Below are 68,621 nucleotides of genomic sequence, written 5' to 3' on the forward strand. Positions count from 1 at the left end.
CACTCACAACTTCAGCATGACCCATTTTAATCAAGCTATTCATAAACTGTTCATAAAGTCTGCGGTAGTCGCTGTCACGCTGTAAACGCCTTTTAAGACCTTCTAACCTACGGAGAGCCATATATTGATTGTTAGGTAAGTTTGGTGGGTCACCCTTGAATGGTAAGGGCATTGTATAATGGCCATCGACGAACTTGATATCAGAATTCATTTTCTCCAAGAATCTTTGGTCTTCTTGAGAGATCAACGTACAAGTAACTTGATTTTCACAAAAATCCAACTCCATAGCCTTTGCTATTTCAACAGGACTGGCAACCTTGACCCGAGTTCTAAAGGAAAATGCTACCTCATTTGTCAGACTATGTTGGCCTGTTTTAGGGGCAAGATCTGATGGCACTTCAAGGGTACAAATTCGATGGCTCAGTCCAATGCAGTCATCCTGATTGTCTGCAAACTTATCAACTATACCAACTATTCCCCACCCAAGATCCGTACGTTGACCAAATGGTCCTTGGTCAATGGGAGGAATTACTTCGCGTGGCATTAAGGCACGAGCACAATTGTATCCTATGAGTAATCCAACTTCGCAATCAGCAACTGGCATTAACCTTTCAGCTATGGCCAGTGTTTGGCTATTTCTGGAGTAGGGATATGTGATCTGTTAGCTGGTATAACCTCTCTAGTAAAGGCATCAGGTAAAGATATCTTCACAGAACTATCAAACCCGCGAACCACAAGGCCACCAATCCTTGCGCTTTCCACTCTGGTATCCTTGCAAGACATAGTGGACAGGATCAGTGTTACCTTTGGGCCAGTCAGTCCCAATGCATCACAAGTGTCATTTAGGACAAAGGTTGTGTCGGATTGGGTGTCTAGCATGGCATAGACCAGTCTCTCTAAGTTCGGGTTATCATGCTGAGAAAGAAATACGGGGACTACATAGAACATTTACTATTACAACTAGTGCCATTGAGACATGACGAATCTGAAAGCATTGCCTGAGACTTCTGAGTCTCTTCCAGTTTATCAGCCTGGCCTTTGTCCTTGGTGACATCAGAGGTCCCTCTTTTGTCTCCATGAAGCGAGGTAGGATGGAATTTGGAACAGGTTTTACACTGTTTTCTCCTTTTACATCCCTTAGATAGGTGACCAGGAGAAAAGACAACCAAAGCAGAGGTTTTTGTCCCGAGCAAACGATTTACGTTCCTCAAGTGTCTTAGCTAGGTATTTTCTACAAAGATCGAGTTCATGACCTGGCCTTTCACAGAAAAAACATTGAAATCAGAAAAATTACGCCTGGGATGGCCCTTAGAGGGATTCTTACCCTCATCGATCCAGTTAAGAAGGATCTTCCCTTAAGCAAAGGTTTCTGTTCCGCCCGTATCCGTTTCTCAGGTACCTCACTTCCATGATTTCCATGTCACCCTTGATGGACTGAACAGAAGTGACTGGATTACAAGCAATTTTGGCTTCCTTTGAAATGAAGGATTCAAATGACTGAAAGGGAGGAAACTCGTTATGGGATTCCTTGTGACCTACCACGACACGGTTCCATCTGGAGACTAACAATTCTGGAAGCCTGGCTAACATCTTACGATTCTCAGCAGGGTCATTAAGGACGCTTAGATGAGGGATGCTTTGCATTGCTGCAAGACACTGTCTTAAAAAGTCTGAAAATTTTAAAAGGCTACTGACATCCTTGGGACTTATCTTTGGCCAGGAGTCAAGTTTTGATCTAAAAGCATTGGACACAATAAATGGGTCCCCATACCTTTCATCTAGTAGCTTCCTAGCGCTATCATATGCATCATCACTGGCTAACAGGGTGTAGTTTTCAACAACTAGTTTAACAGGACCACTAATATATTTCTTCAAATAGTGGATTTTCTCAGCATCAGGAATTTGCCTACTCTCTATGAGAGTTTTAAACGCTAGCTTCCATGAAGGATACTGAATGGGGTTGCCATAGAATACACCGGGCTCGGGTGAAGGTAGCCTATTCAGTGAAACTTGTTCTGCAAGCGTCTTTGCAAGATCAATTAGACTTTGATCACTGGGCCCTTTGGGTGGAACCACTTGGTAAATAGATGGTATAGGGGCTATGATAGGCTTATGGACAGGTATATGTGCACTGTCGGCATTAGTGATGTCTGCCGTCCTATCTAGAGAAGGATTGGTGGCGGGAAAAACTGTATCAGAACTCTGAGGTACAAAGTCTGATACCCTAGGATTCTAAGAAGTAGTATATGAGATATGAGCTGGGGTTGAGACTATGATATCATCAGTAGCTTCAGTTGTAATGGGATTCTGTGCCTGAGACAGAGGAAATTTTGTACTGCTAGAATCATAATGGGCATTGGCTTCAACATAATCTTTTACCCTGTCAAGACTTGATTCTGTTGACAAACATATATTTGCTAAAAAAAGAATCAGTGCTATCTAAAGCTTCAATTTTTGCCTCTGCCATATCAATCTCCCTTTTGGTTTGATTTTTTTCGAGTTCTGCCTTTGATTTTGCTTCTAAGTCTATATACTTCAGCTTAACTTTAAGAGCTGCTGCGTGAGCAGCAACCTCAGACTTATTGGAATTCTGTGTGCGACTTGACCTGACTGAACATCGAGACCTTGACCTACAGGACCTTGATGAATTTGACCTAGTCTCGGACCTATCGGTTTCTACAGAACGTAAATAAATACCAATGTCTCTCATTAGTTCATGATGGTAAGTTTCTATATTGACAAACTCAGTGGAATGTGATTGTTCCCCAGATGAAAGAAAATTCAGATCAAGATCAACACTAGACAGAGAATGAAAATTTTCTTGAAGCTTATTGCGTTCTTCACGGATAACAGAAATATCAGTGTTATCAGACATTGACACTTGTAACTTATTGGCAATACCCCTCCATGCTGATATGGCTGACCGAAACTTAATAGTCTGCGAGAAATGTGGTACCCTAAACCCTTCTCAGTTAATGTTCGTTCGCGAGAAGAGGATCGCACTGCCATATTAGAGTCTTCGGTAGTCATCTTAACCAACAATATGAAAATAGATATACAATACTACAAAAATGCAAACCTTATCCTTAAATCTAAGTGCGCAAAAATAATACCTGTACTTAAAATTGCAGCATGAAAAAAAATTAATAATAATAATAGGCCCTTCCTCAAAAATAACAATAGCCTTAGTTTAACACAAGCTGAAAAAATTGCAATAGTTCAACACAAACTGAAAAAATTGCAATAGTTTAACACAAGCTGAAAAATTGCAATATGTGCACTATCACTGATGAAGCTAACTTGTTCTATAACATGTAGTTCTAATAACTTGAAAAATGATATATAAGATCCATTAAAGTACTTTGAATAGACATGAAATTACAGCTACTATATAGTTACACTTCACAGAAATCTAATAGTTCTATATATGCAAGTAGCAATTTATGACTGAGCTATCTCAGCCTAAGCAAATGTCAATGCAAGTCAAAGCACTCAGACTATGTTTGTGGATTGCAGTTTTCTTTGAAAATGTTGAAGGCAAAAATCACCAGGGATTCACAAGGTGTTCTGCTTGATGCGCACTATATCACTGTTTGCTGAAGTTGATAAAACGCCCATCCACTTAAATGCTTGGGTTTAACATTCAGACTCTATTTGTCGTAACCAATTTTCCAAAAAAAAAGTGAAAACATCAGGTCTTATGAATTCGCAAGGTGTTCTCCTGGATGCACACTATCACGTTGAATCGGATAAGACACTCATCCACTTGAATGCTTGGGTTAAGCATTCAGACTCCTTTTATCGTAACCAATTTTCAAAAAAAGTGAAAACAACAGGTCTTATGAATTCGCAAGTGTTCTCCTGGATGCACACTATCACATTGGATCGGATAAGATACTTACCTACTTGAATGCTTGGCTTTTGCAGGAGCTTGACTATAAGTGCATGTAAATCTAGCATTTACTGTAATGTTTCTTTAATCTACTGACACTCATGAATGTAGTCCACTGCAGGTGCACAGCTGAATTTGTAGACACAGAGAACAACTGATATGCCAGAATTCTACTTGACTGTATTGCCAAGAGTTTGACTGTAAGTGTTGTCGGATACGATTACAACACTTAGCGAAATATAAGGTGAAATATTAGTACCCAAGACAGACTGAAGACCTTATTCATTCTTTATTCGGTTGTCTACGTCAAACTGAAATTCAAAACATACAAGAATTCAGTTTCCCATCAGTACAATTGGTATGCAAAACTTACATCACAAAATACTATTTGAATTACGCAATAATAGTCAGAATTATACTTGGATGTATTTTGTAAGTGATGCCTATTAAGGAGTGATTTCCTTTAATTCTTTTCAAAAATATCTATCCGAAATTTAGAAAACCGCGAAAACAGAGTATGACATTCTATATGTAAATTCAACGAAAAAACTATTTAATAACTATGATTCTACAAAAACAACGTGATATTTTATTAAGGATTACTAAAATATACCTCTTTAGGCCTATACATATTTAAGCACCTTATATTTAAGAAAAACTGAGTTTTCTATCTATTTGCGCCTAAAATTCTGCAAATGGCGGAGCAACGTAAAAAGGGAGGTAATCTATTTGACCTAAATATTCAATGAATAACGGATATTATCGTTGTCATCTTATGACAGTCAGTTACATAATGTATGGTGAATATGCTAATGCATTTACAGTACATTCTTGCTGTGATATCTGCATATTGAAAACGGCATAAAAATAGATCTTTGTGCAGAAAGAATTTTAGTGCTAATCTGACTGTCTCCAACTAACCATTATAATTGTAGTACAACATCACCTCATGAACCTGTTTACAGTTTCAAATTAATTAGTATAAAATTATACTTACACACATTCAACATCCTGTCGGTCAACATTTTGTTATTGCTTCAAAGAATTCAATTTATCATTTGCTAAAACATTATCTAAAATAAATAATTAATATGCTATAATAATTGCTTGATTTATAAAGAGTGGCAAAGCATGGGCGGAATAAGAGACACAGACAGCTTTAATTTGAATATGTTTCCAATTTAGAGCGAATTCTAATATAATACAAATGTTGTCAATTTTTCAGAGATCTAATCACGACTCCGATTAAGGCAAGATTCTTTGCAGATTGAATGATAAAATTACCTTGTTTATGAAAAGTGCATTTCCATTTCTACTTTAATTGAAACAGGGAACGTTTTTAACACAGACACATACTTGTCTAAATTGTCTCAGTAGTCTTGATAATACTTGCTAGAGGAAATTAGTTAACTTTAAAAACATTCTCTGACATCCAGTGAGAAATTGAATAAAAAGGTCTTGTTAGCATATTTGATTAATCAAACTTTAAAATACATCAGACAGTTTTTTTCTGTTTTTGTGAACGAAACAATAATGTAATTGTAGAGACGTAGCTAAGACAATTGCTAACATATATACACCATATATCGCTGTTAATTTGTGTATATAATGACGCTTATCTTGTTTTATATACCACAAGAAGCAGTTTGCTCAAACACTTACAAATTTTATCTCCAATATCTCCAAAGAAGGACTGAAGTCGTTTTATCCACACTATTGTTTTTACTTAATGCGTCTTATACCATGAGGCTATACAGAAAATATGACGCTTTCATAACTCAATCTAATATTTTCATTTTTCAGTAATTGGCAAAGGAAATATTTGTTTGTTTCTTTGATACATATATTTAAGAAACAATAATTTAAAAAAACTTACAATTTAAGCAGAATTCCAACATGTTACTTATGGAAATTATATTGATGTATTTGATGATAAGATTGCATAATATATCTTTCTTATCTTCAGAAAAGAAAAAAATACATATAGGAAAAAATTACTTGTGCTAGTGAAGATTCAGATATTTCTATTTTTAAAACCTCCCCAAAAAACCTTTGTTAAAAAACAATTATCTCGGAAAACGAACAATTTATACCATCTTGGTATATAATTGAAAGACCAGGTTTCGGTGTTTTAGAACATAAAAGATATATTGATATAAATATTATGTACAACTCTCAAAACGGCAATGATAGGTAAAATAATTTCAAATAATCACATCTTGAAAAATTTTGCATGACTGTGTCTGTAAATCAAATAGTTTATCACAAGATAACATGAAGAACTATGACACTATGAAAATATACGATTTTAGAAATCATATGATGAAGTATATGTATTTTATAGCAGATATCAGGGGAAATTGACCCAACAGTTTTCAGACAAAAGATGTATGAATCGTCTGAGCTGTGGAAATTGACAGTCATTTAGATTAATATTTGAATTACAATAAACTTAATAAATTTTAAGCATTGCCTATATTTTACCATTCAATTGTTTTGATTTTTCATTGCTGACCAGCTACGCATCGTACGCATATTTTCTTGAACGTTTATGTTTTCCATTCAAACAATATTTTCATCTTTGTAACCTTTTTGAATAGGCACAGCGTCGTTCTATTGATTTAAATCTTTATGTTTTGTATATGGTATGCCATGTAGCGAAGCGTCTTCTTCTTATCTACAAAACGTAGAAACAGATACTTCCTTGATTATAGATTTCTACGTTAAAACGGTAGTATCATTATAGATTCAGCAGTCAAACAGGTCCGACCAATTTCATCTTACCTGTACACGGAAGTTATTGTCTTGTTCACTAATTACGCAGTATTTAAAAATACTTATTCGGTATGTTGTTAAGCTGTCAAAATTGGAATATATCACCGTTTTGCAAATATTTTGGGGGGAAAATCCTGTCAATTTCAGTGCATACGAACTTCTTATTATTTTCTTTAAATATACGTAATTCAATAGGATCTGCTCAAGCTTTATTGGAAAACTTTAGCATTTTAATCCCAATAAAGGCAAATATACTTAGCGTAGAAATGCGAGTATAAAATAATACATGGGCTTGGAAGTTTGCCTGTAACAATTATTTGATTGTATAAAATAAGTAGTTGTAACGATGAAAAACGATAAAAAAAGACAAAATGACCACGTCCATTAAATTGTTACACGAAGAAAGATCCATCCTATGATTATAGGTTGCAAAATCAGTATAAGACAGGCAAGCATACCACTCTGACATGAATTTAGAATAATAAAGAAATGATTTTGTCAATGGGGCCCTCCTCATAGTACAAAATTACATGTAGTGAAAAAAGGGATTTTTATTCTTCCTAAGATGAAACATTACTTGTATTATTTTACATTCATAGACTGTAGTCTTTTAAACAAGTTGCCTTCAAGTGTAAGGAGAAAATATTGTATTCTAAAAGAAATTAGTGGAAATAATTATTTATCCGATAATGTTATTGGTTTATCATGTTTATTTTCGAATACAAACACAATATAAATACTAAATAGCAATCACTAATCACAAGACAAGTTTATAATGTTAAGTTTAAAGAGACTGAGAGACGGATTCTGGGAGAGTATTTCACATATACATCCCCAGTTAACACATATTTCCATCTCCCATGTCTCTGCCACAATCTCTTTGAAGTATTTACTGCCCAGAATTTTGTCTTAAATTGCTTACAATGTACAATTGTGTCTTGTCTATTTCAGAATTTCTTTGGGAGAAACGCCGAACCCACATGTCTACTTGTATTCAAATTATTCAGGTTAGTAGTTTACACCTTTTAAAGTTCTAACCTGATTTGCTGTGCTTTCTTCTTTCAAATGGTTTTTAATGCATAATTTTGTTTTGTGGAATTTCAATATTTCTCGGAAAGGACACCAAAACCCAACTTCTACTTAAATTCCAATTACTTAGACAAGTAGCGTGTATATTTCAACCAGATTTTCTCTGATTTCATGTCTAGAATGAAGGAGTACCCGGAATCCACACATAAACTTCTTGTACTGCAAATATTCGAGAGAGTAGTGTGTGCATTTCAGTCTGTTTCACTCTGTCTTTTTGTTGTTGTTGTTTTATTCAGGTGTGTAGTGTATACATACATTTCAACCTGATTTTCTCACATACTTACAAATGCTCATTTACTTACTTTTTACTTATCCACTCACTCACTCACTCTATCGCTCACTCACTTACTCACTATCGCATTCTTGTAGTTACTTAATTACTTACTTAGATACGTATATTAACTTGTATTTACTTATTTACTTGAATAAGTAAATGAACACTTTAATTATTTCATTTAGCTTTTATTTATTTCTCATGTCATTTTTATTACTGTAAACCTAGAATTGTTTTCGCGCTTTTTAAATAAGCGCCTTTCGCGGGTAGTATATTTCCGTGAAATTAAATTGCCGCGAAAAACTCTGTTCTAACAAAAACGCGAAAGATTCTAGCTTCAGCTTATATAGATCGCTTTAAAATGGTTCTGTGCTTACACATACCTGGATATTTATAATTCATATTCTAGTACCGTAATTGTATAACATGAGTGCACAAATCCACATTATTTCAATTGATTAACAATTTGCTTATTTATGAAGCAACAGCATTTTCAATATCGATCCGTAAGGCAAACAGGGGATAAAAACAAAAACAATATGCATCTATCCAACGACATATACATGCAATTTGCAGTCGGCAGCCAATACGATATATTATTTGTAAGTAAAATATTGTGTCTATTTCTGCTAAGTGTGGATTAATCGCCTATTTAAATGGCAAACAAATGACAGTGTAATAACACTGTAATAACACATGTAACAGCAATTTACTGACTGTCAATAATTGGAGGTGTGAATAACCGTTGATATAGATGAAAATGATTAGGGTGCATTTATAATTGAAGGATACTATAAAACTGAATGTTTTCGAGAATAGTATAAATGCAACTATGCAGTGATACTTACCTTATTTTACTAAATATGTTCACTTGCGACTTCATATTCGCGGGATTCGCGATGGATGTGATTCCGCGAAGATTTGTATCCGCGAAAATGTTCATGTTTTGAAAAACGCGAAATATTGTATCCGCGAACATTGTCAGAATAATTTGTATATTTAATATATTGATAACGTAACATATAAGCACAGATAGTGCTTGACTCCCTTTTCATGTTGCCATTGCTATAATTTTTGTTGAATTGCTGTTATTAATAGAATTTGGGTCATTTATGGTTGATTTGGGTTCATTATATGGATAGCTGTGTCCCAGCTTCGCACATTATGTCATAATCAAAAATTAAAGGGAACCAGATATTTGATAGAGCAAGTACTCGTTGTAAAATGTTATGTTTAAATTTGGACCAATCAGAAACAAGTTCTAAAAATAGCACGTCTGCTGGGGTATAAATAGGTAGATGGATGACAGAGAGCTCATTCGGTATCCAGCGGTTGAAGAAGACACATCGAGGATTGAACTAATAATTTATCCCAGTACCTTGAGAAGGAGACTATTGCAGTTACCCTGTCAGGGCGGATAAATTATTAAAAAGAAGACTTTGGAAGTTCTTAGACTAAAGAAGAGTAGCAGAATTTCGATAAGGTTTCGAGCTATAGGGCCAGCGCATAGGAGTTTTACCTTAAAGGTAATTGAATGCTATAGACGATAGCATATATAGGCTGAGCATCGGGAAGCTGAGACAGAGACCCAGAGTTTGGTATTTACTGAGATAGTAGGAGAGTTCCAGCTTATAGACGGTTCAGCATTATTGGCGAAGTACAGCCAAGGCATCGGGGATAATACCTATATGGTAGTTGAATGCTACATATGATAGCATATAGGCGCTGAGCATCCAGGAGTCAGGGCAATTATATAGAGTTTGAGAGGACAGAGGCCGAGCATCTATGCGATAGGACTCGTATGTTGTTGATTCAAAGACATTGTCTGACGGGAACTTCAACAAAAAGACTAGTCAAGTATAGAGTCTCCAGCCTATCGGAGTTTGAGCTAATCATTTTTAATTAAAAATTGTTAGTTTGAAACATTTAGTGATTTGCCTGATCCCTGAAATTGTCTAACTCATAATAAGAAATCATTTACGAATCATTGGTACACGAATCATTTAGGCAAGGTAGCCAGAGGAAAATTCTATATATGAGATATTTGGTCTCACCAGCTCTACGTTTTAACAAAGGACATTCTACATCGTTTGTCAGCTAGTCTAAGACATAGTCACCTTAGCGATTGGACCCAAACCATTGTTCAAGATACTATAGGCGTAGACACTTCCCTGGGTCATATAACCAGTATCCTGACAAACATTTCTAGGTTTACAGTATTTTCGAATACTAGTATTCGAATAGAGAAACAGATTAAATTTAAACCCTATTACCCTCCATCTTTTAACATTTTGATTAATTTTCGATCAATGTAGCTTGATATTATTTATTATTGTACCCCACGACAACAAAGTTGTAAGGTGGGGTATCTGGTTTCAGGTTATCTGCCTGTCTGTCCGTCCGTCCGTCCGTCCGTCTGTCTGTCCATAGACGCAATCTTGTGCGCACTATCTCTCCTCATCCCCTTGACACAATTTAATGAAACTTCACACAAGTGATCAGTAACATCAGTAGGTGTGCATGGGGCATGTTAGGTTCTTTCAGAAAAAAAATGCAGAGTTACGGGACTTTGGTTTTTGTTACTTTACTATATACATAGACACAATCTTGTGCGCACCATCTCTCCTCATCCCCTCGACACAATTTAATGAAACTTCACACAAGTGATCAGTAACAACAGTAGTTGTGCATGGGGTATGTTAGGTTTTTTCAGAAAAAGACATTTGCAGAGTTACGGGACTTTGTTTTTTGTTACATTACTATATACATAGACACAATCTTGTGCGCACCATCTCTCCTCATCCCCTTGACACAATTTAATGAAACTTCACACAAGTGCTCATTAACAACACTAGATGCGCATGGGGCATGTTAGGTTCTTTCAACAACAAAAATTGCAGAGTTATGGAACTTTGTTCTTTGTTAACATACTATGTACATACAGTCTGCATATGCAATCTTGTGCGCGCCTAATCTTCCGAACCCTTGCACACAATTTAATGAAACTTCACACAAGTGATCAGTACCAACCCTAGTTGTGCATGGTGCATGTTACGTTCTTTTAGATAAATATTCTGCATAGTTATGGGACTTTGTTTTTTGTTACTATACTGTATACATACAGTCTATATACATACAGTCCACATAATTATGCAATCTTGTGGGCGTCAAATTGCAATTTAATTTACTGTGTCAGTGCATGCGGGGGGTACATTCATCACCGTTAGTGATAGCTCTAGTTTCTTTCATGTTGTATAAGGTAGCATACCTTTCATTTAAATGTGTATTCGGATCAATCGTTACTCCAAATACTGAAATTAAACACCGTTATATTCAATGTATAAGTATACGCTTCATGCGCTTGAATGGACCTTTTTAACAGGACTGTTAAAAGTAAACTATCCACATGATACCGGTATACGAAGTTATACTGTACATTTACTGCAGGAGAGCAGCATTTTGTATTCTTCAGTGACGATTGTTTGAAGCCAAACACTTAAGACACACTGTCTTGTGAAAATATCAAATATTTATAACAGAAGCATAATGCGCCATTGATTCATTTTTAGCATTCAAACTTTGAGAGTTGTATTTCAAATGCAAGATGATAATTCATAACTGAACAATGTAATCTTCTTTATCAGTTTATTTATTTTTAGCATTATGTACTTTCCAGTCTTACTATATTTAATAACACGTAGTGGGATCCCAGTAAAGACCCGCTAACAGCTACAATATATTGCAAATTAATATATATTCACTCATTTAATTATATTTACAATTAATAACTTAAATAGTGGAAGTATTTAGTATTGCAAAATGGATAGTTCTATGGATACTCTCACAGAAGTTGATTCATGCTTGCTTGAAATGCTGTTAGAAACTGAGTTAACTGCGAGCAATATTGAATCTATTTTCAGTGTCATAGTGTCTGGTAAATATTGTTTCAAAAAGCGCGTATTATTTCGTTTGAAACAGAATAAATTGACAATTGGTCTTCTGTCACAAATAACATCTAAAATGGAGCAAATACTATTTGACAGCGGAATATCCTTAGCAAACACTGAGACGGCATCATTATTGAAAACTTTCAGTGAAAAGAGAGAAATGCTTATCTTTTCTGTTTTCGGGAAATTAGTTCTTGTAACTAAAAATGAAATCTTAGAACTACTGGGAATAAATATAAAACGAAAACTAGACGAGGGGGTGTTGATAAAAAGGCGGATTGACTTCGACATATTCATTGCATTGCTAATTGTAAAGACTGCTAATGGGGAAGAGGCTGGCAGTTATTCTACAACAATGCTAAAAGGTAAAGACAATTTATTTAGTAAGCTATGGTTATCTTAACTTAATAGATGTATAGTTCATGTTTGATTTCTGAAAGGAAATGTTAACAAATCCAATAAATCCTTAATGAAATGCTGAAGTTTTGGTATCTCGAAGAAGTTTTGTAGTTCCAATATTTTGCAATGTGTTTTACGGACCGATATTAAGGTTAAATATCAAAAGGAGTACTTTGATTCGTGCAGCATTAATACAAATGTTGATAGCGATTCTAGTACGCTCTTTTATAGGATTGAAGTCCGTCCGACAGGCCGGTATTATGATAGAATTTTGCTTGTAAACAACGTTTCGAGCACAATATTTTTTTTCACTTTGGTAGCTTTGTGACTTACTGACAAGTTGAGCGGCAAGCTTGGAACAAGCTGTTGCAATTTTACTTCTAAATAAAAGCTGTTTGATATGTCTATGATACATATATATTACGTGTTTCGGTATAGATTAGAGTTATTAGCCATTAAGAGATAAATTTAATCTTAAAATTTGCCAGATCTTTGCAAAAATAGAAATATGGGTTATGCCCTGTACCTTTCAAACAGCTTTATCTTGTAGTATTTGTTGCGACACTGTAGTAATAAGCAGGCCGCTGAGTAACATTTTTACTAAGCTAACATAAGAGATACTACCTTCAACCATAATTACTAAATTACTTCATAGTTCATTCGTTTCAAATACGTCGAGTTAAAACGCTTTTTGTAAAGATAAAACAAGGCACTATAGGGTCTGCTTAAATTTCAGAACGGTAATTTATAGTCAGTAGCTGCTACCAGTGACAATAAAAGCGTTTTATTAAAGACGTATATTAGGTTTGCATATTAAATAAATACTATCTTAATTTATGTATTTGAATGTTGTCTTGTTACGGTAATATGCCGTTGGGTCTTCAAAATAAGTTATATAAGACTGAATTGTACGTTATAGCCATTGAACCCATGTATATATAAATTTCCCGGATCTCTGTAATTTTTCATATGTCATTGCCGTTTATTAACATTTGTTTCATATAAAGTGTTATATGACGTTGTCGTTAGAACGCGCAGGGATCTGAAGTGTGACTTACATGTTATCGGCGCACTTTAGCATGTAAACCGATATTTCTGTAATTTATGCCTTTTGTTACTATTTATACTAAGGTACATATGAAAATACTGGCTCATAGTATTTGTTACTAAAACTATGATCTTTAAGTGTGTTGATGCGACGTTAAACCCAACAAAATAAATAAATAAAAATATTTTGTGTGTAGATATATATAGCAAACTTTTTGATAAAGATTATTTGTAAATTTCGAATGAATTGTAGTTGTAGTAAAATGCCATATTAAATTCACAGATGCTCCAAAATTGTCACCGGTTTTTCCACGTATTCCTCACACTACGACTTTGGTTGACTTGGAAATTATTGTATTTCCTTATGACAGAAATCAATATAACCGGCCAAAATATCCAGAAAAATATCTTACACAAGTTACAGAAACTAATGCAAGACAATCGTCATTTGAACACTATCCTAGACATGCGGCCTCAGGGTCTATTGGCAGTGGATTTTCTGGTGTAGAACAAACAAATGTTTACTCAGCTCCGGATATTTCATACGACAGGCAGACAGCAATCAATAGCAATGTAGTAACATCAGGCCATAGGGCCCAAATTCATACAAAACCTCCAAGATATCCTGATTATATGGAACAACAAAAGAGGCAGGCATCGTTCTCTACACCCAGATGGTCTGTTGACAACAAACCAGAGCCCTTTCTATTAGCAGAATGCGGATTTTTCTTTACAGGTATTATACTATTTGGTTATCAAATATCATCTAGTATAGTCTTAAGTACCACTCATGGATTCATGGAATTGAGATTATTTGTCTTACATATCGATTGAATATCAAAAGCATTCATACAAATCAAATGCATTTACATATTTGGGACGAACTTTTACTGTCGAACTTGTAGATGTTACCTAACTTTAAATGTATCTCATAATGTCACATCAGGTGAATTTATCATAAGCCTTAAAGCAGAAGTGGTGAGAGTGACGTTTTTTACCGAGAAAGGATCAATAAAGCGCATAGCAATTGTTATCATAATAGTTTAATCTGAGAAACAAACTTCATTTTTGAATATGTAAATTACCAATCACACATAAAATCACTAAACCAATTAGTATATTACATTAGTAAGATTTTATAAAAGTAAGTATCAAACCCTTAACAATATATTAAATAAAGAATGTTTTTTTGGTAACCCATTATTGTTTAAGCGGTAATGGCAGACAATATTTATAGTACTTTATATTTCATATTAACTTTAAATAGAAACATTGATTGTATAATATTTGTGATAATGGCTAAAACATTAAGTTGGGTTCGTATGCAAACACAGATAAGTAATGTAAGATTTCATACGGATTGTTGAGTACACCTGTCATAAGATATCTGTAGTGGGTCAAGTCGTGATTGTTCACTTAATAACTTTATTCAGACTTCTTGTGCTTCAGTCAGTTTGGTTGGTCAGACTGCTATGATATTCACGTATAATAAAAGAGGCTTGTCTGTTACAAATTTCATTATTCCGTTACCTGTGTCAACAGTTCCGAAAGATTCCGAATTACAACTTTGTGATTTAGATTTTCAGAAAATACGCTACTTTTTAATCAATTTAAAATATGTAGAGGGTAGAGAAAGGGAAATGTACCAGTCTCCACATACCTAATCATATGCACACGTTAACCATCAATGAATGTTAAATCTACTTCAAAATATGAGAATCTTACACGAAAAAAAAAGGTTTCGCATTAATGATTTTTTTTCATACCCAAGTGATAGTTACTTGAGCAAATTTTATTCTGTTTTCAGAAATGATTCCTTTTCAAAAATGCTAATCTATATGTATAAAGTACGGTGGTATGTTTAGGACATGTGTTATGTTTTTAAGATTAGATTATCTCGTGCGCACGGCATCTTATCTTGAGCGATAAACATCTTATCTCGTGCGCACGACATCTTACCTTGAGCAACCAACATCTTATCTCGAGCGATCAACATATTATCTTGAGCGATCAACATCTTATCTCGAGCGATCAACATATTATCTTGAGAGATCAACATCTTATCTCGTGCGCACGACATCTTATCTCGAGCGATCAACATATCATCTTGAGCGATCAACATATTATCTTGAGCGATCAACATATTATCTTGAGCGATCAACATATTATCTTGAACGATCAACATATTATCTTGAGCGATCAACATCTTATCTCGAGCGATCAACATATTATCTTGAGCGATCATCATCTTAATTTGAGCGATCAACATCTTATTTCGTGCGCACTACATCTTATCTTGAGCAATCAACATCTTATCTCGAGCGATCAACGTATTATCTTGAGCGATCAATATCTTATCTTGAGCGATCAGCATATTATCTCGAGCGACCAACATCTTAACTCGAGCAATCAACATCTTATCTTGAGCGATCAACATCTTATATCGAGCGATCAACATATTATCTCGAGCGATCAGCATATTATCTTGAGCGATCAACATCTTATCTTGAGCGATCAGCATATTATCTCGAGCGATCAACATCTTCTCTCGAGCGATCAACATATTATCTTGAGCGATCAACGTCTTATCTTGAGCGATCAACATTTTATCTCGAGCGATCAACATATTATCTTGAGCGATCAACATATTATCTTGAGCGATCAACATCTTATCTCGAGCGATCAACATCTTATCTCGAGCGATCAACATATTATCTCGAGCGATCAATATCTTATCTCGAGCAGTCAACATATTATCTTGAGCGATCAACAACTTATCTCGAGTGATCAACATCTTATTTCGTGCGCACGACATCTTATCTTGAGCGATCAACATCTTATCTCGAGTGATCAACATATTATCTTGAGCGATCAACATGTCATCTCGGGATATCAACATATTATCTTGAGCGATCAACATCTTATCTTGTGCGCACGACATCTTATTTATATATATTAAGGTCCTTTGTGTTTGCATTTAGGTCATCAGTAAAACATACGGACAAGTTGTTAATGAGGGTCCCGCCTATTCCACTGTTATTTAAACTTCCCACTGGTATATGTACAAATTTATCACAACATTTGGGAGAGCAATGCATATAATTGGTCATCCTATCTTCAAAATCAAATGAACATAACCAATGATGCATACTGCATGTTAGAAAAGCAACAAATTTCAGTTCGACTGATAAATTCGCGCAGAAAAGTTGCATGCATGAATTAAGGGAAAACAAGGAAATTCTTTAATATATGGGCGAAGCCTACATACTATTTTTTTTTTTTTTTTGAAAAGGACTTTAATTTATTTCTTTGCATCATCACTCATTTTTGCTGCCTTTTTTATCAGTTTGCGTATTTAAATTTCTAGCCCTGCAAACATGTGAAACGGTTAAACGTATAATCGAAACAAAAACTAAAACGGTGGCAGCCGTATGTTTTTACTAATGATCTGAATTCACACAAAGGTCCTTAATATATATTGATAAGATGACCGAGAAAAGATGTTGATCACTCGAGATAATATGTTGATCGCTCAAAATAAGATATTGATCGCTCAAGATAAGATGTTGATCGCTCGAGATAAGATGTTGATCGCTCAAGATAATATGTTGATCGCTCAAGATAATATGTTGATCTCTCAAGATAAGATGTCGTGCGCACGAGATAAGATGTTGAGCGCTCAAGATAATTAAATCCTAAAATAAATCCTAAAAAACGTAATTGCATGTCCTAAACATACTACCTCAATAAAGTGTTCTGTAACGTAATTTGATAATTATATAAGAGACAGTGTGTGTGTGTGTTTTTTTGTGTGTGTGTGTGTGTTTTTGTGTGTGTGTGTGCGTGTGTGCGTGCGTGCGTGCGTGCGTGCGCGTGCGTGCGTGCGTGTGCGTGCGTGCGTGCGTGCGTGTGTGTGCGTGTGTGTGTGTGTGTGTTCGGGTTTAACGTCTTTTTTATAGGAGACAGTGTGAATTATATGATCATATACTATTGAAAATATAAAAACAAAAAAAATCTGCTTTTGCAATGACTCTTACACCATTAAGTGTTTCATTGTCGAAAATGTACAATAGAGTAACTCAGCTATTGCATATTATATGGCTACAATCACAGGTAATCAAGATCTGGTGCGGTGCCACCAGTGTGGGATAGGATTGAAAGATTGGGTACGAGAAGATGATGTCCTTACTGAACACGTGAAACATTCGTCCTCGTGTGATTTCATCGTAAAGAAGTTTGGAAAGAATAGAATAGATAGAATAAAGGTATGGGACAAGCCGTTTATCTTTTTTTCTTCTTGCATAAGGTCGCTAACTCATTACTGTGTCAGTCAAACAAAAATAAGGAATGTTTCGGCAAATAATTTTGTCTTCTGTTAACTGTTTATTTGAGCATTACAGCGAATCATCACAGTAATGATTGTGGTATTATGCAGGTCTGAAAATATTTATTTCACATCTCATTTCAATCGAAAAAAAATGAGATATTGCATCAAAACATTTGTACCTGCCTGAATCACAAAGCTATAACAATAAATACCTTATTTTATACTGACAGAAGTTCACAAGTAAACAAAAACACAATAAACAGATAATCATATTAAATTATGAATGAGTAATATAACTGGAAACTTGACGGTAATAGTCCCTGAATGTAAAAATGTGAGAAAAGTCCGTAGTGCAAAATGTTTATCATCGAAAATGTATAAATTGAATCATATTTTAATAGCTGTCTTATTTGATAAGGGTTAGGAGAAGAAAAGTACAACAATTATGTAAATCTCAAGATTCAAGAAAAGCAAGTTGTTGTTATTTGTTGCTTTAGGTCGTTATTGTCACCTTTTTTAAAATAATATATATATATATATATATATATATATATATATATATATATATATATTTTTTTTTTTTTTTTTTTTTTTTTTTTTTTTTTTTTTTAAGCTTAACAATATGATTAGGGTGTTACTGAATAATATGTTTATGTCTGTCTTGAATAATACCTAGAATTCAAAATACTCTTAATTATATTTTTGTAGTCTGTATTATAAAGTATAGCTTATTTCTCAATAAGGAATATATTTAGGAAATCTAGTTATTAGTGGTGTTTTTCTTTTCATAAATTGTTATAGTTTGTAGTATTTGAGTAGGATGTAATTTCTGTTACTGAGCATTATGCTTGTGACAGCCTTGTAAACAATTTTTTATATTCAAAACAGTCTACATAGTGTTCATTATTTTCTTACATACTTTATTATCTATTTTTGAAACCCTGTAATTTCAAATCTTAGGCCGTTCGCGTTTACAAGTACTATTGCTACTTTCTCAGTAAGTAGGTTGTCAATCTAATATACTGTGCCAATGTTTTATTTACAGCTGGCACTGACATCTGGTAAGACATTTTATTATAACAAAACCCGTCTAGCTATTGACATTGTATACGTGTGATAACGTATTCTCATTCGGCATTCTTAGACGTTAATAGAAATATAAGTTCACGTGGCTCTCAGTTAGGTCGAAATAATTCCGATATCGCTTATGGGTAATTTCTTTTTTTTAATGTCATGAACGTTCCGCTACGTTAAATGATAGAGTACGACCGTCTTATGTGCATTTAACAATTGTATAATATTACTTTCGCTTAGACTTGAAGGAAGACCGATGTTTCCTATCTTTAGATAAAGACCTACTTACAGTCAGTATATCAGTGGAATTGATATACAGGAAATATATTAAGTAAGGCAATATAGGCTATTTGACACCGTATTGAACACATTTTACTTCAAGAATCACATAGCCTTTCATTATAACATGTGACACAAAAGAGTTAGACATTTGGGCGCATCCTTTAACCTGTGTAAATTCAATGATAACAAACTACTCCATTTTGCAATATGAAATCTTATCGACACTTATTTTGGATAGAACCATCAGAACTCGCCTTAAGATCGCTTAAAATTCACAAGCAGTTCACTAAAAGCCTATGATGATGATTGACGCATAAACAAGGGTCGACTGTATATATGCGTAAACTGTTTCTAAAAGATGCAAATATTATGTGAATTATCTTTAAAACAGACGACAACAATGAAATAGTATCAATTGCTTCACACAAACTACCATATAAAATCCGCTCACCGAGGTATAAGACGAGGGAAGCAAGACTGTTGTCATTCATAAGTTTTCCACAACACATTCAGGTGCCTGTTCAACAACTTGCTGTAGCAGGATTGTTTTATACAGGTAAAATAACCTTATGGATACAGATTCTTAGATTGAAATGTATTTTTAAGGCTAATGGTTCATTTGTTTCACAACACATTTGAAATACATAATATTGGACCAATTGCTATTTTACTTATATTTGAACTACTCGTTCTGTAGAGACTACGTGGTTTGTGATAAAGCTATGTGGGATAGTTTAGCTGCTTAAATTATGGCTTAAGGATATTTTACTAGTCTGATCAAGTTAAAGTTGTATATTTAAAACCAACGCAGAAAAAAGACAATTTGACTAAATATGTACCTAAGTTTCTACAGTTTCGCCTTCAAATAACGACGTGATTTATTGTGTACAACACATTTCTAATCCAATACCTCTTTAGAATAAGCGTAAGATATTTGCTGAGAACAGCTTACCTTCTGAATTTGTTAGTTAGCCAAAACTAAGACAAGATTTCGCAGATGTTGTCATTCATGTGAACAACTATCAGTACACCACAAAAAAAATGACAAATATATCATATCATTTAAATACATATAAAGGTGTAACAGGTATTTAAGTTCAAGCACAAAATATCAGAGGGAGCATAGTTATAGGAAGGACAGATACTTCTTACTACAGGTACAGTTTAAATGGTACGTATGTATCAGTGTTTTAAATATTACTGAAGAAAATGGAGACTTGCGCTGTTGTTTCAGATGCTACTGTTATTGATCTTTAGGGCATAGAGAAAGAAATGAATACGATAGCCCTATAATGATATTAATATATATGAGCGTTTAAAATGTTTACGTAAATTTCTAAACTTAAAATCTTACTGAAGGAAGTGAAGATTTGTGTCGTTGTTTCACGTGTGATGGCGGTTTGAAAGACTGGGGTTCTGGAGATGACCCTATAAAAGAACATGCCACATACTTCCCTAATTGTTCGTACATTATCAGGCTAAAAGGACCCGAGTATATCAAGTGTCAGCAGCAAAGTCGCCAGAGTTATAAACCCATGGTATGTTTGATTAATAACACTATCTTGCTAATTCATCTTTTACATGCGGAACTTCTATTAGCTGATTTGAGAAGTTAAGGGTTTACATTGTTTTAATATATCTTTTGCAAAAACTACAACGAAAACTGATAACAATACTTGAATTTTACGGTTCGGATTAAAATATTTTATGCAATGTAGAATTTGAACAAACCCTTTTTCAATAAACTCTTATTTTTTAAAACTGTGTGAAGGTGGACGTAAGTGGTAGGAGCTTAACTTCTTGATAATCTGATCTGGACATTTTAGACCCCAAGCAATTTTTTTATGATGAAAAACGATAAACAAAACATAACATTGGTGATATTTTCGCAATAAGAATATTGTGTACAAAGACTGTAAATCAATGTTTTGTCAAATGAAATGTGTATATATGTTTGCTTATTCTTGGAACTTGCCGATTTGAGGGTATTAACTGGAATAATTCCACATCAGCTTTTTGTTATTTTTTCATATTTAGTTTTGTTTGGTTGTTTTTTGTAACGTCACACCGATACAATCATAGTCATAGTCATACAGTTACTTTCTAGCTTTGATGGTTGAGGAAGAAATGCAAGGTACACCTTGGTGCATATTATTACGGGCGGGCACCTGGGTAGAAACACTGATCTTCTGCAATGAGTAATGGGGCGGTTTTATACAATATTTTTCACACAGACTAACAATAACAATTACACATCTCAAAGGTCTTGTTCTATGTTGTTCGATACGTCAAAACAGGCAGTTATGCACCTTTCTGAGAGCACTTTATACTAATTACGACACTTTAAAAAATTAAACATACTAAATTTGCAGTTGTAGTTCCTTTTAATGGTGCGCAATTTGAAATGGCATTAACAAAAAAGTATGAACACTTCTATTCCAAACTGTTTTCCAGGGAACATCAGGGGGCAACAGTGCAATAACTCAACCAAAACTGGCTTTATCTAATCACTCGATGAATAATTTGCCAGAAACAGATAGTGATTGTAAGTAAATAAAAATTAAACACATTTTAAATGTGAAAATGTTTGACATCACAACTATTATGTGAATTTCCTGATATATTTTAATAAAGACCGTTATAGATATTACTCTTTAAAGGGCTTTCGATTAATGACATGTAAAATAGAAACTGTTTACTTGCTTACACTACCTGGTACTTAGATCAAATACAAAGTAAATGAATTTGCGTAATACTGTATATGAATTCACGTACTATATGTTATAACTGTCCACAAATATTTCTTAATTTGAAATGAATGTTATATTTTATATTTAGACTCCAGCTTCAATGTAAGTGAAGTTGTTCAAAAGCTGCGATATTTAGAGGTAGAAGTGAATACAGCAAAAGCTGAACAAGAAATGAAAGGTGATACTCGTATATTAACTACATAAACTAATATATATCGGGAATCGTTACAGTCAATCAGCTTGCCAAGAAATATGCCTTTGTAATTTAACAATAGATTTTGGAATAAAAATACCAACCCTGCCCATATTGTACTAATTTAATATGCAAAACGCTTACCATGGACGCTTATTATGAACTAGTAAAAAGCGTGTTCTTCCAAAACGATCCGAAATCAGACGATCTGTGCACGTGCCGTAATGTCATTTTTTTTATTTGATAGTATATCTCTTTCGGTATATATCGCATGCTAACGTAGAGGGATCGAACCCAATTTTCGACGCGGATCGATTCCCTATTAATGATACTGGAATCTCGGAATGCTAAAGTGAATTGCACTCGACAGTTGATTTTCATGAAACTCTGCAAGTGCAAAAATATAAATATATATATAATAAAATGGTATATTTTTGCTGCATCGCAATAAAAGTCTTTTATAATTTATTAATCAAAAGTATAGTCTAAATCTGCACTAACTTATATTTGCTTGAAGGAACCAGATTTCCGACACGCGATGAAATTATGAATACTTTGCTTTATTTGATGGAAAGGTCTGAACTTTTTGATTCTGCTATTGTACCCTCAACATCTCCTGAAAGTAAAAGAGGTTTTATAAGTTACTATTGATTGTGATGTAAGTTATTATATCAAGTAGTGTAGAAAAGCGTTGTTTTTGTCATGAGGTATATAAAATCAAGAAATTTCACTGAATCTGTCACATATATTATTCTTTACAGATTATTCAATTATCCTCTGTAGAAAAGATAGGTTTGCTTACACTGCCTAGTATATCTTAATGTAAATGGAAAATATTGTTTAAGTATTAACGTATTATCAAGAAAAAGTCTGCTTTGAATACTTTCAAATCTGAAATGAATATTACGTATTACATTTAGATTCAAGTTTACATGTGAGCCAAGATGATTACAATCTTGAATATTCAGTGGTGGAAGTGAATACAGCCAATGCTGAACTAGAAATGAAAGGTAATACTCTTATATAAACTACAAAAACTATTTTTGATATAGGAATCACGGGAAATCTCAATGTTTATTACGAATAGCACCTAGGTTCTTTTTTCATATGCTAAATTGCACTCCATCGTTTATGTTCAGTGTTGAAAAATCTACACTGCAAAGGCACAGTAGATACAATGAGATGATTTATTTTTGCCAAATTATTATTATTATATTATTATTATTATTATTAATCCAACATCCGAGCAAATTGTGAATACTTTGCTTGATATACAAGAAAGGTCTGATCACTTTCCAAATGCTTCTGTACACCCTGCATCCAAAGAAAATAAAAGTGGTTTGTATACGTTACTAATGTTTGTGTTGAACGTTATTAGGTAATGTAGGAAAGCGTTGTGTGTGTCGTTTGGCAGCCGCAAAGGTCTACCAATACTTATAATTAGGTCTGTAATTTTTCTATCTCTTCAGATCATTCATCACGACATTTATACTGTGTTACTGTACTGTTTAATTTTCCAGCTGGCTTGTACGTTTCTGCTAGGTTAATTTCAATACTGCTTTAATAGCTTTTGGTATTGTTTCATCACAACTTGGATAGAGTGCCTGCTTTTTGGCCCACCGTCATCAGATGGTGGGCTATTCAAATCACTCTGCGTCCGTGGTCCTTCCGTCCTTCCGTCCGTTAACAATTTCGCGTTATCACATCTCCTCAGAAACTACTGGGGGGGATTTTGACCAAACTTTGTCAGAATAATTTATTAGTACCCTAGTTATGTCCCGCTGAAAATCAGACGGGTTTAACAATTTTTGAGTGAGGTATGGCCCTTTGTTTATTTTGATTTCTAATATAATTTACATAGATTTATATAGGGAAAAACTTTGTTGAAAATCTTATCCAAAACCACAAGGCCTAGGGCTTTGATATTTAGTATGTAGCATCATCTAGTGGTCCTCTACCAAGAGTGTTCAAATTATTTCCCTAGGGTCAAATATGGTCCCGCCCCGGGGGTCACATGGTTTATATAGACTTATATAGGAAAAAACTTTGAAAATCTTCTTGTCCAAAACCACAAAGCCTAGGGCTTTGATATTTGTAATGTAGCATCATCTAGTGGTTCTCTATCAAGTTTGTTCAAAATATCCCCCTAGCGTCAAATATGGTCCCGCCCCGGAGGTCACATGGTTTATATAGACCTATACGGGGAAGCACTTTAAAAATCTTCTTGTCCAAAACCTCAGGGCCTGGTGCTTTGATATTTGGTATGTAGCATCATTTAATAGTCCTCTACCAAGTTTTTTCAAATTATCCCCCTAGGGTCAAATATGGTCCCGCCCTGGGGGTCACATTTTAAATATAGACTTCTATAAGGAAAAACTTTGAAAATATGCTTGTCTTTAATCACAGGGCCTAGGGCTTTGATATTTTGTATGTAGCATCATCTAGTGGTCCTCTACTAAGATTGTTCAAAATATCCCTCTAGGGTCAAATATGACCCCGCCCAGGTCCGGGTAACTTGGTTTATATAGACTTGTATAGGAAAAACTTTAAAAATCTTATATAGGAAAGAAAAAATAAAAACCTTTTTGTCTGAATTTTCAAGGTCAAGGCCTTTGATAGTTGGTATGTATCATTGCCTATTTGCCCCTGGGGTGAAATGAGGCCCCGCCCCGGGGGTCACTTGTTATATGTATAATTCATAAGTTATTTAGGAAAAAATACTTAAAAATTATCAGATCATATTTCCTAGACTGTGTAATTAAAATTACCTAATGATCCCAAGTTATTAGGTGGTCACTTGACCTTGACCTACTGACCTACTTTCTTATTTCTTAAGATACAGCTTAATACTGACTTTCCGTGACCTTGAATGTGACCTACTGACCTACTTTCTTGTTTTTTGATATACAGCCTTGAAATTTGGATGACATATACAGTTTTGCACACCGATCTTAAAACTGACTTTCAGTGACCATGAATATGACCTACTGACCTACTTTCTGATATTTTAGCATCAGTTTGGCATTTTAAACATGTGGCTGAAATTACTCAGGTGAGCGATTCAGGGTCATCCTGACCATCTTGTTAGTTATAATATAAGTAATTATATGTGCATTCTCTGTTTCCATAATAAGAAAGAATAATACTGCATATAACTCATTTATGGTGTCATGTCATCTCTCTTGTTTAGGGTCAAGGTCATTTATTTTGATCTAGTGACCTACTTTTTTGTTTTTAACTTACAACATTTAAATTTGGACCACATGTATAGTTTTTAGCGGCTAGATTAACCTTGAGTTCACATTGATCTTGACCTAGTGACCTACTTTCACATTTCTTCAAAATTGGACCACATGCATAGGTTTATGTAACGAAATGAACTTTGACATTGATCTAGTGACCTACTTTCACATTTCTGTAGCTACAACCTTCAAATTTGATCACATGCATAGGTTTGTGTACCAAAATAAACTTTGACCTTGACATTGACCTTGTGACCTACTTTCACATTTGTTAAGGTACAGGCTTCAAATCTGGACCACATGCATTGTGTTGTGTTCCGAAATGAAATTTGACCTTGATTTTGATCTAGTGACCTACTTTCACCTTTCTCAAGCTACAACCTTAAAATTTGGACCACATGCATAATTATGTGCACCGAAATGATTTTTTACCTTCATTTTGACCTAGTGACCAACTTTCACATTTCTCAAGCTACAGGCTTCAAATTTGGACCACTTGCATAGTTTTGTGTTCTGAATTGAAATTTGACATTGATCTTGACCTAGTGACCTACTTTCACATATCTGTAGCTACAGCCTCCAAATTTAGACCACATGCATAGGTTTGTGTGCCGAAATAAACTTTGACCTTGAGATTGACCTAGTGACCTATTTTCACATATTTGAAGGTACAGGCTTCAAATTTGGACCGCATGCATAGTTTTGTGTTCCGAAATGAAATTTGATCTAAATTTTGACCTAGTGACCTACTTCCACATTTCTCAAGCTACAGCCCTCAAATTTGGACCACATGCATAGTTTTGTGTACCGAAATGAACTTTGACCTTGAGATTGACTAGTGACCTACTTTCACATTTCTCAAGCTACAGGCTTCAAATTTGGACCACATGCATAGTTTTGTGTTCTGAATTGATATTTGACCTTGATTTTTATCTAGTACCTACTTTCACATTTCTCAAGCTACAGTCTTCAAATCTGAAGCACAAGCATAGTTTGGTGTACCAAAATGAGCTTTGACCTTGAAATTGATCTAGTGACCTACTTTCACATTTCTCAAGCTACAGATTTCAAATTTGGACCGCATGCATGGACCACATGCACAGTTTTGTGTACCGAAATGAACTTTGACCTTGATTTTAACCAGTGATAAGACCTGGATTCTGACATAGTTACCTATTTTTAGGATTTTGAGCTAGTCTTGAAATTTGGAACATTCAAAAATGGCTCAATGGTGGGCGCCAAGATCACTCTGTGATCTCTTGTTAATTTTGTCTTGGCAGTTTCTTTAATATACAGGCTCCATAACCTCAGATCCTCTTTCTAATTTCACGTTGTTTAGTTCTGTCCATTCTTTTTGCGGTTGTGGCAAACCTGTTATATTAACAAGGCACGATGCCCAGCTATTCATGGAATAGCAATTTGTGTATCATTGAAGGTTTCGCGTACACACTACTCGAATACATCTGCAGGTTTCTATAAATTGTATTTTTTACTTATAACATGTGTAAATGTTGCGAACTGCTCAACCCGGGGCTAGAGGCCATGGGCGGTGGCATGCATTTCCACTATCGTTCATGAACAAGCTTGATCAAGCTAAACCTGCAATAATTCATTTATGCCGTACTGCGTGACCTGTGATTTCCAACTTTTTCCATTTTGATGTAAAGCAAAATAATCAACATCTTGCAGTGCTATGCTGTTCTACAAAGCGATACATCTGTGATATTTCTGAATTGTTTCGTATACATGGTAGTTTTGTATTGACATTAAGCTCAGCTTTCTTCCCGTTAAACATTTCAAGGGAGTCATAATAAACTTCAAGATAGTAACCTTTCGGACAGGCCTGTTGTTGTCGCAACAAAGGAAAATATTGCTGCCGTTTTGGGTATGATAGAAGAAGATCATCGATATACTATTTTCCATTATTAGCATTCAGAATGGACCGATCATCATAGTCTGACTGGCCATTTGAAATTAAAGAAAGTTTGTGCTAGATAGGTCCTTCAATTGTTGACACTAGACCGAAAGTTCAAGTGTTGTAATTGCACCAAAATACTGTTGACAAAATGCAAAAACTGTAATTTCAAAAACATTTGCGAGTTGCTCGCTGGGGATGAAACATGGGTTTATTACTTTGAGCCTCAGCGTCGCATAAACTAAATAGAAGTCAGACAAGGTCGGGCATTGCAAAAAAATATGACAACAAGTGCAAAGACGGTTTCATATGCTATTTTCTTCAGTTCTAGTGGCCCCGTTGTACTAATTCCTTGCAAAGAGGATAAAACAATCACAGGCAAAAGATATAAAACTGTAATACTTGTATGACTAATTTATATGTGGAGCAGGTGTTCCTGAACAGGTGTTCGGACGATCATATACTTATGCACGGAAGTTCTCTCATCTTTAAATGCAAACAAGAATCCGGTGTAATCTCACTCAGCTCAAAACAGTGTGTCTTCGGACGAATTATATCCAATTATGGCAAAGCGCCTAGCAGTACAAACGAACGTGTAATTTCACAACAAGTCCACTAACCCAGAAAGATGAATTTCGATGCTGCTTCATATACACACCCGAATCGTACTCGACATTTGCACTGATTCAACATTTGCATATAAACTCTAATTGCATTATCATGTCTAACAAATCAGCAGTGAAATTTTAGTCTTTTTACCTGATTCGGACAAGATAAGCTATATATTTTCTTTCTGAAAGTTAACAGGATCTCGATGATACAAAGAATTTATAGAGATAGTTTTGATTTAGAGATATAGTTAAAATCAAAACAGACTCATAGGTCGTAGGGCTTTGATATCAAATGCATATATGGAAACAAATAGAAGAAACTAATTCATTTAACTTTAATGGAAAAATATTTCATGTAAATGAAAACATGTCCTGTGATGTGAAAAATGTCTTTTATGTTATGACTTGTAACGGCTGCCCTGAATATTACATAGGTCAAACAGGAGACAAATTAAGAACTAGAAGAACAATTTATTCTCAACAAACAAATTAGAGACCCATCGGTAAGACAACTACCTGTAAGTAGTCATATAGACATTTGCTGTACAAAAGAGCCACAATTTACTATATTCCAATTTTATGAAATGAAAACGAACAGTTTATCAGCTAGATTAACAAAAGAAAAATGCTTTATTTACTGTTTATTAAACATGCGGAACAATTCACATGATACAAATAGATAAATAACGTCATAACGTCTTTAACTTCTCTGTTTGACGTCAAAATTACATCCCTTGTTTCCTTCACGTCAACGTCAGAACTATTGAATTAATCCCCTTTCTTTTATTGTTATATATTTAGACACCCTCATGAGCCATTCACGGCGAAACTAGTTTGTGACTTTTCTATTAAAGTTTAAGAATATATTCAAATTCAGTTAAATTCAACTTTGCTAACTTAGGAGTATAAATACACATTCAATAAACTCGTTAAATCTCATTTCTGACATTACATTTGTGAAAATGTAAAATATTGAGAACAACGTAAGGTACACGGCAATAAGTCAATTATTTGAGCCAAGCCTTTTGACGGAAGCCCAGCATTAATACTTTTGTCCGTCAATCCGTCCAACCGTCTGACCAGCTGAAAATGGACACTTCCCTGTCGGACCATTTATTTGACTCTATTCAAGAATTTTGTAAAAACCTAGCACAATGATAGAGGGCATTAAAGGAAGTGCAGTGTATAAAAAGAATAACTCTATCATTCTTATATTTTGGAATAACGCCTTTATAACTTTTCCAGACCACTTCTCCATCAGAGCTGTTGTGAATTAATGCAACTGCATACAAAGAAAGAGGACACTTAAGAAAGCTGTATTGTACAATAACCATAACTCTTCCTTGCTTACTTTTTAACTATTGTTATCATATGTACCTATAGCACTTTTGTACTTTTGTCCGAAGAAAAACTCCAGAACTATCGGTTAGGTTTTGTTAAACATTTACACAATGACCTCTCATCGTGAGAAATTGCATTGTACACAAAACATAGCTCTACAATGCTTACCATTTTACCTCCATTTATTAAATACAGTTGCCCCATTCAAATTTCTTAATTATGCAGAAGGCATTTATCAAAAATGCATACAAAGATAATGTATAATTAGGAAAAGTGCAGAAACAATTTAACCATGATACTTTTATCCGGAGAATAACTCTAAACTATTAGAAGGTTATTGTTTATTGACAGCGATATCAAAGAATGACATAATGAGACAAAATACATACTGCAAATGAGATGAAATTCAAAATTTTGTTCAGTAAAATTTTATAAAATTATTTTTGTTTAAATTTAGCTTATAAGACCTTGTGTTTTTATTTCAGAAAATGAACAATATAAGAAACGGCTGACAAGGTGTACAAGCACGTTTGTAGAGAAAATGTCTCCTGAGCTGCTATTAGATAAACTTCATGAGAGTAGATTTCTTACATATGTAGAAAAAAGAGATATACAGGTATTTTAACCGTTTTCATTGAAAAGCCCTCAGTATAATTGTTAATTTGTGTTTTACTCCAAAGAAATGCATTTTCTGATCAAAGTTCCTTCCTCTTATTTTTCTTATGAAATAACCATTACAGTTGGGCTTATGTACTCACAATATGAATCCATGTAATCCCTTACAATTAAATGCTCCTGATCAATGAATATAAAATAAAACCTCTATTTTAATCAAACATGTTTTATTCCAATTTCTAAAATAGTTTCCTTTATTATTAACTTATTCGTACAATTAAAGACTATACGTTCTATCAAACAATGTTTAAATATATCTTACAGGAAACACCACTGACGTCAGAAAAAAATAGAGCAATACTGCGAAAGATCATGATGAAAGGAAAACGCGGATATACAGAATTCAAAGATTGCCTTAGGCAATGCAATCAAGGGCATCTTGCTGATTTGTTGGAACGAGAAGAAAATTGACTTCAGGATGAAAATTAATCAAACAAGGACCATGCGCTTGTACATTTATGTCTTATGCCATCAAAGCAAATGCTGTGATTTTTCGTCTTTAAAGATTATTTGTCTGCTTGCTTTCCAAAAGGCAAATTTTATTTGTCTTTAGACTATGTAAAATTTTGTGTTTTGCTTTCGCCTAACATTTTTTCCACCAAAGTTGAAAGTTGTTGATCAGATTTGCCGCTCTATATTATTAGGTTTTTTTGTTTGCGCTCCCATGATTAAAACTTTAAATATCCTATCAAATATTTTTGCGCTAAGTGTATTGACATAACAGTGAACAAATAATAACAATTCCAGTCTGGCATCGTTTTAAAATTGACTTTAAGGTAGGGAACACGTAATATCAGTCGGGAGTTTCCGTGTGATCACGTATTTGTAGTTCGGCGTTATTCTGGCTTAATGTCGCCCAACATGCACAATACTTTCTTTTGAAACAGGAAATGTCGGACGTATTGTCAGACTAACTGGGATCACCAAATGTTCAAACAACTGCTTAGAACAGTATTAATGTTAATTAATGTCCATTTCAGACATTAGATGAGAATTTTATTCAACAAAATTAATGTAAGCTTTCAAAAGGTGCTTGTTTTTTTTTCATTGATTAATGTATTACAGTCACAAGACACTGTTTATGTCATTATTATTGTTGTCGTATATAACATATCTCATAACAACATTATAACAATATGATTACTTAAGACCGATGTAATTATATTTTTCAGTAACTTAGTTTTGCACTTGCAAGTCAAAACAGAAAAGCAGTGCACGTAAAGATAACTCTATTCATTGTTTTTGTGATATTTGTTTCCATTTGAGACTTTTTTTAAACTTAAGGTATACGGACTTACTGGAAATCCTATGAACTGATCTCTAGTCGAAAATAGTGTATTCGTTGTTGGACCGAAAGACGTTTCAATGCCAGCATACCACAGGGCTCCGTACTTGGACCTATACTATATTTTGCTTTGATAAATGGTATTACAGATTCCCTGTCTAGTGTAACACTTTTATTTGCTGACACCAGCTGATATAAGTTAATTGTAATAATGTTATTCATATAAATTGAACATTTAATGCTGACTTAAACATCCTATTGATATCCTTGTTAAATTGAATCCGGTCAGAAATGAAATATTGTTCCTACACTTGGTTGAATTGGTCTACATTTTGTTTGGAGAATACTGGTTAAATTTGTATTGATAGTCATAAACAATAATGCGTAACAAGCAGGCGTTACATTTAGCAAAGGTGTACATTTTCAAAACTGACTCGTAGTACAAACATGTGGTTTATGAAAATGAATTACTAGTCAAATTTCAGTATTACGAGACGTGAATAGTAACTTGTATCAATAGAAGGCTTCGATAAATGGACGAGTTTCATAATTCAATAGAAAAACTATCGTTTACAAATATAGCTTTGGAGAATCACCTAATTATCTGTCTGGGCATTTTTTTTGTACTTCTAATTCATTTTACCTTTCTCCGGTCCATCATGCAATAATTCGAAACAAACACGTGATTATCTCAAATGTGTAACTATGGATATATCACTTTACATTATTAAAGAAAAATGATGCGAAAAACGTTCTTTCTTATATTTATTCACCAAACATTTAATGTGGAGTTTCCACTTTTTCTATTTTATACATAATATGAGTCCATGTTAATAATCAGCTAAATTATTCATTATTGTATTGTAACCAATGTTACTATATAAAGTAACGAAATTGTGCTGCCGCGTCGATCGATTATATATGTTATTCCGTCGCGTGCCCGTATTTTTTTGTCATGACGGCCCACTGAACTTTTTAACGTGACGTTAGGGGAAACGTGACAACGTAAGCTTACAAAAACCACCATGTAAACTATCAGGATCAGTTGGGTTTTTTGCATTGCTTGCGTGCGTGTGTGGGTACGTGCGTAAACAAGAAATAAAGTGCCAATGTAATTGCACATTGATGACGCAACCCATATAATAAGCTGAAAATGAAGAAACACTACCATTGGAACTGGTAGAAATAATCTGCAAGACCGACTTGTATGGTAGACTGGTATATACGATAGTGATTTTTCATAACACAATTTCTTATTTATCAAATTGCATGTTAAAACTGTTACATTTTCGAAAGACATCTTTTTCATGTTTTAACGATTATACGAGCACATATCTAGGGGATGGTCGCGGCAAAAAAAATGATCGTGTCTGGTCCTTGCAGCTTAAAAATAGAAGTCTCGGTGAGTGGATGAGTAGAAGTGGTGGGAAAGGGGCGATTGGGAGATTCTAAGAAACGTTTTGACGTAAAGTTAGTTTATGGAGATACAGTGAAATTGAGAATTGTGTTGTTACATTTCAACCAAGACTATAATAATAGCTGACCACTGTGACTCGAACTTGGCGTACCTGTTCCTAAAGTAATTGATGCCTGACCCTTAACATGAGCAATCCTTACCTGAGGTTTGGTAACCATATGGGTAGTAGTTAAGAGGATTAAATGAAATTGAGAAGCTTGCCACAAACATGCAATAAAAAGCGATATCGACGGCGACGGCGTAGACAACAATGTCGTCGAAGACCGCCGCTGCGCCAGGGTGAGTCCAATAGCCAAATAGCAATCCTTATTTTCCTAATATTAAGGTAAAACCATTATAATAGCGAGTTATTTTTCAAAAACTGAAAAATATATTACAATCTACTTCGGTATTCCGATTCAGTCTAAACGTTTTACAGCTGAAGAGAACGAATACTCCGACAATAATTTAGAACAGTTATTTCTGTAAAATGTAACTATTTGTACTAAATAACAAATAGGCAAATTAGGCTACATATTTCATAAATCAGATACTCCATTTTTATTGGCTTCATGAATCATAAAATAGTATTTAGTTACCTCGCGGTCAAGGTCTTTTTTATTTTTAGCTTTATGTATTTTCTTGTGTCACTTAAATTGCTAACACGTAATGGGATCCCAACGAGAGATAAAATTTACATAAACACAATATAGCATAAGAGAATACAGAATATTATATCTATCTTTCAATTATTTTTTAAATCGTTGGAAAATACCGTCTTACAAAATGGATAGTTCTATGGATACTCTCACGGGTTTTGATTCATATTTGCCCGAAATTCTGTTGAAAATTGTACTAACTGTGATCAACATTGAATCTTTTTTCAGTGCAATAATGTCAGACAATAGTTGTTGCAAAAAGTATCTATTTTTTCGACTGAAGCAAAATAAACTGACATTTGGTCTTTTACCATAATTTACACAAAAAATGAAACAAATGCTTTTTGACTGCGGATCTTCCCGAGGCGACATCATTAATTAAAACTTATAGTAAAAAGAGAAAACTACCTGTCCTTTCTCTTTTCGGGAGATTTGTTCTTGTAACTAAATATGAATTCCAATCACTACTGGAAATAAAGATAAAACGAAAACTGGAAGAGGGAACATTTATTAAAAGACGGATAGACAGTGACATATTCATAGCCTTACTTATCGTAATGAATGTTCATGAAGAAGAGGAGACAAGCAATTCTTTAAATAAATTGTCCACTGCTAATGAAGACTGACAAGGGAAAGACATTCCTAATGCTTTCAAAAGTACAAAATTTACAACAAAGTTTAAAGGTAAAGATAATAGTAAGCTATTGTGATTTTATCTTAACAGATGTATTTCAAGTTTATTACTGAAATATCTATACATCTTTCAGCGTAAAATGTTGACGTTTTTCTGAATTTATGGTATCTCAAATCTATGGTTTCTGATTTCTGCCATTTCGTATGTTCGTGTCGGCGAGGCGAAATGTCGAAGTAACGAAAACACGATATGTCGAAATTTGGCTTATTTGTCGTGTGTTCGCCTTTCGCTTTTGAGGCGAATATACGAAGTAACGAAACATTGAAGGCGAAATAACGAAATTTCAGAGGCGAACACACGAACTTATGTATTAATCACTTTTCGTGTCGGCGGGTATTAAAACTTCAAGTTATCGCCTTTCTTTTGTCGTGTCTTCGTGTATTCGCCTTTCGCGAAAGGCGAACACACGACAATTGAGCTGTTTTCCGACATTTCGCCTCGCCGACACGAACACACGAAATAGCAGTAATAAGCCACCATACAAAGCAGTTTCTTAATTCTAATATATTGCAATGTCATTTTTCGAGAAACTTAAACTTATTTATATCAAATATTTGTTCTTGACCTTGAAAGGACAACCGTCGTTTGAAACCTATCTTAGACACACGACCTCAGGGTCTGTTGGCAGTAGATTCTCTCGTGTAGGACAAACAACAAACGATCCGGGTATTTCAAACGAAAGACAGACAGCAATTAATAGCGATTTAGTAACATCTGGCAATAGGATCCCAGTTCATAGAAAGCCTCCAAGATGTCCTGATTATATGGAACAACCAAAGAGGCAGGCATCATTTTCTACACACAGATGGTCAGTTCACAACAAACCAGATCCCTTTCTATTAGCAGAATGTGGATTTTTCTTTACAGGTATTATACTCTCTGGTATATATAACAAAATATCATTTAGTAAAGTCTAAAAGACCATTCACCGATACATGACTTTCAGATTATTCGACTTGAATATCTTTGTATTACAGAGTGTAAATGAAAAGAGATTGAATATCAAAATTATTCAAGCATATTTACATGCTTATTTCTCCTCCGTTTGAATGAAATATTATCTTCTCAGTGGTATTATATTTTCTGGTCTTTCGGGTTCATTGATTTCAACTCATTTAGATTTGAAGATTGAATATTGCTTCAGCCAGTGCTATGGGGCGTGGGCAGTTGCATTTTCCATTACAGCTCAACAAACAATCAAACCGAGTCTGCAATTTTCATTGTTTGCCTTGTTCTCGGTGCTTCCGAGGGATTTACTTTCCAGCTTTTTTAATTACAATACAGGTGTTACCTAACTTTAAATTTCAAAATGTCACTTCGGATGAATTCGTCTTAAGAATAAAAGCAGAAGTTGTGAGAATTATGATTTGAGTGGAGATTAAAAGCCGAGACAGTAGTAAAAAAAAAGACTCAACACTTAATCAGCAAATTTATGTAAATTTATGCACATATATTTATCACAATAGTTATATCTGAGATAATTACTTTTGTAGATTATCAACCATTATCAACCATACATAGAATCTCTTAACAAATCAGTATACTACATTAAAATTATTTCTGTTTTGTAACCAGTTATTGTTTAAGCGATAATGGTTGATATAATGAATAGTACTTTACATTTTATATTAACTTTCGAGGCTAAATTATTATGTTAGGTTTATATGCAAACACTTACAGATAATGTAAGAGGTTTTCATAAAAGACCTATGGAATGTTGAGTGTACTTGCGCCATAAGATGTTCACTTATAACTTTATTCGGACTTTTTCGTGATTCAGCCAGTTTGATTGGTCAGATTGCTTAAATATTCACGAGTAATAGTTTAGTCTTGTCTGTGACATATCCATCATTCTATTACCTGTATCAACAGTTCCGAAAGATCCCGAATGGCTACTATGTGATTTCGATTTTCAAGACATCAACATAAAAATGTAGAGGAAAGAGAGGGGAAAGTGCATCAGTCTTCATTTACCAAAGCATTGCACACATTTTGACCCTCAGTGGAAGTCCAGTCTACTTCAAAATACCCCAGTGATAGTTACTTGTTCACGTTATTTTTCTGGTGTAATCAGAGCTTTTATATTTCGATCTAAGCAGATCGTTTAGCACCTCATTTATATTGTATTTTTCAACTTGAACGTTTCGGCTTGAGTGGCTCCAATAAACCCGCTTTCATAGCTTTGGGTATTGCATAATCACCTCTTGGATATGGTGTCTGCTTTTTAATTTTGTCTTTTGGCAGCTTCCTTGTAATGCATGCTCAATAACATCAGATCCCCTTTCTAAATTCCAGTTTTTTAAGTTGTACCCATTGATTTCTCGTTTGGGGCAAGCTCAATACAGTCAAACCTGTGTTAAACACCATCTCTGAACAGAGACCACCTCACTCTAAAGACCACACATTTCGTTTCCCATTTTAATATATATGGTGTATTGTTAACCTGTGAATAAATACCACCTGCTAATAAAGACCACATTTTGGCTCTCCCAAGGGTGTTTTTACAGACCGGTTTGACTGTATTTTAAATGGGGACCATACGCCGCTTTTCATAGAATTACACACTATTGTATCATTGAATTTCTATGTGCACCGGCATATGAACACATCGGTGGATCTCTCTTAATTGTTTTTGGTACTTATGTGTAAATGTTGAGTTCTGCTCAACACGGTGCAAGAGTGCCTGGACGGTAGCATATATTTCCATTACCGTCCAAGAACAGACTCAATCAAACCGAGCCTGCAACATTTTTTTTCCTGGTGAGCAACCTGTGGGGTTTCCACTTCTTCGTTTTCATAACATTCCTTTTTCAGAAATTTCTAAGTTGTGTGAATATAGTCTTCTTCAACGCAATTTGATTTTTATAATATTCTGTAAATGTATATCAAGAAATATTATGTTTCAGGTATTCCCTTGCAACATCTTTTACACTTTTAATGTTTACATTATTCAAAGTGTGCAGTTTAACCAAACCAGTTATTGTATGATATAACAATTATAGGTAATCAAGATCTGGTGCGGTGCCATCAATGTGGGGATAGGATTGAAAGATTGGGTAAGAGAAGATGATGTCCTTACTGAGCACGTGAAACATTCATCCTCGTGCGATTTCATCGTAATGAAGTTTGGAAAGAATAGAATAGGTGGAATTAAGGTATTTGACAGACCGGATATTTATTTTTCTTGCGTGAGGTCGCCTATTCATTATATTGTCAGTCAATCTAAATCGGTAGGTGTCTACAAATACGTTTACCTCCGTTTTACAGCGAACCGACAAAGTACAGGGTTATATGGCGTGAAGCGGATTTCAAAAGTTTAGTTTCACATCTCATTTCTATCGAAATGAAAATATGAGGTATGGAATCAGAATATGTAAGCCTGCCTGAATTACAGACCCAAAACCTAGATATCATTTTTTTTATTTTGACAAAAATGCACAAGTCAACAAAAGTATCAAAAATAGTCCGAAAACCTTACAGTAACGATACTGTCTAAAACGTCCGGAAAACGTTTTAAAATATATCTATAATAATTATTGTGTTGAAGATTAGTTAGGAGGAAGATAGATACACTTAGTATTGATTTTCTACGCGAACCTCTAGATTCAAGGCAATCGACTTGTAAATGTTGTGTTCCCTTTCATAAGTACGTATCTATTTTCTATCCTATACAAAGACACTCTACTTACAATTACTTACTCAAGGTGTTACTGAATAACAAGTTCATTTAAAATAGTATACATTATCTTTGTTTATAATTTTTATTCTTAGCTTGTTTACCCTTAACCTGTACTATCGCTACTTTTTCAGTTAGGTATATGTTGTAAATTCTAATTTACCTGGCTTATAATACTGAATGAATGTTTTATTTACAGCTAGCATTGACATCTGGTAAGACATTTTATTATAACAAAATGCAACACCCACTTAAAAATCTAGACATTTAAGGTAGCCAACCCGTATTGACACTGTACAATTTTGCGTGACTGTGTATTGTCAATAGGCATTTTTCGAGCGTTAGTATAGAACAGAGTCCACAGGTTAAAGCGTGGAGAATATCGAAAACGCATACGGGGAACACGTAATTTCGTAACGGTTCTACTACCTTAAATACTTTAATACTACTGTTTTGTATTTGCTTATTGAAGTACATTAACCACCTGCGAAAATTATTACTTTCGCTAAACTTTTGAAAAACATAATACTTTACGTGTTCATGTGATATTCTTTTTACAATCAGTATTCTTAAATCTGGAACGATAAGTAGATTTGATAGAGAACTAGTAGTATTAAGTAAATATAAATAAAAGATTAGCTAGTATCTTTAAGAAAGTAATATACGTCATCTGACACCTTGTTAAAGTTTTAGTATGATAATCACTTAGCCTTGCATATATTAAAGTTATACAAAACAGCTAGATAATTGGAAGTATCATCTTGCCTGTGTATATCCAATTATTTCAAAGTAGGCCATTCCGCAACAGGAAATGAAATCTACCCTTATTGTGGATATGATAATGCATCAAACCCGGCTAGGATTGCAACGACGCATGACTTTCGCAAACATATTAAGGAAAGGTCTGCATAGCATCAATTTAACCGCAAGGTGAGAAAGCTAGACATGTCTCTTGCACAGTTAAGAGAATATGAAGATTAAGTTCTTTCTCTATTCAATAGATAGTAACCATTTACCACAAAACGTGGGTCGTGTGTACGTGTACGTGTAATGTGTCTGAAAGATACAATTATAATGCGTTTTTTCTTTGACGCAGACGACAGCAATGAAACACTTTCAAATGCTTCACAACAACTGCCATATAAAATCCGCTCACCGAGATATCAGACAATGGAAACAAGAATGTTGACATTCAAGGATTTTCCAAAACACAACAACGTGTCTGCTCAACAAGTTGCTGTAGCAGGATTGTTTTATACAGGTAAAATAACCATATAGATACAAACTTAGAGTTAAATTTATATTTTAAAAAAATCTAATGGTACATAATGTTTTACAACAGGTTCGAAGTAATATTATTGTCCCAGATGTTATTTTCATTTATATTTCTACTTGTCGTTATGTAGGGTAGAGGTAACGTGGGTTGCGTGAAGCTCTGTGGGGTAATTAGGTTACTTAAATTATAACTAAAATGAATTATGCTAGTGTGAAAACAAGATAATTGTACAGGTCCGAATTTCACGAAAAAAAACTTAAATAATTAAAAAGTCTGTTATTTTAAAATCGTGTTATTACTTAAGTACTTGTTATTTAAAGCTGATTTTTCTATAAAAATGGAATTATAGCTAAAATACACTATGGTAAGTAGATTTTGTCTGCAAAACTTATTTCTATCACGCAAATATGATATTTCCCTTGAAGCACGATATAACGAACTTAAGTATTTGCTCAAGTATATTTCTTATTTCTATACTTCGTTTTCGAAAAAAAACTTAGCTAATCAATTATTTAAGTTTTTTCGTGAAATCGGGGCCAGGTTCTTGGCAGATTCTAAATTTCACGCAGCATTGCTTTCTGCATGAAAAAAATAACTTGGTTTATTGAGTTCCATAAATTTCAGTTTCAGTTTCCTGTTCAAACAGCAGTGTGATTTATTATATACTGTACATTTCTACTTCAATGTCTCTTTAAAACCAACGTAAGATGTTTATGGAGGACTGATAATGTTCTGAACTTGTTAGTTAGCCAAAAATAAGACAAGTTTTCGCTGACTTATTCATTTTAGTGAGCAATTATCAGCATGACACAGACACACAATTGGACATATATATCATATCATTGAAAATACATATAAAGGTGCAACATATAGTTGAAACTCGGTATCTCGAATTTCAAGGGACCGAGCATTGTATTTCGACATAACCGACATTTGACTTAAAATGATATTCTGTGCATGAAAAAAATAGTCCTAGTTTAAATGAAATTTATATATCAGTGTTTGAAATGTTTACGTAAATTTCAAAAGTTAAAATCTTACTAAAGGAAAGGGAGATTTGTGTTGTTGTTTTACGTGTGATGGTGGTTTGAAAGACTGGAGTTCTGGTGATGGCCCTGTAAAAGAACATGCCACACACTTTCCTAATTGTTCATACATTATCAAGCTAAAAGGATCCGAGTATAACAAGCAACAAACTCGACAAAGTAATGAATCAATGGTACGTTCAGTTAATAGCATTATCTTCCTGGGGCCGTATTCATAAAGCATCTTAAGTATAAGTTTTGACTTAAGTTTAAGATTTTACTTAAGTTTGTGGTGATTTCAACTTAAGTCTAAGTAAAAACTTAAATTCTAGTCATAAAACAGCTAAAACTTAAGATACGTAAGAAATGACTTAAGTCAGAAAATAAAATAGCGTGGTGAGTTCGATTAAAGTGTTGTTTTCAGATAAAAACACTATTAACATAACTGTGCATGTTGTATCTGTCTGTAATTAATGTTGATTTTTTTAATGTTTTCGTCCACAATAAAAACAAGAATTACTTATTAAGTTGTTTTATGAATAACAAATATACTTAAGTAAAATAAATTTCTAACCTAAGTAATACTTAAGTAAATAATCAATTTCTTATACTTATACTTAAGATGTTTTATGAATACGGCCCCTAGTTGATACTTTTCATGCGGACCTTTTTTACACGTCATTTTAAAAGTTAATTGTTTCTATTGTTTTAATATAATTTTTATCTTATAAAAGGTCAAAAGAAAAAACGTTAATCATTATATTGTCTGTTATTTTAATTAACTATTAACACCAATTCATTTATTAAAAACATTCAAAACTTCCTTCTCTTAAGTTAAAGTTGTACAAGTTAATTGTGCCTCATTCGGAGAATACATATGTAGGTCCTGTGTTTAGTATTAAGATATGTTTCTGCGATTCAAGAGATCCACACATTTAAAGTCGATATGAAGGCATTACTTGGAATTATCCCATACGTCAGTTTTTTGTCCTTAAAAAGTATTGTTCCTGCTTTTATACAGTGTGTGGTAACTATGTGTAAGGTGACTTTCCTTTCCGTGTGCTGTGTACAGGTTGGTTTCATTTTATGTCGTTATGTCATGATTTCCTGTTTATCAAACATCCAGAACTACCTTAACTTAAGGTAAAGTTGTACAAGGCAGTGGTACATTATTCGGAAAGAACAAACTACTTCATTAAACACTTGATACTGATTTCGACACTTTTGAAAATATAGCATACTTAACAGTCTTAATTCCTTGCGCTAAATGACATTACATTTGTACAATGTATACTTAATGTATCAACACTTTCATTCCTCACTGTTTTCCAGGGTGCATCAGGAGGCAGCAGTACAATAACTCAACCAACACAGACTCCAAATCTCCCAATGGATAGACTGACAATCGCAGATAGTGAATGTTTGTTCATAAAAATATAACAGAATTTGTATTTTTAAATATTTGACATTAGAGCTGTTGCGTGGATTTCTAATAGGTGACATCCAGAAATGTTTACCAAACCTGTTAAAGATAGCATTCTTAAACGAGTTTCAATTAATGTTTGAATAGAAACTACTTACTGATCAGTTCGGCTTGTGCATATTTTACTTTTAAGATAATTTTAAATTTGTTCGCAAGCACTACTTAATCTGAAACGAATGTTTGTTTTATATTTAGACTCTAGCTTTACTGTGAGCCAAGTTGTTCAAAAGCTTGGATATTCAGAGGTAGAAGTGAATACAGCAAAAGCTGAACTAGAAATGAAAGGTGATTTTTCCATATAAACTTCGTACTAAATAAAACAAAAATTGAATAATATGAGATTCCCGTGAAATTTCATTGTGTTTATTGACAATTTATAATAGATATATTGTCCAAATGCTTAACTGAATGGAACTCGACAGTTGATATTTATTGCTGAAAATTCATAAAGCTCTGCAATTGCAAAATAGATGTAATATAAAATGGTATATTTTTGTTAAGTCTTCATTATATGATTTAATAACTTAAAGGTTAATCTAAAATTGAACTTATACTTTCTTGAAGGGACCAAATTTCCAACAGCCGAGGAAGTTGTAAATACTTTGCTTGATATGCAGGAAAGGTCTGATCATTTTCGAACTGCTACTGTACCCCAGGCAGCACCGGAAGATAAAAGTGGTTTGTATCAGTTGCTTATTTTTGTGGTAATGAAGAAAAATTAAACTAACTAATATTTTGCAAAGTGTTATTTTATTAAAGGTCCATTACTAAGGGAAAGTGAGTTGGCAATTTTTTTCATAGCCAGTGCATAGACTTCTGCAAGACACTAAATAATGAAGATTGGCAGGTCAAAATTTACAGAAGGTCTTTGGAACTCAAAGAAATGTATGTGTATTATGTTGAAATTTCAATGAATCGACAGAAAGACCCCCCAGGTCTTTTTAACTTTCTTCATACTTCATAGAAAAATAATTGTACATATACTGCGATTTATTTCGAATTTCTACTTACCAACTTTCATTTTCCAATAAAATGAAATAGTTTCTGTGCTTATTAAAAGAAATTAAAATGTTCACTTTCCTTAGTATTGGACCTTTAAGCGATGCATAAATGATTCTGAATAAATGTATCATAATGTACCAGAGCTCACTCGTTTAAATGTCTCGTGTATTAAAGAATAGTAAGCAATTTCTTAAGAGACAAATAGAAAATACGCTAGTCAATTTTTTTAATCAGTCACCTAGGCTGTTTATTTTATAAAACTGCTTAAGACAGGTTGGCTGTGCTTAATAGAGGTGACCGCTAAAGCAGGTTTTACTGTATGTAAATATATTAAAAATATTTTATCGTAAAAGATCAACAATTGTTGATATGGAAAATATATGACAAGCCAAAGGTCAACATTAATACAGTGGGAGGATAATCATGTCTTAGATATATCACTGAACAGGTAATATTTATTGAAAAGGAAAGAAATCACATGTGCGACATAACACAACACACCTGACGATCAAATCTATATAATATTAAGGCAATTCCATTGTAATATGACACCGATCACGTGGAAGATCGAGATGACCGTGAGGAAACAATTAACACGTCAGAGGCCAACAGCTACAGAGACGAACAGCAGCTTCGTCTTGATGTAGAATTTTCCACATGCAGAATGCAAAATAAGTTCAGTATTGGACATCAGTTAAATATGTGATATACCATTGGGGTCATGCCAGCGTGGAGCAGTTAATATAAAAGCAACTCTTAAAATTAGCCAAGCATGGAGCATGTAGATCAGCAGCCGTTTTGTAAAAGGACAACAGTTACATTTGTGGTGAACGCCGAAAAACAGAGAGAATGGCGAAAATATCCCTTGTGAAATCTCCCGCCCGTGCCGAAGAGCAATATAGTAGAGATATATAACGGCCTCATTTGTGATAGAAAGGCAGCATGTATAAACCAGGTCGACAATGTCGCCTTGACAAAGAGCTATACACCTTGGAGATATGCAATTATAGATACGGGTGGCTAATAAGCGATTTATGATTCCAGGGACTCTTCTTATAGATTTGATTGTCGATACGTTTTGAAAAAGTTGTCCGGAATGTACTCTTTGATTTACATTTGAACTGACTTTTGAGCACATTTATTGACATATATATTATCTCTCAACATCACACTGCGCATTTATTATACACATCGTGAAGTAATTCATGCTAGAAATCTAACTGCACAAATTTAGTTTCCTTAATCTAAAACTTAAAATGGAATTCATTCGTACTTAGCATTGGTATTTTAACTCAAGTATTTTTCAAATTTGTGCTATTCAAGTTCCAAATTCAGGACCATCATATTGTTTGATACTGTCATCGAGTGTATAATAATTTTGAGCAGTTTCCATGTTTCTTACATTTACTTGTAAAAGTCTTTTATTACATTCTCATAAAAATGTATTCATTACTAGAACCTTCACGTATTCACATAAAATTAATGATATTCCAAGTTTTCAATTTTAAGACTTACAAGCGATGGCACGGGAAAATAAAGAAATGTCCCGTCTTATCTACTGTATGTTGTGTGTTACTGGAGAAGCGGACATGTTGTTTCTACCCTGCACCCATCACCGGACATGTCACGAATGTGCTGCTGATCTCATCTTCTGTCCTGTTTGTAATGAGTTCATCAAAGAGAAAGTCAAGACCTTCCGTTCTTAAACTATGCAACCAGAATAATCAATATATTTACTGTTTACTCCCGTTATGTCAGCAGTAAGCAACTAAGTCGTTTCTGAGGAATGGTGGTTTCGTAAACTTTAACTCCTGTAAGTGGAAAGGCTGGAGACTAGCAGGTTTCTTATTTTATAATTGTTAAAACGAAGTAGTGCTCCTTATTTTACTTGCGAACAAGTTAAAGGAATCTAATTTGGATTATTACACATCATGTTTCATATTGGTAAAGAATTATCGAAGACAGAATTTAAAACAGTAATTTTGCAATATTTTTGCAGTTTGAATCGTCCTCTCTTTCTAATATACATAAAAGAGACTGTATGCTGTACGCTAACTTTGCGGTTACCTTATCTTTAATGAGGGTCTTCACTCTACTTTTCAAATCAAAGAGACTATACTTTTAAAACAGAAATCCTCTAATACGCTCTAAGATTCAAAAAACATTAATGTTGTAAGCTAAATTTTGTATTTGCCAATTCATCTCCTAATTAAAATATAAGAAGTCTATTCATATGTATGTTGGTAGGTCTCGCACGACAAATGGTAATCTTTGTTCTGTGTCCTTTATTGCCATTACACTCATATGGGGGTTCTCACCGGCATTGCATTCAGATTATATATCATATAATATATATCTATTATAGACACTTTCTTTTGTGAATCCCGGTCGTCATATGTCAGTTCAGTTGAGATGTTTACCCCATTCTTAACATCCGTCTCATAAACTATTTCATTTCAAAAATAACATTTTATTTGTAATCCAAAGAAATTCACTTCAAAGTTGTTAAAATATGTTGCAGCTCCTTGGCTATTAAATCATCATCGTCATCATCATCATCATCGAAAAGAAATGATTTCTTTTTCATGCGAAATGAACGAAAGAATATGGTCGGCAATTCCATGAATTGCGCTAGCGAGCATCATTATATTAACAACGGTTCTCTTTATTGTATGTACAAATTGAATGAATCAATTTTTGTTGTTGTTTTTGGTTTGGTTTTGTTTTGCCTTTTGTTGTTTTCGGAGTGTTTCATTTCTGCAAATTATCAAATTACATGGCATGATAATGACTGTGATTATGATTCTGCTTTATCCCTGACACATAATAATGTTGACCGTTGGTAATTTATTTGATATTGACGACAATAACAACAAGTTTATTGTTATAGTTGACAATTGATAAACACAAAAGCAATCCATAGTATAATTTGCAACACATGAAAATATTAAGCATTAAATGTAAATAACATGGACATAATTATAATTATGGATGACAAAAACAAGATAAATTAGTATTACACTAATTCCTATCCAATTAACATTAGGGGAACTGTTGTGGCTATTGTAACAGCAAACATAATTAAGCAATTAACACGGACTAAATAGCTGTTTGCTCTTGTTCATTTCCTAGAAGACGAACAATACATCGTGCATTGAAATAATTGATGCATTCACTATGTAAATATTAATGCTTGGATTATCTTTCCGTTGCTGTTCCAATTATAAACCATTGCAATGTACTTTTGCAGGATAAAATGAAGAGCACTTCAGAAGTGCAAACCAGCCAAGTTTTCCGCATAGAGCGATTAGAATGTTTAAATTCGTACTTCATTGTCCTCTGACTTTTCTATGTTACGAAAATCAGTAATGCATCAGGATTTTATTTCCTGACCCATGAGCTACTTGATTGTATATATCTGTATAAGTATACCGTTGATCGGTATGCTAAGAACCTATCACACTTTACCCACAAAATTAATCAATGAAATTAGGTAGATAGATGAACCAACATACACACGGACAAACATATAGATGCTTTTATTTCCTCATTGAGAGAGAGAGCGGAACATATTTACAAATATAGAGTGAGTAAATAATTACAATGTTACTTGAGTTTACAGTATATAAGTACATGTAATATAACTGTACAATTCAAAATGTTATGCAAGATGTTCATGGTTATAGTCACGGAGAATCCCTGACACATTTTGTACTTTTTTTTATTAACACTTTACCAATTTTTCTAATACTATCGTAAGAAGTTATCTCCTTTATTTAACACCTGCATAGCTGGACCCTGTTGTGAAGACTCATACATCATACATTTCAGTTGTGTTTCATACTCCAAACATATTATCAGTGTTCCATATGGATATATTTTGGATATGTCAAGTTAAAAAGAATTGTGATTTACAATTCATTATGACACAGATCAATAGGCAAAACATAAAATACACTACAACAGCATCAATGCATTCTTATAGTCCGAGGTCAATAGTGTTATAGTTAGTCCATAATACATTATTTTTTATCCTAGCATCTTATTTGAAAACAAATACATAACAAAATTAAATCGCAAAAGAATGTGTCACTACTTACAATTGTTTTTTTTAAATGATCGACTTTCTGTTAGGTCAAAATAATGTTGAATATTCATCCTTGCTTTTTCCCCTTTTCCCAACATCCCCATCGTTTTATCTACCCCTCACCAAGTTTTTTTTTTGCATATAATTAATATATTCATGGTGGAGTTTTAAGCAACCAGTCCGCTGTATTTTTCCGTACAGTTTCTTTTTGTTGAGGGCCTACTTTGTCATGTATGACTCTGCGACTGTGTTTTGGGGTGCTTTGAAATTCCGGGAAATCTAACCTTACCTGTTATATTTTCTTTTGTTTTGATGCTTGAATGCCTTCAGTAAGATGGCATGGACTATACAAAAAGGATCAGATCTACTTGTGTGTTTATTGTTACAAATGAACAAATATTTTCCTCATTATGGTGAACAAGCAGTGTTTCGTAAGGATATTCCACGCAGTCATATTTATCTTACTACATGTACAAGAAGTACAATGTCAAAAACAGCCATGTTAGGAATAAATATATATAGAAATACTAGCATAATAACAAGATATTGCCGTATAGAAATATAATGACAAGAGATTGCTGGATAATGATATCGACAAACGTTTCAAAGTCAGTTTCAGAAGCGACATGTGTATGGCAAGCTGTGTTACATCTTATTCAGTGAGCACAGAAAAATTTTATTTAGTGAATACTTTAAAGCAGTATCTCTTTACTTTAGTTTAAGAGACTGCTGTGTTCTGAACGAGTTCTCTCTCTCTTTCTCTCTCTCTCTCTCTCTCTCTCTCTCTCTCATGTGATAGACAACTCTTTTACTATCTAGAAATATCTTCCTTTGCAATAGAAATGAAAGTATCCGGTATTGAGATAACACATAGCTCAATTTACTATAAATTACGAAGATGGCGTCTGTGATATGGCTCTCCGATGGGTAGACGCCTACTTAAGGCCTCGTACTTTTACGATTAATATCAACAATGTATATTCATCAGACCGCCATCTTGAATGAAGTGTGCACCAGGGCAGTTGCCTTGGTCCTTGGCTGTATCTCACCTATGCTGGAACTCTTTTTGATGCCATTCTAAAATCCATATCAGTCTATGGTTTTGCTGATGATCATAACGCAAATAAAAGCTTTCGTCCTACATCTGTTTCCGTAGAATCACAAGCGATCGGAGACCTTGAAAGGTTCGCAGTTATAATCAATGACTGCATGAATAGAAACAAACTGAAAATGAACACTTCCAAAACTGGTTTATTATGTTTGGTAGCAGACCTCAATTGAACAAATTTTTATAGATTCTATTAAGATTGCTGGTGATGATGTCAAACGTGAAAGCACAATTAGATAACTCGGTGCATTTCTTAAGTTTTAAAAATCATATAAATCGCAAATGTCGTACAGCTATGTTGAATTACCTAAGAATTAAAAACATCCGAAAATACTTAACAAAAGCAGCCACTAAAATTTTAGTTTTGTCTCCAGTTTTTTCACATCTGGATTATTACAATGTTATACTGTAAGGTGAAGCTAACTGTGAGGTGCGTAAGATGTAACGCAAAACTTGTCCTTAACAGGAGGAAATTTGACAGTTCTAATAGCGAGTAAGATATAGAACAAAAAATGGCAAAGATGTTCCCGTTTGTGAAGAAAGCACCAAATTTTGCATGAAATTACTTTAAGGTTTCCCAAATCCTGTAAGAGGAGGAGACACGCTATATCTGCCCTGGAACCTCCTTTTAAATCAATTTAAGAAAGGAAGGTAAAAATGTCTTGCAAAAAAATAATTTTTCCTTTAAATTGAAATTTATCTATAAAGTAATGTTCCATATGATATAAACATGGATAACATATCACTAGCATAGACAAACAACCATTTGGTATTGACCACAGAATATTCTTATTTCTCAAGATACATACTAAAAAGGGAGGTAATCTTATTTTACTGTATGTTTAATTTCAGAACTGCGTGTTTAAAGATGTTTCTTATGACGAAATCGTTGAAAGTTTGTATTTAAGTATTATAAAGTATACTGGATCAGAAATGGACTATTAAATATATCTAGAACAATGTTTACTTATTACCTTAACAATGTAATAACCCTTGATACAAAATTCATTCAATTACACTTTATATCAATTCAATATACATGACAGAAGAAAAATAATATGAGGTCCTTAAAGGGGAAATTGTTAACAGTCACATTTTAAGAGCAAATTAATTCATTTCAATCGTTAAATTTAAAATATCATATTATTGAACTTAACATAAGTAAAGAAACAGAATTCATGGATCTTATGTATAACATATCAAAAATGTATAAAATATTCAAATGTTTAGGTCCACGAGGTAACCTACATATCTGTATTTATCAGGGCAATAGATTTGTATCAAAAAGAGAGGCCCTTCAATGGAACTTTTTTGTATGTTACATAACAGTATATGACATAATCATGTTTTCAAATCAAATGACTCATCCAAAGACCCATAAAATAAACGAAACTGATATCTAAACCCTTTCAATAGATATTTAAGAATTGTAATAGGTTTCCCAGTACTTCTCTAATACATTTGTTTGACAAATTTATATTTCTTATACATGAATGTGTTAATGCACTGGCATTTAATTGGTTCTATGAAGTGTATATAGTAACAAAAATCAATTGTTATATTACTGGTCAATCCAGATTCAACAGAATTAAGCAATGTAAGGGTCACAATTAAGGTATACCGACACTAAATAGAAACCTGGCGCGGAAAAAACCATGGTAGGCGCAAAATGGCGGATTCAAAGTGTCCTCCTTCTTTGCTCTGTAGAGCTTTTTTCCTTCCTTTTTTAAATTTCTTTTTTGCTGAAATGACATAACCGATCTAACCTTGACATATAGGAAGCATTTTCGCAATAATATGATATCATGACAAATTTATTATGGAAATGTAGGTCATACAATTTGGGGTATCATTTTAGTTGATATTATAGTTGGTTTATTTGACTGAAGACCCCCAATTTTCTTTTGATGTTTTTTTTCAGCACTGGCAATATTCTTTAAGGAAATGTAAAAATACAAGCTACAGACAATTATAAAACGGGTCCTGCTCTGTGCTGTATCCATTTGAAATTTGTCAATTTTATCTAGAATAAAGAAGGCCAGCTATTTACTATGTTCATACCTTAATGTCTCTCCCTAAACATAGCTTCATATATAAAGATTAAAAATGTGAACATCAGGAAATTTAGATGTTTTCATATTTTTCTATTATCTTTAGGGACTAGAATTTTATCTGGCACCATTTACTGACTTACAGCTTGATACCTTTGTTTATAACATGTCCATGTTGTATTGTTCGAAAAGTTTGAAGTCACAACATGTGGTGCACTAATTGATATGCGACATGGTACACATTTGTTTGCCGCAGATGCATAAAATAAAACCACAAAGGGATAATGTTACGAGCAACCAACACTGATAAAAAGTGTTATTTTCTATAGTAAAACAGTTTGCTAGTTGTTAGCTGTAGCTTCATTTGGCCGTTCAAAGCAGTTCTGGTACATGCTGACTAATTCCGTAGTAATTAAGCTGGCTTTTGCCATAAAAAAGGACAGACATCCAACAGGAAAAGACACATCAAAGAACGTAGACTTGACACTCTTTATAATGCATTATCTGGTTATGATACTGTCTCAATACGTTTGCAAGGCATAGGATATCTTTACTTATGGTTATACCATGTTAAAAGATTCAAGAAGTGCACATGACAACTGGAAGGATAGGTTGTTCTTTCATGCAAAGAGATATCAAAATGAAGCCAGAGAATATATTTTCTTAAGCAATTAGACGTATTGAAAGCAACCCCTAAGAGATGTTCACGTATATAGCAAATAATATTGTATCAAGCAGAATGTAAACAGGCATGTATAGCATACATTGACATTGCTAATCCTGTCAACTGGTACTTGGCTTAAATTACGTAATACGCTTCATAATTAGCTGCTATAAGTTGAAGAAAACTCATCAATTTATCTACAAGAATACATACAAAGGCATATATAAATGTATCAAGCCAATCCGGTGTACTTAGACATTTTGAAAACACGTGTGCTAGGGAGTGAAATACTGGCAATTCTATTACAGTGTTAGTTAAATATTGAAAGGGTTGTTACGCCTAAAGTTAAAAGTTGTTTGTTTAGGGTGACCTGATCGTAACTTTTCTTTCAACTTTTGTAATTTCACGAAAAATGCTTTGGACATTACCCTAAACAAGCAATTGTTCTAGGACTTATAATTGTGCTACAGAGTGGTATGCCTAACACTGTATTGGACAAAGAGTACATATCGGCTGATTATAACTAGGGCGGACTGCAATAGTCATTTTATCCGTGTTGAATGAGCTCTATCGGCTATACCGAGTTTCAGAGCATGCGCGGATCCAGCCAATTTTTTCAGAGGGGGTCCGACCCCCCCCCCCCATCCCCCCTCCCTCCGCAGAACATTTTGAAATTTAGCGCTTCATTTTCTGCATTCTGGTGCATTTTAAGAGCATTTAAGAACACCTTTTCACTGCAATTTTAAATACAATATACCTCTTATTTTCAGTTTTATGGGCTTACCTGTTAAATTTGGGGAAAATGATAAAATCAAGTTTTCTTGAAGGATGTCGGGGTCGTATGTAGCAGCAGCCGCATATACTTTGAATGCGGTCTTAATGTTGCCTTTTTCGAAAAACATTTTCTTTCCTTCTTGTCTTCTTTCCTTTTTAAAGATCTTCCAGGGGGGTCCGGACCCCTGGTCCACCCCTCTGGATCCGGGCATGCAGAGTATACTCAACTCTGACCCATAAGTACAATATTCTGAATGATCATTTCTTTATCAGATACATGATATCATTATATAGGCCAATTTGGAACCTAAAACAGAACAGAAAAAACACTATTTCGTTATTTGTCAAAAGGCTTAATATGCAAGATAACTGTTGCTCCGTATATTTTAAGGAGATATTGTTTATAAACTAATAAATTCATCTTTACCTTCAAAAATTTATATCCAACTCTATTTTGCATGACTTTCTTTATTTCTGTATCATAATTTCATCTTAAACAGGTTTTTATATGAAACTAATTGCGTTCTTGGAGTGTCTGCAGAAAATCACTGCACTTTAGAAATGTTTATAGTTATAAGCTCTGTTTAGGGCTTCAGTAAGAGACCGTCTTGTGGTAAAGGTGTTGTCAGATCAATAGGAATGTCGTTGGTTCAAACCGTACAAAGGTTAATCTATCATACAATACCAGTGCTCTTTTCAAGAAAGGGGAATTTAGACTGATTCTAGAACTTGAAGTCTTAATCAAATTCAAATTAATTAGTATCATTGAATATAGTATAAATTAGCAATAATGAATACAGCAATACATTTAGTTCACATTTCATTTTCTTTTGTTGTAAAGTAAGCATTATGATGATCGTATGCTTTAGCTTGAAGTCACTAATCGTCTTGAAAAACATAAATTATGTTTTGTGTAATACGTTTTACGTGAATTCAAATTAGATATTGAATTAAAAGAAAAACACAAAATAACCCCTTCTTTAGCTGCTCTGTGGAATGTTGAATAATAATATTCATAGGAAATTCGAACTATCAGTACCCCATGTACAGTATAAGCACTGTAAAATCGATTATATGAATTACAGTATGTACGTACATGTATATGTGAACTTGTTTTATAAAGTACCCTTAATGAACCTCAAAATGTAAAGAATATTTAAATAATATTTTGATATAATTAAATACTAAAATTAGCTTTGTTTACCTGAGTGATATAATATTCACACTTTAAAATAAAGTCTTCTGTAAAAGAATTTTTTAAACAATGTTCCCCCTTTTAGGGCCTCATCTTTGTCATTTGTCTGCGTCCTATATATTAAATGTGTATAAAATGTAACTTAATAAATATTATGTCAATAATGGTTACTTATTTAGGTTATAAGTAAACCTTTTGGACATTGCTTTCAAAAATATGTGATTAAAATAAATAAAATATAGGTCCCTTTTTGGGGCCTCATTTTAAGCTAACTGAGGTTAGCGAACTGCGTGTCTCCTCCATTTTTTGGATTCAGCATACTTCAAAATAGTTACATACAAAGTTTGGTGCTTTCTTCACAAAGGGAAACATCTTTTCCCTATAACCTACTCACTATAAACAAGCATTGTACCACTTACATTGGTTGCCGGTGAAAGCAAGAATTGAGTTCAAGATACTTTCTTTCATGTATAACTGTCACACTGGCAGAGCACCTTGTACTTAACAGAACTGCTTACAGAGTATATTCCTAGTGGACAAGGTTTGAGATCGTCTGAAAATTCTGAATGTCGTTATGTTGTTCCATACAACAAGTGCAAAACATTCGATGGTAGAGGTTTCTGTACTATTGGTCCAAAACTTTAGAAGGGGCCTCCGTGGCAGAGTGGTTAAGGTGGCTGACTTCAAATCAAATGCCCCTCATCGATGTGGGTTCGAGCCTCACTCGGGGCGTTGAATTCTTCATGTGAGGAAGCCATCCAGCTGGCTTACGGAAGGTCGATGGTTCTACCCAGGTTCCCGCTCGTGATGAAATAATGTACGGAGGGGCACCTGGGGTCTTCCTTCACCATCAAAGTTGGAAAGTCGCCATATGACCTAAAATGTGTCGGTGCGACGTTAAACCCAACCATAAACATACTTGGGAATGAACTACCGTTTGAACCACGCAAACGTAAATCACTTGACATATTCAAAAAAGAATCTTAAGACACTGTATTTTAGAGATTTTGCGGAATTGTTTTAATTTTTTGATAACTGTTTATCAAGCGAAAACAGCAGGTGATAGTTCTTAATTTTTTGTAAAAGGTTTTACATTTCAACATTTATATCTCCATAGTGTGTTTAGTAAACGCACATGTTGGTAGGTCTCTGTGTGTAGGGTAGTGTGTAGTATTTATTTCTTAAATAGTATATGATGGCACCATTAACCGGGGGTTTGAACCTCTATATGCAGCTCGTCTGGGCGTACCAGTTGCTTTAAGCACTGGTATTGGCAATAGGGATAAAAGGACCTCAAGATGACGGGTGCGGTCATGACTGTTTACAATAAGGCTGCTATTATTATTATTGTAATTATTAATATTGTTATAATAACTATTATTATTCTGTACAGCGCCATTGAATATATCATTGTACAAAAAGTAGGCGTTTAATCAAATTGTTTCAGTTTCAGTTTAAATCTCCCGCCCGCTAGAAGCTAAATTGTTACATTCTGAACAAACGGACATTTTCTAAAACAGACAACTACAACTGCAAGATGGAAGATGAAAACTTACAAGTCAGCGACACCAAGGGCCGATTTATACATTAGTTTAGTAAAAAGACCAAAATACTATTGATTTAGGTTGTGAACAGTGTGTTGAACAAATTATGTGGATGAACCTTAGGCAGAAAACGATATTCGGCCTATTCAGCGCATTTCATTTTGAGTGTGAAAATTGTTCATTTGTGACACGAATATATACCTTCAAATTTCGCGGCACAAAAGTCAAGAAAACCATTTTCCGTGAATGTAAAAGCAGCTTTTATGCTTTAGGTAGGTTTATAAAATGTTTTCTATACAGTATACATTACTGATATCTGTTAACAAGGCCTTGTTATTTGTCGATAAATAGCTATACATAGCTAATGTTTTCCTGTTTACATATATGCACCGACTTTAAATAAAATTTGTATTGTATTGTATTGTATTGTATTGTATTGTATTGTATTGTATTGTTGAATTTATAAAGATAGTAACGTGTGCTGTCCATGTATATTATGTGTATCTGAAATACGGCTGTGTAAGACCATAAAGTGGGACTAACGCAGTTTGGTACTCTGAACCGAAAGCCGAATTCTAGCACTTCGTACTTTAAAATTGGGCGAAGCGCATTTAGGAATTTGTAATTTTAAACCAAATTCGTTTCATATGAAGGACCAAACGGTATACGGGATAATACTGCGTATATTACATGTAGATAACATGTAAACATGTTTTATTGAACAGAGACGTTTTTGAATAAATAACATGGGCTATATAGTGCCAACAAGGCTAGTAATAAATTACCTGAACACACAATAATTACCCGGTGATATACAATTCTCGCCCGCTTAGCTCAGTAGGTAGAGCGTTGGTCGTCAGTCCGTGGCGTCGTGAGTTCCATCCTCGGGCTTGGCGTATGTTCTCCGTGACTATTTGATAAACGACTTTGTGTCTGAAATCATTAGCCCTCCATCTGTGATTCATGTGGGGAAGTTGGCAGCTACTTGCGTAGAATAGGTCTGTACTGGCACAGAATCCAGAAACACTGGTTAGGTTAACTGCCCGCCGTTATATGACTGAAATACTGTTGAAAAACAGCGTTGAACCCAAATCAAACAATTCAAACTATAACTGTATAAGTTTAATAAATTTTCCTATATTTTAGTGTTGGTAGTCCGATCGTCGGAGCTTTTAATCCAAATAAACATCAATATTAAGTCTCGTCTCTATACACCTACTTTCGAAAATTTGACGGATAAAGTTCTGGAGCAGTATCGCATACCATATTTTCACGTAAAGCAAAAGAATAAGCCTTTCCAGCTTGTATGAGTATTGTTTTGTACGGAATACGATACGCGTGTGAGGAATTTTTCGTCATTTCTCGAGGGATGATCCTGAATTTTGATGAATGTTTCACGAAAAAACAGACAGGAACCTACCAACTGAAGCTCCTGTAATTAAGTAAAATATTCAGCTGATTTAAAGATAATGTTAAGTACTGGTGCACCACCGGAAAGGTGCTTTTGCTAAATAGAACTACTTTTATTCTATATAACACTGTGTATCTAATCCTTGAAAAAATGTAAATGTTCCACCCTAACTATATTACTGGACTTATAAAAGTATTTTGTGACTTATAATGGCGAGTTATATGCATTAGAACATTTTACCAAATGAAACCCTAACTAAAAAGCAACACGGTCGGTAATGTTATAATATAATTAAGTAAAACTGATGCCGTGATATAATCAGAATACAAGGATTTCTTTTGGCCCAGTTCACATTATAATGGAAACATTGTTCGGACCAAAATGTATCTGCAGAATTGTAAAAGTGACAAAATAGCTTTGACATTTTAGGAGCTGCGGCACTGCAAGGCAATGCAGACAGCGCATGCATGAAATAAGATCACTTTCTGTGACTGTAAAAGTGGAATAAAAGTAACCTTATATTTCACAATTTCATCTCATTTCACACACGACTGTAGTATTAGCCACTATCGGTCTGTCGCAAATGAATGCAAGAATGCTCAAAAAAGGAGAGAGACGTCGGTCCGGTAATAGAAGAAAGTGCAAGGAAATCCTGTGCATGCGTCAGTAAAATGGAGAAAGATTTATCGTTATGCACAATCAGTGCGACTGGAGACATGAAATGACTTCTTGCAGAATGAGCGATTCTGCAATCGATGGCATCCGCAAAACTATATATTAACTCAGTAACTACTAGTACTATACAGTTATAGATTGTATACCTAGTATAAAGATGCGATAAAAATCCTAATATATGCATCGAGTAATCCGTGCGGGCCTACGCGTTATTATCTGAGTCTAAATGTCTTTTTAGCACAACAAGCACGTGATCGCGATCGGCCAATTAGCTCTGAACATACATGTAATATTTCATGCTATTATAGACAAATTCGGTCATTTCTGTAAAAGTACTACATAAATTTGGTACGCTTTATACAAAGTATTTAAAGTATTTAACTATTTGCGTTTTGAAATAAGTGCAGGGGCCGTATTCATAAAGCATCTTAAGTATAAGTATAAGAAATTGATTATTTACTTAAGTATTACTTAGGTTAGAAATTTATTTTACTTAAGTATATTTGTTATTCATAAAACAATTTAATAAGTAATTCTTGTTTTTTATTGTGGACGAAAACATTAAAAAAACAACATTAATTTCAGACAGATACAACATGCACAATTATGTTTAAAATGCTTTTATCTGGGAACAACACTTTAATAGTTTTAGCTGTTTTATGACTAGAACTTAAGTTTTTACTTAGACTTAAGTTGAAATCACCACAAACCTAAGTAAAATCTTAAACTTAAGTCAAAACTTATACTTAAGATGCTTTATGAATACGGCCCCAGGTCTATAACCTCTTTTGCAGAAAATGTTTTAACGATAAGAAGAGTTTCAAATAATACATGTTTATCACCTTGCCGAACTTCGAATATGACAATGCAGATAATGAGATCACTGAAAGGAAAATTGCACTGATGTTTCCGCTGATGTGAAAATAATTCTTATCTTCACAGAATCTTAATATTTCTGTATTTCAAGTCTGAACGGTAGATATTCGGATCTGTCAGTATGTTAACTATTTATAGTGTGGCCGTCTGTGTGATTACATATTCCATAAATAATATCACAATTACTTAATAAAGGGATAACTAATGTAATTGCACATTTATTTGAACGTTACATAACTTGTCAATTCTTCAAAAAAAAAAACAATTCGAAACGGTAACGTCGAACAAACATGCAAGTATGAAATATAAAAAACGCGCATACATGTGCCATTGCCGTTCAGCTAATAAACAAAACTCTTTTACAATTGATTAAAACTGTGTAAATAAAACCTGGCGGCATCTTGGCTATCTACCCTATATTTTAAGGATGGTACAAGGAGAAAACATTTTTTTTTTGCCTAATTTCAAGGCTCATATATTCACATTCATGTCATTTTTTCATCTTCGAAAAAATGTTACTGTAGCAATGCTAAAAAAGTTGTTACGGCCACAAAACGTCACGGTTAAAATTTCTAATTTTACTATATACTTACGAGACGTATCAGCGTTCAACATATTCAACAAATTATAAAGTAAAAATGATGGATATTTTTTTTAATGCTGAGTGCAGCTACATTTTTTTTTGCTCTCAGTTTTTCAAGCGAAAACATAGACATAGAGTAATTCCGATTAAGTCATCGTCTGGGTAATCATGTCATCTTTCATTTTATGTATAATTTATGGTATATGTTAACAAATTTTGCCGGTACGATAATTTTAAGCCAAATTTTGTCTTCGTGTATCTGACGTCAAAAGTGCGCTAAACGGTCATGGAAATGTCAATGATGTATTAAGCGTAAAAATATACGCATATCTTGATCAAAAATACCCTCTAAATCTTGTTGGTTCCAGTCAATAATTGTGCTCTTAAAAAGAGTTATATTATGGTTCCTCCTTAAAAATACGGCTCAAGCAGTAATAGGAAATTAATTCTTACGAAAATGATGCAATTTTTTTTGTAACGTTGATAAAAACTATAAACTTTGCGTTGTTTCTAAGTGATAAGAAACATTGAAGGAATGTGACCGGTACACAATAGAAGATTAATTACCGCTTGCTAATTATCCATAGCACAGAATTACTGAACTGTGTGTTTTAGGTGAGAAATATGCGATTAAATTGGGTTAGGATATTTACCCATTTATGAACATAGTTCTTATAGTATACCTAGGGGTAGAACATTAACATGTACATTTGCTTTTATTCTGGTCTCTTGCCACTGACGCTGACACTTAAGTCTGAAACACAACATGTAAGTTGATTTCAGTATTAGTTTTAGTCAATGGATTAATCCAAATACATGTATATAGGTTATGATCATATAAACACAGAATTATATAATGGTGTGCTTTTGTCACCGCAGTATTGTCTATTTCATAGTATAAAATGTATGTGCATTTAACTGTCCGGATACAAGAGGAATCCAGTAAATGAGGTCCAGCTTTCCATATATGTACTCGGCGGACCATTGCAACCAGACAAGTATACTGTGTCTCCCTTGTTCAAGTGGATAATAGCAGATTCCGTTATAGCAGCACTTCCCTTATCTGTGTCGTCATCGGTTGGATCGACCTGAATATGAATAACTTGAGACCTATCCTTGTACATGTTACAGCTTACTTGGTCGACACGTGTGCTTGATCGTTTCTTTACTAAAGTGACTATGAAATGGTAGACTCCAGGCTTAGAGCACTCGAAAGTTCCCGTTGCCAAACTGAAATCGCCACCTTGCTGGTAAATGAAATGAGAGAATGTCAGTTTATCTATGCCGTTGAATTTGCTGTAGGTGTTAGGTTTGTCTACAGAAAATGCAGACACGATGGCTGAAATAATAAAGATAAAAATTCGTATACAAAACATCATTATGAAACGTTATTTGTAGGCTTTAGAATAGCAGAATACTAGGGATATTTAAGTACGCATTCAAATACATGTAGCTTAACATTTCCTCGTAAACATATCAATACTTCCACGAAAAAAGTACAATTTGTCAAACTCCTTCGTGCACAGTATAAACATGTTTTGCATGTTTTTTTCTGTGTCATTAATTATATTATTTCTAGTAAGTTTATTGTCAATGCTCTCAGAATATCGGTCAAACAAAAAGACAACCAAGAAACTGGTAACTTTTTTGACATTAAACTTAAATAAAAATCTTCAAGATAAGTGGTGTATTCCCAATAACCAGTTATATGATTTTAGATAATAAAGGTATGGGTATAAAATATCAAATATTTAAGATGAAGAAAGTGAAGTAAGTACAATGTTATTTGTTGAGTGTAAATGGTACACCTTTTTACTTAGTGTTTGAACCCAGAAATACATGTTTTGGACCTGACCTTAATATTTTATAGACAAAGATTATGTCAGGATTGCATGTAGATTTAACAGAAATAGTTGTTTTTTAGAGTGTCTTGTCTGAAAGCTTGTTGATACGGAAGAAAATATGACCTCTAGAGCATTAAAAATTAGTTCTCAGATATGACTTATAGACCTTGTTTTTAAAACCTAGATGACCCGGCCTCATGACCTAACTCCTGTACTTAATTCTGACTATGTGGATGTGAGAGAGTTGACAAACGTTTTACGGACGGACAGATACATGTATTAGCCAGACATCCAAAATCGTAAAAGCGAACAAGTAATTAATCGTACGAGGGCATCTTTTCTGTTGCATGTTTGCGTCTCACGAGGATTGCCAATACAGTTGTGACCAAAAACAGATGGCCGTGGTCTCGTGCATGTCCTTGATCTTGACTGCATTCCTCCGCCACAGGTGAGACTACAAGTAGACCAGTTGCCCCAATGTGTCCATCCGCCGTCTGTGTGAGATAATATAATACTCGTGCATTTCCTTGAATAAACTACTATTTTGCGCAGTTATTTTTATTGATAGACATGTAACTCCTAAAATAACGCATAAGTCTGCAGTAGATATTAGATTTTCAATTAGAAGCCCCGAAAGAGGTACATGAGACGTCAGTATATTTTCTTTTTGCCACCTTTATATTCTGCAGTATAATGAAATAGATATGTGACACAATTGAGTGTATTTCGAAATATTGTCAAACTTTGAAAAATAATGTCAGCATCGTCAGTCGTCACGGGTAACATATTTCTCGTCTTCACAGGTTTTGCTAATACACTAAAATGTATGGTTTTTTTTTTTTTTTTGTTGTTGTTTTTTTTTTTTTTTTTTTTTTGTTGTTGCTTTTTTTTTTTTTTTTTTTTTTTTTTGTTGTTGTTTTTTTTTTTAAATATTACTTTACCTCACACGACCTATCTATATAAAATTCCAGCGGAGTATATACTTAAGCTGTTTAAATCAGTATTATAACATCACGAAAGCATATCCACAGAATTAGCACAATATCAACTTTTTGCAAATTATCCTTTGTTAAAACTGTTAGCCATGTGACTAACACCTTGATCGCACATACCTAAAACAGCACGATTTTACATAGATGTAAGATTTTCATAATAGAAAATGTTAATGTTAGTTAAGACTGGCACACAAGTTTAAGAACAGATGTCAGGTTTTCCAAATAGCCAATTACTGCACATTTTTTCAGTATGACATCTTTTTTTATTTCGTTACCGTGTCCATTTCGGTATAATAAAACAAATACCACATTCATTTGATTTTATTAAGTACATAATGTATACCTTTGAAAAAAATCTGAATTATCGGGTTCGCAATATTTCTAACATTCAAATGCACACGATTTCTATATATGATAACACGCACTGTACATAAACATTTGTTTGTATTTACGAAGGAATCAAGCAGTCTATTAATAAAATTGTAGTGTAATGCTCAGGTGTTTTGTATTTTATTTCTGGTATTTCTTTCAGAAGTTTAAGATTTTAAAAATTATAGAAGATGAAAACTGTACATTTCATAAATTGACAAGTCAGACAAGATTTGACAATCTTCAGTAGCTTAAGGCTTGTTGAACTTGTAGGTATCCTTAAGTGATCGGGAAATTAGATAATGTGTCTGCTGTGTTTTCCTGTATAATCCTTTATAAACTCAATACACTCTGTGATCGGGAGGCTGCCCAAGTGGCGGGCTACGGGACTTGTTCCCGCTCTCATGAGCTGAAACTTAATAAGCTTTGTTAAGAGCAAGTTTGAAATATATTTATAATTAAGAAATCTTGTTAAATAGATCAGTAAACAGAACTGTTTTAAAAGACCTATTGAACATTGATTATATACATGAAATTAGACTGAACATTTATAAGTTACTGTGCATTGCTCTTCGTAGAAAATAAATGTTAGAACTGTTGTAATGTGTTGTGTTCAAGACAAGCTTCAGGTACACTACGCTACAAAATCTGGAAAGTAGATCCCTCGGAAGCAGAAAAAAACAATGCAAACAATGAAAATTGCAGACTCGGTTTGATTAAGTCTGTTTATGAGCAGTAATGGAAAATGCAACACTGCCCACGCCCCCTAGCACCGGTTTAAGCAAATCTAAATGAGTTGAAATCAATGATCCCGAATGACCAGAAAATATAACAACACGGAGATGATATAACAACCCTTATCATGCTGGACACAATTGATTCTGCCTTTGCGACCAGTGTAGATCATGATAAGCCTGCATATCTGTGAAGTCTGATCACGATCTGCAATGTTCGCTATTCAGCCAGTACCTTTTTGGTAAGCACCCCTTTTAACAGTTAATGGTACTGTCTAAACTGGAAGATGGACAGGTTCATTATAGAAATTGAGCAGAGTAAGAATTAATAATCGGAATTCGTTATCTGCCTTTGTTTATATTGTCCCTTTGCAATTCACAACAAAGTCATCGCTATTTTAAGTCACTAGATCAAGCACTTGGGCAATATTTTAAAGTCTTCCTTGAATCGTAAGCCATAGCAAAAACATATCTATTAATAATAAATTCTGAAACATCAAATTCTATTGCAGTTTGATAATTCCATAAATGATGTACTAGCAAACAGTCTAATGACCTTACAATATAACAAACTGAAATTATGAGCAATTTAGTTCTGTTTGAATTAACCATATTGCGTTTTTTGTTTTTGTTGGGTTTAACGCCGCACCTACACAAGCATAGATCATATGGCGACTTTCGAGTTTTCAAGGTAAAGAAAGTCCCCAGGATCTGTGGAAGTGCTATTGTGACGTTAAGAACAATATTTCATTAAGGTAATAAATTGCAAAGGGGTCAAAATAGTCCTTAAAACAGTAACGGTCCAGATAGGCGTGTACTTGCAGCATTTTAGCTGACCATTTGAAGTTGAAAAGAGTTTGTGTTTGACGGGTTCCCCATTTGTTGATACCAGACCAAACTTCCAAACGTTTAGATTGCTCCAGAAATGTTACCAGCTGTTCCATTTTGTCCATGCACCGTCTGAATTGGTAGAAACATTAAATGAGGTGAAATGTATCTATTATTTCACATGCAAGCGGCCCGGCTACTTTATCATCAAATAATACCGAGACACTATGAGCGGGTTCAATTTTCCACAGGCACTTACCGTCGCATGTTTTTCTGATACAAATCCTCATATCTATCGTGTTTCCGAAACAATGTTCCCCATATCTTAAAGGGTAGGGATTAGAACAGTTTCTGAAACGTTTCTGTATTCCTATTCCACAAGTAATCGGGCACGATCCCCAGTTGGACCAATCTGACCATCCGCCATGTACTGAAAGAATTATTGTTAAATTAAGTTTCCATAGATTCTTAGGTATCATGCGATGAATGAACAGTCGAGTAATAAGCTACGTTCAATAATGGAGGATATTTTTATGTGAAATCCAATTTATTAAATTCATTATATTTGTATACGATAGAGAGTGTGTGATAGTATAGTGAAAGAGATTTCTCAAGGTTATTACTTCACATGCACGAATGAAATAGCTAGCTGGAATATGAAATCATGTAGAGATTTCTGTCTATTTGATAAGTTTGGTCACCTGGACAAAGTGGCTTCATACAAGGTTTTGTATCGGTAGCATTTCCTTCACAATCCAATATGGTTCGCTGGTGCAGGATCAGTACACGTTCTGATTCTTGTATATTTTCCTTGTCCACATGTGACGTCACAAACTGACCAGGGGGACCATTCAGCCCAATTTCCATCAACTGTTGGATATAGTGCAATAAACGTTTTCAAAATATATTTAACATAGGTATGTACAAAATGTATGATAAATATATCATTATACTGTATACTTTCAATTTGGAGTTATATATTAAGCTTTTACTGCAGTTGGCAAATTAAAGTATACAAGTACCCATTAACCGGTGGGCCGGTGGTCTAGTGGTAACACGCTTGACTGTCAATCCAGAGGTCTGGGGTTCGAATCCGTTTCAGGCACTGGAAAGTTCTGAGATGCTCTTGATTGTCTCCCATCTAACTAGAGGCGGTCTATACTGGTTCTTCCCAGGAAAGACGGCTTCGCGTGTGTTGGTGCTATACACCGGGCACGTCAAAGAACCAGAATGTCTATTTGCAAAGAACTAGGCTAAGTTAGCCGGACAAGCCTGTATCTAAAAAGGATCTCTCTCTCTATCTGTTATGTGGTTTGATATATGTAAAGTGCCTTTGAACATGTATATCATGGGAACTATACGGCATGCAACGGAATGGTGGATGACAGCAAGACATTTTAGCATATGTTCTAGCCATATGAGCCGCAACATGAGAAAACCAACATACTGGCTTACAACATACAGCGAACAGCATGGATCCTGACCAGACAGCACCGCGCATTCTGTTCAGGATCCATACTGTTCGCTTTCAAAGCCTGCGCGGATGCGCAGGCTGCTCTGACTCATGCTGGTCGCAAACGCATTATGTTGGTTTCTCATGGCACGGCTAATATCGACTTTAATGGGACTAACCTAATGAGCATAAATTACAGAAGTTCCTGCAAACAGTCTTTGCATCATGTATGTCGTCGCATATATCAATCAGTTTGTCTAATGTTTCGCAGTCCATATTCTTGTTATCCGTGCAATTTGATGCTGAAATAAAATTATTGTACAATTTAATAAGTGTTTGTGGCGGGGTGGGGGGGTTGGGTTCACGTCCTTTTCAACAATCGTTTAGTCATATAAACGAGCACAATGCCCAACTTTATAGTGCTGCCTCATTGGAATATCACGCCGTAGACACGTGACATGATACCCCACCCAGTCACATTAAACTTACACCGGGCTGGCCATTCCTGGCACTATCCTCTTAATGCTTGGCGCCAAGCGAGGAAGCTACTTGTAACATTTTTTACGTCTTTGGTATGACTCGGCCGGGGATCAAACCCATGACATCCTGCACTCAAAGCGGACGCTCTACCGCTAGGCTACCGAGGCAGTTACAATGAACGAATCAACAAGTCTTAAGATGTAATAAAAAATATAAGAAGATTATTTGAAATCATTGACAAACAAAATATGTTAGTCACATATCAAAGTGTGAAATCCTAAATGTTATCTATTTACAAGGAGATTGTTGTTAAATGGAAATATTTTTACCTTATTCACTAACGATTTTCTAAATGCATTTTTTTAAATCATCACTTGATTTTGGGGTATAAATTATCATTACTGTTATTGTTATTATTAAGCCCGCCTGCTTAGCTCAGTAGGTAGAGCGTTTGTCTACGGATCGCGGGGTCGTGAGTTCGGTCCTCGGGCAGCGCGTATGTTCTCCGTGACTATTTGATAAACGACATTGCGTCTGAAATCATTAGTCCTCCACCTCTGAGTCATGTGGGGAAGTTGGCAGTTACTTGCGGAGAACAGGTTTGTACAGGTACAGAATCCAGGAACACTGGTTAGGTTAACTGTCCGCCGTTACATGACTGAAATACTGTTGAAAAACGGCGTTAAACCCAAAACAAAACAAAACTTGTTATTATTACGACCACTTCTGCCTCTGTGCTACTTATACACTTGTACTATTAATAGCTATATTATAGTTTTAGATATTATTACATTCTAACAAAATTAACGTGTTTACATAACTGCTATTTTCAATAATGTCATGCACACGCACGCACATACACAAGTCTATACTTTTTTCAGTAATCTGGTTGCTTTTGATGTATCTGTATTGTAATTTTTACCGTTTTATATGTCTCATAAAATTCTAATGGCCATTTACATATTACGTTTTTAATGCTTTCATGTATATGTACATAAACAGGTATTTTGTAAATGAAAGACACAGAAATAAATAAATGATAAATGTATCTTTTTATGCTGATGTTACTTGCTGATATTTAGGATGACTCCTTTTGCAAGCAGTAATTAAATGTATAAGTGACAGTGATAACATAACAAAAAGTGCTTACTTTACGCATCTTTCATTATTGATTTTTACATTTTTCGAAAGTACTTTGCTGTAATACGTGTAATACAGAGAGTCCCTGTCATAAAACAAAAATTTGCAACAAATTGAAAGATGCTTTGCAAAACTGTAAGCGAGTCGCTTGAAAAAACTAGCAACAAATTACAACTCACTTGTTACTTCATACTTGCCATTATTACGAAGCAACCTATTACTTATAAGGGCCCATCCTTGCATTCAACTATACCCTGGCAAGTCCTATGCTTTGAATGCATTTTGAGAGGAAACGAATTAATGGTAAACAGTTGTTAGAATTTGCTTTTGAAAACCTTCTTTCAGATAAATTGTACTATCATGCTAAAGAGCAAATGACTCTCTTGTTGAAGTCATGCTTAGCTTCCACAATATCTTTTTAATCTATTTTCCTTTTTAGACTTTTGATACAGGCTAAATTCAGTGAGATACCAACTTATTTAAAGACCAGAGAAGTTGTCTTTTCAACATAGTCATTTTCAATATTTAAGTGTATCTGTTCCTATGAGTAGATGAATAAAATATGAGTAAGTTCATCATTAGGTACAGTTATCTATTTCTATTTCAATTTCATGTGTGGTTAATATGATATGCATTTAGATAAAGCCCTGCTCTGATATCAGAGTTTGGAAAACAGAATAAAACTATATCTTTGTGCGAACAGAATTTTAGTGCCAAGTCTACAGCTTACCATCATATTACAACGTCACCTCATGAACATGTTTACAATATGAATTATACTTACACACAAACAACATCCTGTCGGTCAACATTTTGTTATTGCTTCAAGAGGAATTCCTTTTTTCATTGGTTAAAACATTATCTGAAATAAATAATTAATATGCTATAATAGTTGCTTGATTTATAAAGAGTGACACAACATGGACAGAAAAGGAGACACCGACAGTTTTAATTTGAATATGTTTCCAATTTAGACTGAATTCAGTTATATTACAAATGTTCGAGAGGTCTAATCACGATTCCGATTAAGGAAAGATTCTTTGCAGATTGAATGATAAAATTACCTTGTTTATAAAAAGTGCATTTGCGCTGCTTCTTTTATTGACACAGGGAACGTTTTTAACAAAAGAGACACCCTTGACTTAATTGCATTGTATTCTGGACAATACTTGTTAAAGGAAGTTATTTAACATACCCTTACATCCAATGAGAAAGATAATAAAAAGGTTTTGTCAATATATTTTATAAATCAAACTTTAGAATACAGCAGAAAGTTTGTTTCTGTTTTAGTTATCGAAACAATAATGTATTTTTGAGACATAGCTAAGACAATTGCTAACATATATACACAACACCAAGTATCGCTAATAATTTGTATACATGTATATATAATGACGCTTACCTTGTTTTATACAGTACAAGAAGCAGTTTGCTCAAACACTTACAAAAATTATTTCCAAATTGTACTGAAGTCGTTTTATCCGCAGTATTGTTTTTACTTGATGCGTCTTATACCAAGAGGCTTTACAGAATATATGATGCCTTCATAACTCAATCTTTTTATTGTGCAACTTTTGGCAAAAGAAATATTTGTTCGGTTCTTTGATACATATTTAACAAAAATATTTTTAAAAAAAAAAACAATTTATGCACTGTTCTGACATGTTACTTATGGAAATTAAATTGACGTGTTTGATGATAAGATTGCTTAATGTATCTTCCTAATCTTCGGAAAAGAAAAACAATATAAAGAAAGAAGAATTTTACTTGTACTAGTGAAGATCCGGGTATTTCTATTTATTTACCTCCCAACACTTTGTTACATTACAATTATCTCGGAAAACGGATAAAATGAACATTTCATTCTAACTTCTTATATATATGAAAGACCAGGGGCCGTATTCATAAAGCATAAGAAATTGATTATTTACTTAAGTATTACTTAGATAAGAAATTTATTTTACTTAAGTATATTTGTTATTCATAAAACAACTTAATATGTAACATTAATTTCAGACAGATACAACATGCACAATTATGTTTTAAGTGATTTTATCTGAAAAACAACACTTTAATCGTACTCACGACGCCATTTTGTTTTCTGACTTAAGTCATTTCTTACGTATCTTAAGTTTAAGCTGTTTTATGAATAGGACTTAAGTTTTTACTTAGACTTAAGCTGAAATCACCATAAACTTAAGTAAAATCTTCAACTTAAGTCAAAACTTATACTTAAGATGCTTTATGAATACGGCCCAGGTTCGGTTTTATGAGAACATAAAAGATATATTGATATCAATATTATGTACAACTATCAAAACGGCTATGATAGGCAAAATGATTTCAAATAATCTCATCTTGAAAAGTCTTGCATAACTGTGTCTATAAATCAAACAGTTTATCAAAAAATACCATGAGGAACTATGACACTATGCAAATATATGATTTTAGAAATCATGTGATGTAGTATATGTTTATAGCAGTTTATATATTACGGAAAATGACCTAACAGATGTCAGACAAACGTTGTACGAATCGTCTGTGCTGTGGAAACTGACAGTAATTTAGATTGATATTTGAAATACAATAAACCTAATAAATTTTAAGCATTGCCTACTTCTTACCGTCAGTTGTTTTGATTCTTCATTGCTGACCAGGTATGTCCGTCGTTCGCATATTTTCTCTTCTTTCAAACAATATTGTTATCTTTAAAACCTCTTCAAAATGGCCCATCATCTTTCCATTGATTGAAATATGTATGTTTTGTTGATGGTTTGCCATACTAAAGATAGCGAAGCGTTTTCTTCTTATCTACAAAACGTAGAAACAGATACTTTCTTGATTAAAGATCTCTACGTTAAAACAGTAACGTATCTTTATAGATACAACAAACAAAGCCGACCAATGTTATCTTAACTGTACATAGAAGTTATTATCCTGTTCACGCAGTTTTAAAATGTTTTCAAAATCTGATTCAATCACTCATTGTGTTTGCAAGCATTTCTGAGAGAAAACAAGATCCTATCAATTTCATTACATGCTAACTTGTTATTATTTTCTTTAAATATACGTAATTCATTAGGAGCTGCTCAAGTAATATTGGAAAATTTTAGCAATTTAACTCCAATCAACTTGAAGGCAAATTTACTAAGCGTAGAAATGCGAGTTTAAAATAATACAAGGGCATGGCTTTTTACCTGAAACATTTACTAAATTGTATAAAATATGTAGTTGCAACGCTGACAAAAAAAATGATGAAAAAAGATAGAATGGCCATTTAAGCAATTAAATTGTTGCACGACAGAACTTTTATGCTTGGATTATAAATTGCAAAATCAGTATAGAACAGGCAAGGATACCACTCTGACATGAATTTAAAATAATAAAAAAAATCTTTGCATCTGATTTTACGGATCAGCAT

At 33.9% G+C, this 68,621-nt stretch overlaps 3 protein-coding genes across 5 annotated transcripts; 2 read left to right on the forward strand and 1 right to left on the reverse strand.

The window, feature by feature from the left end:
- The first annotated feature begins 11,745 nt into the window (after positions 1–11,745).
- On the forward strand, positions 11,746–31,868 carry LOC123539229 (baculoviral IAP repeat-containing protein 3-like). Its single transcript, XM_053536289.1, has 11 exons — positions 11,746–12,342; positions 13,707–14,159; positions 17,537–17,688; positions 18,796–18,811; positions 19,498–19,662; positions 20,466–20,644; positions 21,561–21,651; positions 21,945–22,034; positions 22,970–23,059; positions 29,644–29,774; positions 30,098–31,868. Exons 1-11 carry the CDS (start codon positions 11,850–11,852, stop codon positions 30,242–30,244), a joined length of 2,007 nt encoding a protein of 668 aa, XP_053392264.1. The 5' UTR covers positions 11,746–11,849; the 3' UTR covers positions 30,245–31,868.
- An 8,056-nt stretch (positions 31,869–39,924) lies between these two features.
- Positions 39,925–44,615, forward strand: LOC128554952 (baculoviral IAP repeat-containing protein 7-A-like). The gene is made up of 5 exons (XM_053536290.1): positions 39,925–40,098; positions 41,237–41,324; positions 41,583–41,672; positions 41,952–42,065; positions 43,899–44,615. Exons 1-5 carry the CDS (start codon positions 40,096–40,098, stop codon positions 44,093–44,095), a joined length of 492 nt encoding a protein of 163 aa, XP_053392265.1. The 5' UTR covers positions 39,925–40,095; the 3' UTR covers positions 44,096–44,615.
- Positions 44,616–55,497: 10,882 nt separating this feature from the next.
- LOC123539231 (A disintegrin and metalloproteinase with thrombospondin motifs 5-like) lies at positions 55,498–66,727 on the reverse strand. Of its 3 annotated transcripts, XM_053536292.1 has the most exons (6): positions 66,603–66,727; positions 65,985–66,062; positions 63,760–63,882; positions 62,829–62,997; positions 62,387–62,557; positions 55,498–58,696 (listed from the first exon to the last, which is right to left on the reverse strand). In XM_053536292.1, the coding sequence occupies exons 4-6, from the start codon at positions 62,992–62,994 to the stop codon at positions 58,272–58,274; spliced, it is 762 nt and encodes a 253-aa protein (XP_053392267.1). In that variant the 5' UTR covers positions 62,995–62,997; positions 63,760–63,882; positions 65,985–66,062; positions 66,603–66,727; the 3' UTR covers positions 55,498–58,271. The 3 variants fall into 3 exon arrangements, 2 of the variants coding, with proteins under 2 accessions (XP_053392267.1, XP_053392266.1); XR_008369741.1 differs by lacking the exons at positions 65,985–66,062; positions 66,603–66,727 and adding an exon at positions 59,529–59,695 and having other exon boundaries at positions 63,760–65,129; XM_053536291.1 differs by lacking the exons at positions 65,985–66,062; positions 66,603–66,727 and having other exon boundaries at positions 63,760–64,941.
- Between the last annotated feature and the right edge of the window lie 1,894 nt (positions 66,728–68,621).

The sequence above is a fragment of the Mercenaria mercenaria genome, unplaced genomic scaffold, assembly GCF_021730395.1.
Source record: "Mercenaria mercenaria strain notata unplaced genomic scaffold, MADL_Memer_1 contig_894, whole genome shotgun sequence".
Classification (NCBI taxonomy): Eukaryota; Metazoa; Mollusca; class Bivalvia; order Venerida; family Veneridae; genus Mercenaria; species Mercenaria mercenaria.

Coding starts and splice junctions, on each gene's coding strand:
- LOC123539231 (XM_053536292.1), bottom strand. CDS start 62,994: ATGGAAATTGGGCTGAATGGTCCCCCTGGTCAGTTTGTGACGTCACAT. Junction 62,558..62,828: donor TATGAAGCCACTTTGTCCAG/GTGACCAAACTT, acceptor TAATTCTTTCAG/TACATGGCGGATGGTCAGAT. Junction 58,697..62,386: donor TATCAGAAAAACATGCGACG/GTAAGTGCCTGT, acceptor TTATTATTTCAG/CCATCGTGTCTGCATTTTCT.
- LOC128554952 (XM_053536290.1), top strand. Junction 41,325..41,582: donor GACAATCGCAGATAGTGAAT/GTTTGTTCATAA, acceptor TTTTATATTTAG/ACTCTAGCTTTACTGTGAGC. Junction 42,066..43,898: donor AGCACCGGAAGATAAAAGTG/GTTTGTATCAGT, acceptor TTCAATTTTAAG/ACTTACAAGCGATGGCACGG.
- LOC123539229 (XM_053536289.1), top strand. CDS start 11,850: ATGGATAGTTCTATGGATACTCTCACAGAAGTTGATTCATGCTTGCTT. Junction 20,645..21,560: donor GCCAGAGTTATAAACCCATG/GTATGTTTGATT, acceptor ACTGTTTTCCAG/GGAACATCAGGGGGCAACAG. Junction 21,652..21,944: donor GCCAGAAACAGATAGTGATT/GTAAGTAAATAA, acceptor TTTTATATTTAG/ACTCCAGCTTCAATGTAAGT.